The sequence below is a fragment of the Oncorhynchus kisutch genome, linkage group LG10, assembly GCF_002021735.2.
Source record: "Oncorhynchus kisutch isolate 150728-3 linkage group LG10, Okis_V2, whole genome shotgun sequence".
Taxonomy (NCBI): domain Eukaryota; kingdom Metazoa; phylum Chordata; class Actinopteri; order Salmoniformes; family Salmonidae; genus Oncorhynchus; species Oncorhynchus kisutch.
Window position 1 is genome coordinate 32661594 of NC_034183.2, and position 72089 is coordinate 32733682.

Consider the following 72089-nt stretch of genomic DNA (forward strand, 5'->3'; position numbering starts at 1 on the left):
GTTGTGCAGACCGCACCACCCTGTGGAGAGCCCTGCGGTTGTGAGCAGTGCAGTTGTCGTACCAGGCGGTGATACAGCCCGACAGGATGCTCTCAATTGTGCATCTGTAATAGTTTCTGAGTGTTTTAGGTGACAAGGAAAATTTCTTCAGCAATGTCCACCTTCTCCACTGCTGTCCTGTCGATGTGGATAGGGGAGTGCTCCCTCTGCTGTTTCCTGAAGACCACGATCATCTTTGTTTTGTTGACGTTGAGTGAAAGGTTATTTTCCTGACACCACACTCCGAGAGCCCTCACCTCCTCCCTGTAGGCTGTCTTGTCGTTGTTGGTAATCAAGCCTACTACTGTTGTGTCGTCTGCAAACTTGATGATTGAGTTGGAGGAGTGCATGGCCACGCTGTCATGGGTGAATAGGGAGAACATGAAGGGGCTGAGAGCACACACCCTTGTGGGGCCCCAGTGTTGAGGATCAGCAAAGTGGGGATGTTGTTTCCTACCTTCACCACCTGGGGGCGGCCCGTCAGGAAGTCCAGGACCCAATTGCACAGGGTAGGGTTGAGAAACAGGGCCTCCAGCTTAATGATGAGCTTGGAGTTACTATGGTGTTCTTACATAGGTATTCCTCTTGTCCAGAGGGGATAGAACAGTTTGATGGCAATTGCATCGTCTGTGGACCAATTGGGGTGGTAATAAAATTTAAGTGGGTCTAGTAAACAACAAAGTGTTAAACAAATCAAAATATATTTTATATTTGAGATTCTTCAAAGTAGATTCTTCTGATGCAGCACGCCATCAATATCCTTCTTCTTAAAATAGCCCTTACACAGCCTGGAGGTGTGTTGGGTCATTGTCCTGTTGAAAAACAAATGATTGTCCCACTAAGCCCAAACCAGATGGGATGGCGTATTGCTGCAGAATGCTGTGGTAGCCATGCTGGTTAAGTGTGCCTTGAATTCTAAATAAATCACAGACTGTGTCCCAGGCAAAGCACCCCCACACCATAACACCTCCTCCTCCATGCTTTAAGGGGGGAAATACACATGCAGAGATCATCCGTTCACTTACTCTGCGTCTCACAAAGAGACAGCGGTTGGAACCAAAAATCTAAAATTTGGACTCATCAGACCAAAGAACACATTTCCACCGGTCTAATGTCCATTGATTGTGTTTCTTGGCCCAAGCAAGTCTCTTCTTCTTATTGGTGTCCTTTAGTAGTGGTTTCTTTTCAGTAATTTGACCATGAAGGTCTGATTCGCGAAGTGTCCTCTGAACAGTTGATGTTGAGATGTGTTTGTTATTTGAAATCGGTGCAAAATTTATTTGGGTTGCAATTTCTGAGGCTGGAAACTATAATGAACGTATCCTCTGCAGCAGAGGTATCTCTGGGTCTTCCTTTCATGTAGTGGTCCTCATGAGAGCCAGTTTCATCATAGCGTTTGATGGTTTTTGCGACTGCACTTGAAGAAACTTTCAAAGTTCTTGAAATTGATTGACCTTCATATCTTAAAGCAATGATGGACTGTCATTTCTCTTTTCTTATTTGAGCTATTCTTGCCGTAATATGGACTTGGTCTTTTACCAAATAGGGCTATCGTCTGTATACCACCCTACCTTGTCACAACACAACTGATTGGCTCAAACTCATTAAGAAGGAAAGACATTCCACAAATGCACTTTTAACAAGGCACACCTGTTAATTGAAATGCATTGCAGGTGACTACCTTATGAAGCTGGTTGAGAGAATGGCAAGAGTGTCCAAAGATGTCGTCAAAGCAAAGGGTGGCTACTTTGAAGAATCTCAAATATAAGATATATTTTGATTTGTTTAACACTTTTTTTGGTTACTACATGCGTTATTTCATAGTTTTGATGTCTTCACTATTTTTCTAAAATGTAGAAAATAGTCCAAATAAAGAAAAACCCTTGAATGAGTAGGTGTTGACCAGTAGTGTATATATTATTATTATAATAATTATTAATAATTTCTTTAACCATCAAAAGGTTTGAGGCGCGACCAAAAACATCATGGGCTGAAGCTCTGGAAGCCCAGGCCTATAGATGCCACTGAGGACACCAGGGTCAATGGAGTTGATGAATTTCCTTCAGCCACAATCAGTGCACCTGGGTTTCCTTTCCTTTGGTGTATCCAGATGTAAATTATTAAAGGGAGGATAAAAGCGTGAGTGGTGTGGAAATGAGACAGTCAGACACAGACAAACAGACAGACGACAGCGGCTGAGGCAGACAGGCTGGGAATCCAACCCCTTCCACCCTCACTGCCCATCCTGTCCCTCCTCCCTCCCTGACTACCCCCCATCACCCCTCCATCCTCACTCACATCCCCCTTCACTGCCCCTCCCCCCATCAGCTTGTCCCCTTGCCCGTGTGGTGATCTCTCACTCCCGGCCTCCACAGACGACTGCTTGAAGTGCAAATCTGTGTTCCCAGAACTTCCAACTTATTCCTCTTGTCAGCGGAGCAGCAAATGGGAAGCATCCCAAATGGCATCCTATTCCCTATATAGTGCACTACTTTTGGACCATAGGAATTTGGAATAGGTTGCCATTTGGGACACAGACATGGAGTGGGGGCTCCTCGCCCAGCCGCCTCACCCCTGTACAGCCCCGGTAACGGGATCATTGACAGGCCAGTGACACTGCCCAAACAGATAATGGAAACCTATTGATTTTTCACTCCTTTTTTTGTACAGGAAGCGTCGGACAGCGTTCCCCGGGTTGGCACTTCAGAATAACCAGCCAGAACAGAAAGAAGGACGTGATCAATGGATTTGAACTCTGGATCTCCGCTGCTGCCACAGAGGATAAGGTGGGGGGAAAAGCCAGGCCGACAGATAAGTGCCATCAGTCAATCACCCAGTTTCTCATGGTGCAGTGATAGGTGCTTCTCAAATGACACCCTATTCCCTACACCCCTAGGGCTCCGGCTCTGGTCAGAGTTAGTGCACTTTATAGGTAATAGGGTCGCACTGGGCACACACTGGTTGAATCAACATTGTTTCCATGTAATTTAAATGAAATTACATTGAACCAACGTGGAATAGATGTTGAATTGACATCTGTGCTCAGTGGGGTGCCAGTTGCGACGTAGACGTAGTCTACTGGTCCACCTGAAACACCTTAACACACACAATTTTGGGATTTTTTATTTAACTAATAGGAACTAACCTTCTTAGAGTGGCAGGGAGCTTCCCTTTAGTCTCCCCTACTGTAGTATCACACAGTATCACAGACACTCCTAATGTGCCAGTTTTTTTTAAATTACCTCCTAAGGCTCTCCTATTTAAATGAAACAACTTGTCTCGTTGCTTATACTTTCTGGAGAGACTAAAATGAATGAACAAATAAAATACAGTGATGATTCAAGGCAAATACTGTTGCTATTCTCTCATTTTACCACACTAACTCATTACTATTCACTGGTTCTGGTTAAATGCAGCTAGCCCCTCTCTCTCTCTACTCCATGTGGTACAGGGGAATCAGGCGTTTATATACAGTTTTAATAGAGAAGTAATCTCCAGAGAGGGGTGTCTTTGATTCTCAGGCCCTAATAATAACCATGCTTTGGTCTACTACTAGCTACCACTGGACCACTACTGCAGATGGCCAGCGTGGCTTCTACCATGTAACACATTTCTTTATGTCTCTCTCTCGCTCTCTCTCCGGGCTGCCAGTGAAATAATAAAACCCCCACTCCTGGTCATGGCTGGCTCAATCTCATTATAATCTCTCTTTGGTTTTTATTCATGGTGCCCTTTGGGATGGTGTCTGCCCCATGACGTGGCTCCCAACCTCCGCAGAGAACATCTTTTTGAAACAGCCAGGAGACCTAATGAAGTCACAGAGTGGCACAATTATTTCCCTGAGAAGGAGCATTAATGTACTTGAGAATCCCCTCCGGAGGAACATGATGACAATTGGTTTGTACAGCTTTGATCATCCTGTTTTAAATACGGACCAGGATAAACTGCAGGGTCGGCCCCCTGTGCCATGGGTTGGGTTTCTAGCAGAAGTCGTGTGTGTGTCAAATGGCACCTTATTCCCTATATAGTGCACTACTTTTTCATTGGTGAAATTTAATAGGAACTCTATGGTCCCACCAACCAAACATACTTACAAATGCTAAAAACAAAAGGCGAGAATGGCGGGTTATATAAAATCAGTGTATATTTATTTTGTACAGCCACAATGTTATAGACCGAGTTACCAGGACTTGTAGGGGGTGAGAAACGAATAATTGTAAAAAATAAAATAAAAAAATAAAAAGGCCAATATAACTATTTCATTTCAGTATTTTATTTCAGAAAGTTCTTGATATATTTACCACAGAAAGCTGAATGAATACATGGTATATAGAGCCTGCTTTCTTTAATCATCCAAAATGAAGTATGATGTTAAACCAACCAGACATTATTACAGTACATTCACATCTCTCAGACATTCCCTAGTGTTGTCTAGATGAATAAAACATTAAACTTGTGTATTTTACTTATTTACTTAGCATAATACAATATCTAACTGGAAGTTTCAGCACCATGGAAATGTGATTTACGTTGTAACTTGACTTGGATTAAAAAGCTCCTAGTCTTTTTATTGGACTGTGAAATCCATTTCAGAAGGGATAGGTAAGTTATCCATAATTATATTAGAAATAGTGCTTGGTGGTGTTGAATCATCAAAGAACAGTACAGAACAATGTGCTTCATTAACTAGGACTAATAAACGCCTTAAACCAATAATTCACCACTATCTCAGCCTTTCTTCATTTTTTGTCTTACCTCTAAATGTTATTGAAAAAAAAACTAGCCTCAATCCACTGCTTCTGCATGTTTATTTGGCAAGGTTAGCAAATTGGCAAAGGTTGATAGTCAAACCAACTAACAAGCAGTGGATTGAAGCACCTCCTTCTCCATAAAACCACTTTTGAGGTAAATGTGTATATTGCATGATATTGATGAGCTACTCAGCTTACACTACAAGAATCCAGTGACACAAAGTTCAAACTTGTTGAATATTTCAGGAAATACACTATATTATTAGTCTTATAGATAAATCACAAGAAAACATATTTTATTTTCTTAATTAACATAAAATGAGAACATATCGCAATTCCAATTACATCAGAACAAGACAAATAGGAAATCATTAACATGACAGTTAGGGAGAAAGCATATATTGTGTCCATTCATACAGTATGGACAGTTCTAGCAATACATATCATTTTTTATATAAAGTACCAGTCAAAGGTTTGGACACATAAAACTCGTTCATTTTTCTTTATTTTCACTATTTTCTACATTGTAGAATAATACTGAAGACATCAAAATGATGGAATAGCACACATGGAATCATGTAATAACCAAAAAAGTGTTAAACAAATCCAAATATATTTTAGATTCTTCAAAGTCGCCACCCTTTACCTTGATGACAGCTTTGCACACACTTGGCATTATCTCAATCAGCTTCACCTGGAATGCTTTTCCAACAGTCTTGAAGGAGTTCCCACATAATATGCTGAGCACATGTTGGCTGCTTTTCCTTCACTCTGCGGTCCAACTCATCCCAAACCATCTCAATTAAGGGGAGGATAAGGTCTGATACAGCACTCCATCACTCTCCTTCTTGGTTAAATAGCCCTTACACAACCACGCGGAGATCATCAGTTCACCTACTCTGCGTCTCACAAAGACATGGCGGTTGGTACCAGAAATCTCAAATTTGGACTCATCAGACCAAAGGACAGATTTCCACCACTCTAATGTCCATTGCTCTTGTTTCTTGGCCCAAGAAAGTCTCTTCTTCTTATTGGTGTCCTTTAGTAGTGGTTTCTTTGCAGCAATTTGACCATGAAGGCCTGAGTCTCTGAACAGTTGATTTTGAGATGTGTCTGTTACTTGAACTCTGTGAAACATTTATTTGGGCTGCAATTTCTGAGGCTGGTAACTCTAATGAACGTATCCTCTACAGCAGAGGTAACTTTGGGTCTTCCTTTCCTGTGGCGGTCCTCATGAGAGACAGCTTCATCATAGCGCTTGATGGTTTTTGCGACTGCAGTTGAAGAAAAGTTGAAGTCAAAGTTCTTGACATTTTCCAAATTGACTGACCTTCATGTCTTAAAGTATTGACGGACTGTCGTTTCTCTTTACTTATTTGAGTTGTTCTTGCCATAATATGGACTTGGTCTTTTACCAAATAGGGATATCTTCTGTATACCCCCAGTTCCTTGTCACCACACAACTGATTGGCTCAAACGCATTAAGAAGGAAAGAAATTCCACAAATGAACTTTTAACAAGGCACACCTGTTAATTGAAATGCATTCCAGGTGACTACCTCATGAAGCTGGTTTAGAGAAGAATGTGCAAAGCTGTGATCAAGACAAAGGGTGGCTATTGTGTTATTTCATAGTTTTGATGTCTTTACTATTATTCTACATGTTGTTGAAAATAGTAAAAAGAAAAGAATAATGCTGGAATGAGTAGGTGTCTCCAAACTTTTGACTGGTACTGTTTATGACCCTGTATTCTGATTATGGCTTCTATAGGCCACAGTTAAAGGTAACGGACAAAGCATTTATCATTTACACAATGCTGAGGTGTCAGTTGTCTCATTTGGTAATGGGTTCAATGTTCTGACTGACTGATAAACAGTGCAAAGAAGGAAGCAAGAAGACACATTTAACATGTGTACCTGTTGCAAGATGGCAAGATTACCTGGAGGTAAAACTTCACCTAAACATAGTAGAGTAGAAGCGGTTACAGAGTGCAAACGTTCGTTAGAAAAGTTGAGATACAAGGTTCTGAACTGACTACTGTTCTAGCTTCAGCGATTGTTGGCATTTTTGCATCTCAAGCACAAGTCTTTGTTTCTGTACATATAAGTAACAAGATCCATCATATACAGTATAGAGACAGGTCTTATAAAATAGAGGGAAGGGCTGGTATTGTGCATATTAAGAAAAACATATAGCTTTAGAATTGTTCTATCTATCTATATTTCTATGTGTCTATCCATATTTACATGTAGAGGATAAAGATATAAAGTGAAAATGTGTAAACAACCCTCTAGTTCAGGACGCCACTGGAAGAAGCTCTGGAAAGGACGTGGCCGTGTGCTGCTCCAGGCTTGGGTGCTCATTGGACGAGGGGTGTGCATGGTGCAAGGGATGTTCACCATGGAGCTCAGGGTGCTCGTGGGTTTCGGGGTGCTTGTTGGGCAAGGTGGGCCCATGGGGCAAGGGGGGCTCCTGCTGGGGCAAGGGGTGATCATGTGGAGAGGGGTGTTCCAAGCAGGAGTGCTCATGGTGCGTCTGGGGCTCATGAGCCGTGGGGGGCTCATTGGATGTTGGGTGCTCCCGAGAGGGGTGCTCCTGGGGGGGCAAGGAGGGCGTCTCTTTGTGTAGTCGCAGGACCTCCACCATGCCAGCTCCTGTGCGAGGGACACTGGTGTGCATGAGGTGCCTCTGTAAATGCCTGAGCCAATCCTCCTGGATGGACAGAGGACCCTGGAAGACGAGGTCACAGAATCTGCATAGGAGAGAGAGAGAGTTAAGTTAGGCTAGGTTATGTTATGTTAGCATACATATGGATACTCTTAAGCATCTGAAGTGGCAATAAAAATTTCCTGTACAGGTGTACAATATATTTTAGAACCGAAGCATGACCATTTCGCAATATTAAAGGAGCAATCCGTAATGTCTTTGTGCCTTGTGGCCACAGGGTGTAATGCACAACAAATCAATACGCAAACAAAAACAGGGAGGGGACAGAGAAGCTTGTTGTGGTCCTACATACCTGCAGGTGAGTCTATACATCTCCTCAACAGCACATGGGAGAGCTGAGAACAGGGTGTTCTTTGGTCCAGCCCTCAACCTAGGCTTCTTCAGTATACAGGAATAGGCTGAAAGACACAAATCATCTCATTACAGGCAAAGTCAGTACAGACCAACTTACTATAAACAACTCTATGCAACTTAGCAGACTGACACCAGGACAGAGAGAATCACAGGCTGTGTCACAATGGGGGCCCTGGTCAAAAGTAGTGCACTATACAGTACTGTACATTCGGAAAGTATTCAGAACCCTTGGACTTTTTCGCATTTTGTTACGTTATAGCCTTATTAAAAAAAAAAGATCATCCTCATCAAATCTATACACAATACCCCATACATTTTTGCAAATGTATACAAAAATAAAAAACAGAAATACCTTATTTACATAAGTATTCAGACCCTTTGCTATGAGACTCGAAATTGAGCTCAGGTGCATCCTGTTTCCATTGATCATCCTTGAGATATTTCTACAAATTGATTGGAGTCCACTTGTGGTAAATTCAAATGATTGGAGATGATTTGGAAAGGCACACACCTGTCTATTTAAGGTCCCACTGTTGACAATGCATGTCAGAGCAAATCCAAGCCATGAGGTCGAAGGAATTGTTTGTATAGATCAGAGACACGATTATGTTGAGGCACAGATCTGGGGGAAGGGTACCAAAACATTTCTGAAGCATTGAAGGTTCCCAAGAACACAGTGGCCTCCATCATTATTCAATGGAAGAAGTTTAGAACCACCAAGCTTGCCGCCCGGCCAAACTAAGCAATCGGGGGAGAAGGGCCTTGGTCAGGGAGGTGACTGAGAACCCGATGGTCACTCTGATAGAGGTTCCTCTGTGGAGATGGGAGAACCTTCCGCAATGACAACCATCTCTGCAGCACTACACCAATCAGGCCTTTATGGTAGAGTGGTCAGATGGAAGCCACTCCTCAGTAAAAGCCACATGACAGCCCGCTTAGAGTTTGCCAAAAGGCACTTAAAGGGCTCTCAGACCATGAGAAACAAGATTCTCTGTTTTTCAGCTGCAGGGACTGGGAGAGTAATAAGGATCGAGGGAAAGATGAACGGAACAAAGTACAGAGAGATCCTTGATGAAAACCTGCTCCAGAGCACTCAGGACCTCAGACTGGGGCAAAGGTTCACCTTCCAACAGGAGAATGACCCTAAGCACACAGCCAAGACAACGCAGATCTGGCTTTCGGGACAAGTCTCTGAATGGCCTTGAGTGGCCTAGCCAGAGCCCGGACTTGAATCCGATCGAACATCTCTAGAGAGACCTGAAAATCTGACAGAGCTTGAGAGGATCTGCAGAGAAGAATGGGAGAAACTCCCCAAACACTAGTGTGCCAAGCTTGGAGCATCATACCCAAGAAGACTTGAGGCTGTAATCGCTGCAAAAGGTGCTTCAACAAAGTACTGAGTAAAGGGTCTTAATACTTATGTAAATGTGACATTTCTAAAAACCTGTTTTTGCTTTGTCATCATGGTGTATTGTGTGTAAATTGATGAGGGGAAAAAAATGTAATCCATTTTGGAATAAGGCAAAAATTTAGAAAAAGTAAAGGGATCTGAATATTTTCCGAATGAACTATATAGGGAATAGGGCACCATTTGGGATGCAATCTTCTGTACATGTTCAATAAGGTACACTGTTCAATAAGGTACACTGTCATTTCAGAAAGGTGCCTTTATGTTCTTGACTTTTGTGACCAGGCTTAGTGAACTTACTTGTTCCTTCTAACATGGCAACCCTCTTCCTGCGTGCGTAAGCGCGAAGATGATTGGACAGGCTAACAGCACTGGGAAATGTTGTGTTACAGTGAATACAAATCTTCTTATTAGATGCATTTCTCTCTGGAAAGTGAGAGAGACATTGAAAGAGAGAAAAATCTAAAGAAAGCAAAGCACACAGAAGTTGAGTTCAAAACGTTAAACATGTTCCAGAAGCTCATTGACAACACTTTTCTTGCAAGGAGAACATCTTTGAACAAGTGTCAAGAGTGTAGCATCGAATGAAAATGCCTCCGGATAACCATGCTCTGTTTGTTTTTAACTTCATTAACAGTTACCTTCCATTAGAGACACTTTGTTTGGATGCTGCCCACTTTCTAAAAGTTTCAGGGTTTCAGGGTCTTTGATAAGCGTCTTTGAGAAATGAAATCTGGAGGTGAGTTGAGGTGAGTTTAAGGGAAGAATCTGAAGAAATATAAGAAATATGACTACAGAGCACATAGTAAAACTGCTATTCCCTGAGTGCCATCACCTCTCCCTCCATCTGTTTTCATATTTTAAAGATCTGTTTTGCACTTAGCAGTTGGAGACGTGTTGTTGAGAGCAATGTTTATCACAATCTAAGGACTCCAGGGTGCCTATTTTCACCTGTAGCAGAAGATTCATGCAGGGTTTGGAACAATTTGGGGCTTTAAAATGTTATTTCGGCTATGACAAGAAATTCGTACTGTGCTGATTGTGTCAATATTGCACATTAATTACAATGGTTTGGCATGGCACTGCAGGCTACATCTAGAGCATGTTAAATCGTAAAAGCGTTAGATTATGAAAGGTCTCTTCGAACACCTGTTAAAACAGATTTGATTGGGTAACAAGCCCACACCGAGTTTCTATGCAGGCTGTCCTGAAGCTACTGGCAGTTGTGTGAAAACAATAGCAACAGCTTCCCATTCATTTCACACCTAATAGGTGAAAAAACATCTCCTACAGAGGTGTTTTTTAACCATGACAAGCTACTAAAGGTTATTTAAATTACCAGCAAATTGTTTGCAACGATTTGTTTGCAAAAATGTGTGTTAAATGTCCATTTAACATAACACTGATTACAGCGATATGGCGTAGAAGCCATTGTTAGATGGTTAAAACCAAATGCGTGACTCAGTCTATTCTACCTTCAAGGTTTCAGCTCTAATGTAAAAAGTAACTATGACATTCAACACTGTCAGTCACAAAACGGGCAATCACTAGAATTCTGACAGACCCCCCAAAAAATTGCTATCTGATTTAAAATCTTTATTAATCATTTTGCAAAAAGGACAGGAACTCTTATTTGGACAGACATTAAACAAAGTTGTGTAAACACAGCTGATGTGCTTCCAGAGCCACATCAAAAGAACGTGGCCCCTTTGGTGACATTCATTATTTTTGTGTGCGTTAAAATAATTAAATTGACTGTGAACTTTTCTTTTTTTCACGTTTTTCTTTTTTTTCCATTTAAAAAAAATCCAAGTCCATTTGATTGACATGTTGTGATTTAACATGGGCTCCTGTAAGTAATGAAAAGCTGTAGAGTTAGTAAAACATACAAAACAGCTGTGGAACAAGACAAGTTTGTGTTTCATTAAAGCAAGCTAACACTGTAATTGGTGTGCACAAGTCACATATTATCTTCATCTGTATCATCGCACTCTATAAAACTATTCCGAAGAACACCTAAAATAATCATAGTTATCTGCAAAGGACTAAACTGATCAATCTTATGAATGAAGAGTAGAACTCTGTGAAAAGAACAGACCGCCAACACAGTTTAGCTAATAAAGCTGTGTCTGTCACTTCTATCCGTCATCCATCTGCCTTACCTGGATTTCTTGTCTTATTTGATTCTAGTTGAAACAGACTGATCATATGTCATATATGTTTTGCCATCACAAAGGGGGGCCTTGTTGCACTACAATAATAATTACCATCAAATAAAATATGCTTGGCAGACAAAGTAACTGCAGTTTGTAGCTTTATAGTTTTTAATTCCGTTACTTGGCAGAAAACAGGGGGGGGGGGGACATGTAAAAATACCTTTTCAACTTTACCATGATGTCACCAATTTTGAAATTGTACAATCCCAATGTCTTTTTCAGTTCTGAAAGTGCTCTAAAATGCTGATATTCTGATGTGTATAGAAATTATTTGTGAGGCTTCTTACCATGGGCCCAGTGTGTTTCCAGGTTGATGGCCTGTTGGTTCTGTCTCCCCTCAAACCTCTCTTTGGTCACAGTAAAGTGGTTCTTATCCGCATCATCCTTGTCCAACTTCCTCTTCCTCAAAAGCTTGCCTAAAGTGCTCCGGGAAGGTTCAATGACACCTCCTATCTGTAATAATAATAATACATATTACATTTTACTTGCACCTTTCAAGATCCCCAAAGACACTTACAGAGTCAAATAAAATAAAGATTTTGAACATAAGCAAATCAAATCGTATTTGTCATATGCGCCGAATACAACTGGTGTACCGTGAAATGCTTGCTTATGAGCCCTTCCCAACGATAAAGAGTAATATATCTATATATATATATCTATATATATATATATATATATATATGTATATATTAGTTGAAGTCGGAAGTTTACATACACTTGTTTGGAGTCATTAAAACTTGTTTTTCAACCACTGATTATTAGAAAACCCTTTTGCAATTATGTTAGCACAGCTGAAAACTGAAAACTGAAAACTTTTTCAGCTGTGCTAACATAATTGCAAAATGGTTTTCTAATGATCAATTAGCCTTTTAAAATTATAAACTTGGATTAGCTAACACAATGTGGAACACAGGAGTGATGGTTGCTGATAATTGGCCTCTGTGCGCCTACGTAGATATTCCATAAAAAATCGGACATTTCCAGCTTCAATAATCATTTAGAACATTAACAATGTCGACACTGTATTTCTGATCAATTTTATGTTGTTTTAATGCACAAAAAATTAGCTTTTCTTTCAAAACAAGGATATTTCTAAGTGACTCCAAACTTTTGAATGGTAGCATATACAATTAACTTTTACTTTTTTATTTATATATATTTAAAAAGCATGGTACCAATACAGCACAACAACAGTACCTCTATACTCTTCCTCTTAGGAAAGAAATCCTCTCTCTCAACTCCCTCCTGCCTGGGTGTATTTGCACTGGGATCCCATGGAGTGGGAGTGCCATTCTGGCCCAGCTGGCAGCCATGTTGGATCTTCACTGGGATCCCCATCGGTGTTAGGAAGAGCCCGTCGCTGCCAATGAACTTCTGGGAGATGATTGGTCGAGAGATTAACTGCTTCCTGTTCAGGTTTCAAATAAAACACAACAATGATATAGCCAGAGAGATACATGAAAAAGTACAATAAAATAAAAATAGCCATAATGAAAAATAAATACAAATTAAGACAAATTTAAAAAAATAAATCCTATCTACAGTACCAGTCAAAGGTTTGGACACACCTACTCATTCAAGGGTTTTTCTTTATTGTTACAGTTTTCCACATTGTAGAATAATAGTGAAGACATCAAAACAATTAAATAACACATATGGAATCATGTAGTAACCAAAAAAGTGTTAAACAAAACAAAAGAGATTTTAGATTCTTCAAAGTCGCCATCCTTTGTCTTGACGACAGCTTTGCACACTCTTGGCATTCTCTCAACCAGCTTCACCTGGAATGCTTTTCCAACAATCTTGAAGGAGTTCCCGCATTTTCTGAGCACTTATTGACTGCTTTTCCTTCACTCTGCGGTCCAACTCAACCCAAACCATCTCAATTGGAATGAAATCGGGTGATTATCGAGGCCAGGTCATCTGATGCAGCACTCCATCACTCTCCTTCTTAGTCTAATAGCCCTTACAAAGCCTGGTGGTGTGTTGGGTCATTGTCTTGTTGAAAAACAAATGATAGTCCCACTAAGCGCAAACCAGCTGTGGTGGTCATGCTGGTTAAGTGTGCCTTGAATTCTAAATAAATCACAGTGTTACCAGCAAAGCACCCCCACACCACCTCCTCAATGCTTCGCGGTGGGAACCACACATGCAGAGATCATACGTTCACCTACTCTGCGTCTCAAAAAGACACAACAGTTGGAACCAAACATCTCAAATTTAGACTATCAGACCAAAAGACAGATATCCACCGGTCTAATGTCCATTGCTCGTGTTTCTTGGCCCAAGCAAGTTTCTTCTTCTTATTGGTGTCCTTTGGTAGCTGTTTCTTTGCAGCAATTTGACCATGAAGGCCTGATTCACGCAGTCTCCTCTGAACAGTTGATGTTGAGATGTGTCTGTTACTTGAACCCTGTGAAACATATACTTGGGCTGCAATTTCTGAGCCTGGTAACTCTAATGAACGTATCCTCTGCAACAGAGGTAAATCTGGGTCTTCTTTTACTGTGGCGGTCCTCATGAGAGCCTGTTTCATCATAGTGCTTGATGGTTTTTGCAACTGAACTTGAAGCAGCATTCAAAGATCTACAAATGTTCCGCATTGACCGACTTTCATGTCTTAAAGTAATGATGGACTGTTGTTTCTTTATTTGATCTGTTTCTGCCATCATATGGACTTGGTCTTTTACCAAATAGGGCTATCTTCTGTATACCAACTATACCTTGTCACAACACAACTGATTGGCTCAAATGAAATTAATTCCTCTAATTACATTTTCATTTCATGAGCTGGTTGAGAGAATGCCAAGAGTGTATAAAGCTGTCATCAAGGCAAAGGGTGGCTACTTTGAAGAATCTCAAATCTATTTTTTTATTTTACCTTTATTTAACTAGGCAAGTCAGTTAAGAACAAATTCTTATTTTCAATGACGGCCTATTCTTCTTTTGGCAAACTCCAAGCGGCCTGTCATGTGCCTTTTACTGAGGAGTGGCCACTCTATTTCCATTTGGCCACTTTACCATAAAGGCCTGATTGGTGGAGTGCTGCAGAGATGGTTGACCGTTTGGAAGGTTCTCCCATCTCCACAGAGGATCTCTGGAGCTCTGTCAGAGTGACCATCAGGTTCTTGGTCACCTTCCTGACCAAGGCCCTTCTCCCCCGATTGCTCAGTTTGGTTGGGCGGCGAGCTTGAGGAAGAGTCTTGGTGGTTCCAAACTTCTTCCATTTAAGAATGTTGGGGACCACTGTGTTCTTGGGAACCTTCAATGCTGCAGACATTGGTCCCCTTCCCCAAAACAGTGCCTAGACACAATCCTGTCTCGAAGCTCTACGGACAATTCCTTTGACCTCATGGCTTGGTTTTTGCTCTGACATGCACTGTCAACTGTGTGACCTTATATAGAAAGGTGTATGCCTTTCCAAATCATGTCCAATCAATTGAATTTACTACAGGTAGACTCCAATCAAGTTGTAGAAACATCTCAAGGATGACCAATGGAAACAGGATGCACCGGAGGTCAATATCGAGTCTCATAGCAAAGGGCCTGAATACTTAAGTAAATAAGGTATTTTGTTTTTTTGTTTTTAATACATTTGTAAAAAAGGTCTAAATACCTGTTTTCACTTCGTCATTATGGGGTACTGGGTGTAGATTGCTGAGGATTTTCTTTTTATTTAATACATTTTAGAATAAGGCTGTAACGTAACAAAATGTGGAAAAAGTCAAGGGGTCTGAATACTTTCCGAAGGTATATATATAATATACAAACTACATGACCAAAAGTATGCGGACACCCTACTCATCGAACATCTCATTCCAAAATCTTGGGCATTAATAAATGCGGAAGACACCCCTTTTGCTGCTACAATATCCTCCACTCTTCTGGGAAGGCTTTCCACTAGATGTTGGAACATTGCTGTGGGGACTTGCTTCCATTCAGCCACAAGAGTATTAGTGAGGTCCGGCTCTGATGATGCGTGTTTATGCCTGGCTCGCAGTCAACGTTCCAATTCATCCCAAAGGTGTTCAAAGGGGTTGAGGTCAGGAACCTGAGCAGACCAGTCAAGTTCTTACACACCGATCTCAACAAATCATTTCTGTGTGGACCTCATGTTGTGGACGGGGGGGGCACTGTTATGTTGAAACAGGAAAGGGCCTTCCCAAAATTATTGCCACAATGTTGGAAGCACAGAATTGTCTTGAATGTCATTGTATGCTGTAGCATTAAGATTTCCCTTTACTGGAACTAATGGGCCTAGGCCGAACCATGAAAAACAGCCCCAGAGCATTATTACTCCTCCACCAAACTTTACAGTTGGCACTATGCATTGGGGCAGGCACTATGATTGCATTCTGTGAGCTTGTGTTGCCTACCACTCTGCGGCTGAGTCGTTGTTGCTCCTAGATGTTTCCACCTCACAGTAACCACACTTACAGTTGGCCAGGGCAGCTCTAGCAGGGCAGAAATCTGACGAACTGACTTGTTGGAAAGGTGGCAACCTATGACAGTGCCACGTTGAAAGTCACTGAGCTCTTCAGTACTGGCAATTCTACTGCCAGTGTGTGTCTATGGAGATTGCATGGTTGTGTGCTTGGCCATGTAGTATATATACAAATTATACTAATTTTGTGTCACTGATTTACACACAATACCCCATAATGTCAATGTGGAATTTAGCTTGAAGAACATTTTAGAAATCCATCCCAAATTAAAAGCTGAAATGTCTTGAGTTAATAAGCATTAAAAAAACAGACATTGAATATCCCTTTGAGCATTGTGATGTTATTAATTACAATTTGGATGGTGTATCAATACACCCAGTCACTACAAAGATAAAGGCGTCCTTCCTAACTCAGTTGCCGGAGAGGAATGAAACCACTTAGGGATTTCACAATGAGGCTAATGGTGACTTTAAAACAGTTACAGAGTTTAATATCTGCGATAGGAGTAACGTGAGGATGGATCAACAACATTGTAATTACTCCACAATAATAACCTAATTCACAGAGTGAAAAGAAGTAAGCCTGTACAGACATCCCTGTTTGCCTTAAGGCACTAAAGAAACTACAATTCGGCAAAGAAATTAACTTTATGTCCTGAACACAAAGCGCTATGTTTGGGGCAAATCCAACACAAGACATCACACATCACATTTTTTTTCAAGCACAGTGGTGGCTGCATTATGTTATGGGTATGCTTGTAATCATTTAGGACTGGGGAGTTTTTCCAGGATAAAAAGTACCGGAATGGAACTAAGCACAGGCAAAACCGTAGAGGAAAACCTGGTTCAGTCTGCTTTCCACCAGACACTGGGAGATTAATGTACCTTTCAGGGCAAATCTACACTTGAGTTGCTTATCAAGAAGACAGTGAATGTTCCCGAGTGGCCGAGTTACAGTTTTGACTTAAATCTGCTTGAAAATCTATGGCTGTCTAGCAATGATCAACAACCAATTTGAGCTTGAAGAATTTTGAAAAGAATAATGCACAATCCAGGTGTGGAGACTTACCATAAAGACTCACAGCTGTAATCACTGCCAAAGATGATTCTACAAAGTACTGTCTCAGGGGTGTGAATACTTATGTAAATCAGATATGTCTGTAGTTCATTTTCAATAAATTAGGAAAAACATTTGAAAACATATTCACTTTGCCATTATGGGTTATTGTGTGTAGATGGTTAGAAAAAAATATATTCAACACATTTTGGATTCAGGCACAACAAAATGTGGAATAAGTCAAGGGGTATGAATACTTTCTGAAGGCACTGTATACATGATATAGGATAGAATATTGTATTACATCCCTTAAAGGTGTGGACAGTAACTTTTTTGAGGAAATGTTTACAGTACCTGTTGAGAATCTGGAGGATGTTCTGGTGTTCCTGCTCGTCCTTTAGCAGCTCATTGAGAATACACACTGGACTCTTACTGGTGCTGGTGCTGGTCTTCCCTATTCGCTTTAGGTGGCCCCTCACGTGGTTGGAGAGGCCTGTCTTGGTGTCGAACCAGCCCCAGCACAGGGGACAGGTGTGCTCCGCCTGAGACTCCGGCTTCTCAGCTGCAACATGGAGATCATAAAAAAGGTTACGTTTTAACTATCTACATTTACATGCATTGCTCTTATCCAGAGCAATCTAGGTAAATTACTAGCTAACTTTGGGGTAACTTTGACCACTATCTATAGAAAAATAACATGACACACTTGACTGGGAAAAAACTGTAATAAGTATAGTTACTGTGTAATTACAGATTACTTTAACCCTATTACAATGCAATAGTGCAGAAAACAATAAGTTATTGAATATAAATACGTTGCTCACCTTTTTTGATCCTCCGCACCACAGAGGGGACCTTCCTGCGTACGCGTGGCTGTCGGTCCTGTGAGGCTACCCGCTCAGGTGACACCACATGGCGAGCGTCATAACTCAGCCCCAACCTGTACAGGTGTCCTCGCACGTGATTGGATAAGCCCACCCCCGACTCAAACACAGCAGGACAGTAGGGGCAGGACTTCCTTTCTGTTCCAAAAGAAGGGGAGAAGTCATAGTCATAGGAGAGACTCTGGTTGTGTGTGCCGGTGGTGGTGGGTGACTCTGGAGAATCGTCACACACTGAGCTTTCTATACACTCTTCTTTGATGATAAGCTTCTGTATGTCATCGCTGTCATACTCCCCGTCCTTGTCTTCAGTCTTATTAAAATGGTGGTCAACCTGAACGGCGTTCTTTTCCAAACGGCCGATGTCAGCAGCAGGTGCAGGATTCTCTTTGATAGAAGAACCCCTCTGTCTGCGTATGAAGTAGCTACGGGCGTAGGGGTTCCTCTCGTTCTCACTACTATCCAGGAAGTTGGCTGTAGCCTCGCTGGTGTAAGCACTAAAGTCGTACGTGTCCTCATAATCATCGTCTCCCTCTGTGTCCTCAGGAGTGGTAGTCTCTTTTAATTTTGGGTTCAGTTTTGGCAAAACATTATCAACCACCTTGTCCACACTGTTGTGGAAGGGAGTGGACATTTTTCTTTTGGATGGGGTCTTTTGGGTAACAGCTTGTGCCTCTGACTTCCTGCCGGTCAAGTCGTTGCTACCTCCCTGACTCTTGTCAGAGTTGTAGCTATGATACAGCGTCTGGCCTGGTTTAATCATCTTGGATGTAAGCAACACATCAACATTTGAGGGATATTTTGTCCTTTCGGAGATTCCTGAAACCACATGGTCATATAGTTGATTGTCTTCCTCAACATAAGGGAGACCTGTTGTCACGTCTATTTTCTCTGTTGGTTTAGGAGATAATTTGCTTGGCTTGTCACTCCTCCACAGGGATGGTGACAGCTTGTTTGCTGAGCTGACAATGCTGCACTTGAATTGAGAGGAGGTAAGACCTTTGTAAGACTTCTGTGTGTCTGCTGTGTCTCTCATGTAAAAGTCAGCTACACTACCGGACCAAAAGCGAAAATCCGTTCTTTTCCAGAAAGCAGGCTTTTTAATACAGAACTTTGGCTTTAGCTGCAGTAGTTTTAAATCTGCTGCTTTTTTGGACGGGTCAGCTAGGCTATATTGATCTGTATGGTTAAGTGCTTTTTTAAATGGCGGATTTTCACATTCATCATCAGAATCAGACTGTTGGTGTATCAGCTCACCATGCCTTTTAAGGCAATCTTCATTCTGGGTGCTGAAAGGGCACACTTTACAGTGAAACAGAACATGACTGGATTCATCATTGTTATCTGTAAGAAACTCTGACTCCTCATCTTTGATCACGTTCTTGTACTTGGACTTCAGTGTGTCACAGTGCATCGCGTACAGGTGTGCTTCAAGCTCCCGTTCCGTCAATGCCACGTGGTTGCACTCCGCGCAGAAGTAATAATGTTTATCCTTGTTGTGTGTCTTGGCGTGCTGGACAAACATCTTGGGGCAGTTGGTCCCGAACACACACTGCGGGCACTGGAGCTTGGCGTTCCTGCCTTCGTCTCGGAGTTTGTTGAGTCCCTGTATCTCCTCCATGAGTTTCTCCCGTCTCGCCTGGTGGATAATCATGTGCTTGAGGAGGGAGCTGCGATCGCGGAACGAACGCCCACACTCCCTGCATATAAAAGGCCGGGGAACTTTCTCGTGGTGGCGTACCTGATGATTTTGCCCATCTAAATGATACATCACATGTCTATGCAAATGCCTTTTCTCCTTGAAATTAACATTGCACATTGTGCATGGGAAGAATGATGGTTCTTGTTCGGATTGCTCTGTCTTAAGCTGTTTGGGCTTTCTACTAAAGAGGGAGACAGAGTGATTGTCCTTCGTGCAATCTGCTCTTACAATCAGCTTCTTAATGATTACAGGGCTGTCACTGGGATGCTCTTGACATGAATTCACAATAGATTGTACATCAGCCTTTTTACAGGAGGAATCATCTTCATTTATGTTGGAGATGTCAAAATCCTCATCATCCTCCTCCTCTTCAATATGCCACTTTTTGTAGGTGTGATTTGTACTGCAGTTGTAAACTTTTTCAGGAGAGCCTGCCGTACCCACCAGGTGTATTTTACGCTTCCTCTGTCTTTGGTTGGTAACCTGAGACATCACTCCCACTCCTGCAGTGTTTGTCTCTAAGCTGCTGTCAACTGTGCGATTCTTCCACAACGCCCGTATGAGCTCTTTCTGTGAATCCCAGTGTAGTGCATCAGTCCCGTCAAAACCGTCCGACGAGCTCTCAGAGGACTCTGTGGTGTTTAAGTCCCATATAGATCTAGCTCTAGCCTCGACTCCCTCGGCCGTCCATATTTGGTTAATTGGCGTTTGGTGTGATTGTGGACTGTGGCCTGACAAGGTGGTGTCGAGGGCCTGGTAGGGCAGTTCAGCCTCACTAGCCTCAGAGTCTGATGGTGACGTGTTGTTGGCCCCTGGCTGCGTGGTGGCTAGTGTTTTCAGAACGAGCCCTGCTGGGTTCTTCAGGGCGTCTGATTGAAGCTCACTGGGTGGTGGTAACACCTGAGGGCTTGTGTCCCTCCCAGATTGTCGTAGTTGGGCGTCCTGGGCCTCCACCAGGACATTGTTGGACATTGTGCTGTTTTTGTTCAGGCCACAGCTCTCCTCTGAGGCAGGGTGTGAACCAGGTCCATTAACAAGTGCTCCTGAAGGCAGTGAATGGGCTGCTTGGGCTGTGTGGGGAACAGCAGGGACACTGCTGGGTACAAATGAACTGGGCTGTGCTCCATTTAAAGGGTTTGGGAGTCCGTCAGAAGACAGCTGCTCTGACAGACCTGCAGCATTGTTCTTCAGGGAAGACGTGTGACGCTGTAATGGCTCCTGAGTGGCACCGGAGCTGTCACACACTGGTTTCACCACATCTCCTTCTTTGTTCTCTTGTGCATTTGGCTTTATATCAGCCATCTCACCAGTATGTTCTGAGAAGAGGGAAACAGAGAGAAATAACCAAATCAGCTTAAAACATGCTCAATAATTTATGTCATGTTTTGAGAGCTAAAGGCGGTGAAAAATGCATTATTAAAATGTGTCAAATTGAAATATGTACAGCCCAACCCACCACAATTATCATATCACTACATTGTATATCGTTTCAAAATCAAATGTACTATGTTGAATAACAAATCCAAACAATTACTATTTTATTCACAGTGTTAAGTTTCAGCTCTGCCTACTTTCTCCCCAACTGTTCCACACAATGAGAGTTTTATCCGCATTACTTCAGCGCTCCTCTCTGGTGCTGCATTATGATTTTCCTCACACCCTCGTCCGCCACTTCTCTTCACAACAAACCCTGCTGTTAGCCCCAGATACCCCGGTGAGGGCTCTTAATTACCAGAGCACACCTCTGGGATACAACCTTCCTGTTCCTCCCCCGAAAGCTCCCAGACGCCTGCTAAAATTGACCAATTTCCATGGGAACAAAGTAGACTTCCAATGAGATCATACTCAGTCTTAGCACTCTGTGATGGTGCCAACACGGGTCCCAGCACGACGCTGTTGTTGCTCCAATCCTGACAAATTGGCATGCGTCGGGCTACACAATCAGTCCGTCTCACACAAACACACGCATGAACACACACACACACAAACACGTGCACACATGCATGCATGCGCGCACACACACACACACACACAGATATAAAACACACACACAGCTATTAAAAAACACAAATATATAAACAGAAATCAATAGTCGTCAGGACAGATTGCTGAATGTAATAGAGACTCAACTGTTTAAACAAGCCACTTAAAAGAGTGAAAATACATGAATAAAATCTTCTAACATTTAACACTCTTCCTAGCCTTGTAATAGTCAAGCTGTGAGACTAAGAGACGAGGTGATGTATTTTACAGCTTGGTAGAATGTGAAGTGTCCAGGCAGGGTTGTTGTAGCCCTAGCTGATAGACATAGGATGCATCCCAAATGGCACCCTATTCCCCATTTAGTGCACTACTTTTGACCAGGACCCATAGGGGCTCTGGTCAAAAGTAGTGCACTATAAGGAATAGGGTGCCATTTGGAATAAACCGTAGTGTAGTCCACAATGTATGCTCAGTGGATTTGACATGATCCAGTGTTGGCTGCTCTCTACAGGAAGCTACGTCGCTAACGAAGTGGTAAATTCAGTGTTAATGAGTGGCTTCACTGTTACCACCTCTGAGGTAAAACCTTCCGAGCACCATATTCCCTCCATCTGCTGTAGTGTTACTGTAGGGGCTTGGGTTAGCAGGGAGGGAGAGGCAGAAAAGACGCTCTGCATTTAAAGCTAACGTCACTGCTACCCCCCTTGAACAGCAGGGTGGCAAATCCATCAGAATATGATTACAGCTTTACATTTAGAGGCTCATTAGCAGCAGAACCAGCCAGGGGTGAAAGTAAGGTGGTACGGTCCGGTAAATTGTGGGGGTATGCCGTACCGGTAAATCATGAGCCTATCACAATAATGCAAACAAAATATCAAGAAAACTGTTGGCTATTACACCAATATTTATCAGTAGGCTATCACATGTCAGAGGCATGAAAAATTAGCAAATGGACTTGAAAACGGGTGGTATAGCCTGCACTCCAAAATGCGATGTGGTTCAACGAGAACACCGACATTTTGCCAAGGTACAGATGAATGGCCGACACTGAGCTGTGCATGGACAGCAGTGGAAACATACATTCTGGACTAATGACTATCGCCTAAATGTCATTAGACTTTGTGGTGTTTTGTGTAACGGAGGCCTCTTTTCATTCGTCACTGCAGGTTGCGAGTGGATGACGTGCGCGGGTAGCCTAGTAAAGGAGCCCTTTGAATTGACTGGTTGTGTTTATGCCACAATCAATCACATTTATAATATAAAGCCCTTCTTACATCAACTGATGTTACAAAATGCTGTACAGAAACACAGCCTAAAACCCCAAACAGTAAGCAATGCAGGTGTAGAAGCACGGTGGCTAGGATAAAGCACCCTAGAAATGCCAGAACCTAGTAAGAAACCTCGAGAGGATAAAATAAGTCATACATTTTAAAAGTTAAATGACACATCTTTACAACTAGGCCCACAGAGATCCTATTGAATTATTATGGATTCTATATGTAATTCTTGGATTACGCGCGTGCATACATAAGAGGTCACCTACCGGGAAAGAAATTAAATCTACTTTCACCCCTGGTACTAGCGTACAATATGACTCTCTCTCTTTCTGTTCCAAATATAACAACCACAAGCAAGCAGCTAGGGTTCAACAGCAATGCCATTTTAAAACATGTATTTGCTTTCATTTACTTCATTTAGTTCATGTGAAAAAGGTGGACTTTGCATTGCCAGAAGCTATTTACAATGATTATAGGCTTAAGTACATTTAAGTCGTCTGCGTAGATCGATCGCTATCTTTTCTATGAGATGTATTACTATTAATCCAGCTCTACATCTTTCCCCAAGACTGGGGAAACTGTATACTGTATATGCGAGAATGTTCAGTAATCATTATGTTCTAGAACATTCTTAAATAAAAGCTTTGTGTTCAGCCAAATTCTACTGAATGCATTAAAAATAAAAAAACTTGATGAAAGACCTCCCAGATATGTATAATGTCACTGGGATTTTTCTTTCTTTGAATCCTTTTGGTTCTGGGTGTATCAGCACTTGCAGTAACACTCGTATAGCACCTCATCTTGAGGTTACTGCAGGAAAAACAGTGAGGCGATAATTGCATATTATCATAATTTTTCTGTATTCCCTGAAGATACATAAACCTTTCTGAGATATTTTATAATCAGCTTGTCTCAGCGACCCAATGTCTTTAAAAGCATTGTAGAAAAGCATTTCAAACTTTAGAACATCTTACACCAAAACCTGTCGACAAAATACACTACACTGAGGGTACAAAACATTAAGAACACCTTCCTAATATTGAGTTGCCCCCGTCGGGGCATGTACTTTGCATGGTGTCAAAAGCGTTCCACAGGGATGCTGGCCCATGTTGACTCCAATGCCTCCCATAGACTGGATGTCCTTTGGGTGGTGGACCATTCTTGATACACACAGGGAACTCTTGAAATTGTTGAGAGTGAAAAACCCACCAGCGTTTCAGTTCTTGACACAAACCGGTGCACCTGGCACCTACTACCATACCCCGTTCAAAGGAACTTCAAAATGTTGTCTTGCCCATTCCCCCTCTGAGTGGCGCACACACAATACATGTCTCAATCCTCTCAAGGCTTAAAAATTCTTCTTTAACCAGTCTCCTCCCCTTCATCGACACTGATTGAAGTGGAGTGGCATTAATAAGGGATCATAGCTTTCACCTGGTCAGTCTATGTCATGGAAAGAGCAGGTGTTCTTAATGTTTTGTATATTCCGTGTATATCACATTTATTACAGTGATGAAACATTTTTATTTCAATTTTGTGTCAAAACGAAAAAAAAACATTTCTGTCGCTCCATTCAGACACATCAATCATAATGTGTCCCTGAAATGGCTCAAATCTTACGTGAACAGCCTGAAACATCATTAAACAAAGAAAGAGCCAGGCTTAACATCAGCAGAGAATCAGTGTTAAAGGCTTTGAGTTTGGGGTGTCTAAGGGAATTCCCTCTCCCCAACTGGGACCAGTCAACCAGACCAGTTCAACCGCTGGAGCTGTCTGGATGGATCAACAGACAGCCACCCATCCCCATGCAGTATATCTATGCCTCCACCTTCACCGGGAGAGAAAACACACAACTGAACCAGGCGGAGCCGCGGCCCCGCAAGTGCTGCAGCAGCTCCACAACTTCCTCAGCTAATGGGAACTATTGATTTACTTGACACAATGGGAATTTATGAAGCCGCCTCTCAAGTGTGAGAAGAGTATCAAAGCCCACGGCTCAAAACAAACAGGCAGAGATTCAGCCTGACACAGTCCCAAGGAGAGGAGAGCATAGTGTTGTTCAGCCACAATTCCACAGCTAGGAGGAAAGGCTTGGTTCAGTTCACATTCTGGAGAGCAGTCTAAAGTCTACTGTACCACATAGACCAAGATACACCTTATATTTTGGCAAAGGATGGGTTAAGCTTTTGAGGCATTTAGAAGTTATATACTTCAAAAAATCAATAGTTAATACCACAGATTGCACCTTTACCCACACAAACCCATACAGAGACAGCAAAGAAAAGGCCCAAAACGTTTAGTGTAGCCTACAACCTTCCTAATAGTCTATGGAAATAATTCACTAGTTTCAAGTTTTATTACTCCTATGTACAGGATACACATGGTATACATTACACAGTCCAGAGAAATGCTTACTTGCAGGTTCCTTCTCATCAATGCAACAACAATAGTAAATAATAAAAGATAAGAATACAAACAAAGTAAATGGCTCGGTAAAACAGAATAAACTTTTAGCACAAGTATAATACAGGAAGGCACAATTTATAATCCAGTATTTACACGTATTTTGGGGAAGTGGGGATTAGGGGGCAGTGTTTCGCAGTAATAATAATAGTCTGTTGTAGTCAGGTTCAGACAACTACAGCTATTCAGTAACTATTGTAAATTTAGAGCTCACAATATTAGTTGACAATACATTCAATGGTGCTTGCATTCACAAAGAGAATAAAGTGGACAGTTTCATCCATGACATTTGGCTTGATTAAGTGAATATTTATTATCCAGATAGTTTGTCACCAAAAGGGTAATTACCATCATAATGGCATCCACTCTCTCTTTTGGGGTGTGACTGTGTACGCCTGTATCCTGATTCGGTGTGTGATTATGTATGCCTGTATCCTAAACAGACACACTCAGTCCTGTCAGCCTGAATCGTGATAATGTGTTTACAGAAAGCCTTTGATAACCAAACAATGTCATCCGCTGCTAGAGTAACAAGACATATATATGTATTTGACTCAAATGGTTCTAATTAGAAGATATGCATGAGTCACTGGTTACATCCCAAATGGCACCCTATTTCCTATATAGTGCACTAGTTTTAATCAGAGCCCTATACTATTTAGGAAATAGCAAGTCATTTGGGACTCAACCACCGTTATGGATAAAAAATGATCTATTAATAACTGAAAGGCCTATGATCTAAAATGGGTTCTGGTGTTTATTATTTGGACGCAGTAATCAAAGGCTCAGAAGAATGTATGAATTAAGTGATACTGCACTTTAAGCCGGTGTTTTGAGGATATATTGTCACAGGTGTTGTTAGGTCCGAGACGAAGTCCATTCGGGAAGTATTCAGACCCCTTGACTTTTCCCACATTTTTTACATTACAGCCTTATTCTAAAATGGATTAAAATAAATAAATAAAATCCCTCATCAACCTACACACAATACACAATAATGAAAAGCAAAAACAGGTTTAAATAAATCTTTGCAAAAGTATGAAAAATAAAAAAGTATTAAGACCCTTTACTCAGTACTTTGTTGAAGCACCTTTGGCAGCGATTACAACCTTGAGTCTTGGGTATGACGTTACAAGCTTGGCACACCTGTATTTGGGGAGTTTCTCCCATTCTTCTCTACAGATCCTCTCAAGCTCTGTCAGGTTGGATGGGGAGCGTCGCAGCACAGCTATTTTCAGGTCTTTCCAGAGATGTTCGATTGGGTTCAAGTCCGGGCTCTGGCTGGGTTACTCAAGGATATTAAGAGACTTGTCCCAAAGCCACTCCTGCATTGTCTTGGCTGTGTGCTTAGGATCGTTGTCCTGTTGGAAAGTCCTGAGCGCTCTGGACCAGGTTTTCATCAAGGATCTCTCTGTACTTTGTTCCGTTCCTTTTTCCATCAATCCTACAGCTGAAAAACATCCCCACAGCTTTATACTGCCACCACCATGCTTCACCGTAAGGATGGTGCCAAGTTTCTTTCAGACACCCCAGCAGTCTTGCAATCTAAGCTAGATGCCCTCAATCTCACACAAATCATCAAGGAACTCACCAGGTACAACCCTAAATCCGTAAACATGGGCACCCTAACAGACATCATCCTGACCAACTTGCCCTCCAAATACACCGCTCAGCGATCACTGCCTCATTGCCTGTATCCGCCACGGGCCCACGGTTAAACGACCACCCCTCATCACTGTCAAACGCTCCCTAAACCACTTCTGCGAGCAGGCCTTTCTAATCGACCTGGCCAGGGTATCCTGGATGGATATTGACCTCATCCCGTCAGTTGAGGATGCCTGGTCATTCTTTAAAAGTAACTTCCTCACCATCTTAGATAAGCATGCTCCGTTCAAAAAATGCAGAACTAAGAACAGATATAGCCCTTGGTTCACTCCAGACCTGACTGCCCTCGACCAGCATAAATACATCCTGTGGCGGACTGCAATAGCATTGAATAGCCCCCGCGATATGCAACTGTTCAGGGAAGTCAGGAACCAATACACGCAGTCAGTCAAGCAAAGGCTAGCTTTTTCAAGCAGAAATTTGCATCCTGAAGCTCTAATTACAAAAAGGTTCTGGGACACTGTAAAGTCCATGGAGAACAAGAGCACCTCCTCCGCCCACTGCACTGAGGCTAGGTAACACGGTCACCACAGATAAATCCATGATAATCGAAAACTTCAAAAAGCATTTCTCAACGGCTGGCCATGCCTTCGTCCTGGCTACTCCAACCTCGGCCAATAGCTCCCCCCCCCCCCCCCTGAAAGAGCTGCAAAACCTGGACCCATACAAATCAGCTGGGCTTGACAATCTGGACCCTCTATTTCTGAAACTATCCGCCGCCATTGTCGCAACCCCTATTACCAGCCTGTTCAACCTCTCTTTCATATCGTCTGATATCCCCAAGGATTGGAAAGCTGCCGCGGTCATCCCCCTCTTCAAAGGGGGAGACACCCTGGACCCTAACTGTTACAGACCTATAAAGCCAAGTTAACAAACAGATCACCGACCATCTCGAATCCCACCGTACCTTCTCCGCTGTGCAATCCGGTTTCCGAGCCGGTCACGGGTGCACCTCAGCCTCGCTCAAGGTACTAAGCGATATCATAACCGCCATCGATAAAAGACAGTACTGTGCAGCCGTCTTCATCGACCTGGCCAAGGCTTTCGACTCTGTCAATCACCATATTCTTATCGGCAGACTCAGTAACCTCGGTTTTTCTAATGACTGCCTTACCTGGTTCACCAACTACCTTGCAGACAGAATTCAGTGTGTCAAATCAGAGGGCATGTTGTCCGGTCCTCTGGCAGTCTCTATGGGGGTGCCATAGGGTTCAATTCTCGGGCCGACTCTTTTCTCTGTATATATCAATGATGTTGCTCTTGCTGCGGGCGATTCCCTGATCCACCTGATCCACCTCTACGCAGACACCATTCTGTATACTGCTGGCCCTTCCTTGGACACTGTGCTATCTAACCTCCAAACGAGCTTCAATGCCATACAACACTCCTTCTGTGGCCTCCAACTGCTCTTAAAACACTAGTAAAACCAAATGCATGCTTTTCAACCGTTCGCTGCCTGCACCTGCACGCCCGACTAGCATCACCACCCTGGATGGTTCCGACCTAGAATATGTGGACATCTATAAGTACCTAGGTGTCTGGCTAGACTGTAAACTCTCCTTCCAGACTCATATCAAACATCTCCAATCTAAAATCGAATCTAGAGTCGGCTTTCTATTTCGCAACAAACCTCATTTGGCCGCCTTTCCTTCCAGTTCTCTGCTGCCTGTGACTGGAATGAATTGCAAAAATCGCTGAAGTTTATCTGAGACTTATCTCCCTCACCAACTTTAAACATCTGCTATCTGAGCAGCTAACCGATCGCTGCAGCTGTACATAGTCCATCGGTAAATAGCCCACCCAATTTACCTACCTCATCCCCATACTGTTTTTATTTATTTACTTTTCTGCTCTTTTGCACACCAGTATCTCTACCTGCACATGACCATCTGATCATTTATCACTCCAGTGTTAATCTGCAAAATTGTAATTATTCGCCTACCTCCTCATGCCTTTTGCACACAATGTATATAGACTTTTTTTTCCTATAGTGTTATTGACTTGTTTATTGTTTACTCCATGTGTAACTCTGTGTTGTTGTCTGTTCACACTGCTATGCTTTATCTTGGCCAGGTCGCAGTTGTAAATGAGAACTCGTTCTCAACTAGCCTACCTGGTTAAATAAAGGTGAAAAAAAAGAAGAAAAAAAACTTGACGCTTGGCATTCAGGCCAAAGGGTTCAATCTTGTTTTTCATCAGACCAAAGAATCTTGTTTCTCATGGTCTGAGAGTGCTTTAGGTACCTTTTGGCAAACTCCAAGTGGGTTGTCATGTGCTATTTACTGAGGAGTGGCTTCCGTCTGGCCACTCTCCCATAAAGGCCTAATTGGTGGAGTGCTGCAGAGATGGTTGTCCTTCTGGAAGGTTCTCCCATCTCCACAGAGGAGCTCTGGAGCTCTGTCAGAGTCACCATCAGGTTTTTGGTCACCTCCCTGACCAAGGCCCCTCTCCCCCGATTGCTCAGTTTGGTTGGGCGGTCAGCTGCAGTAAGTCTTGGTGGTTCCAAACTTCTTCCATTTAAAAATGATGGAGGCCACTGTGTTCTTGGGGACCTTTAATGCTGCAGAAATGTTTTGGTCCCCGTCCCCAGATCTGTGCCTTGACACAATCCTGCCTCGGAGCTCTAAGGACAATTCCTTCGACCTCATGGCTTGGTTTTTGCTCTGACATGCACTGGGGCGGCAGGGTAGCCTAGTGGTTAGAGTGTTGGACTAGTAACCGGAAGGTTGCAAGTTCAAACCCCCGAGCTGAAATGGTACAAATCTGTCGTTCTGCCCCTGAACAGGCAGTTAACCCACTGTTCCTAGGTCGTCATTGAAAATAAGAATGTGTTCTTAACTGACTTGCCTGGTTAAATAAAGGTAAAATAAATAAAAGACTGTGGGACCATATATATTGACAGGTGTGCAGTTTCCAAATCATGTCCAATCAATTGAACTGACCACAAGTGGACTCCAATCAAGATGAAACATCTCAAGGATGATCAATGGAAACAGGATGCACCCGAGCTGAATTTCAAGTCTCATAGAAAAGGGTCTGAAAATGTATGTACATTTCTTTGTCATTATGGGATATTGTGTATAGACTGAATAGGGGGGATTTTTTAAATTCAGTTTAGAAAAAGGCTGTAACGTAACAAAATGTGGAAAAAGTCAACGGGTCTGAATACTTTCTGAAAGCACTGTATGTCCTACAAACACCAGCTTCGAGGGCATTATCACTTTTATACAAAGGGTTACCAACATATTCAAATACCAATTGACCCATTTTCATTACAAAGGTTATTTTGATGAAATTATTCATACTATTTCATTCTTCCACAAGATATAGTCCCGACACAAATCTAGGGTTGCTACCAAGCCAGCTGGTTGTTTGTTCTATCGGTTTGGTTGCTTGGGAAGCGACTGTTCCATTGCCATACTGGCTGGCAACGTTCTTATCCTTTGCTTGCAAGCGATGTACTGGGATGTACACTACAGCCCAGTACATCACTGGGGCCAAGCTTCCTGCAATCCAGGACCTACAATACCAGTCAAAAGAAACGACAGACCATCATTACTTTAAGACATGAAGGTCTGTCAATCCGGAAAATGTCAAGAACTTTGAATGTTTCTTCAAGTGCAGTCGCAAAAACCATCAAGCGCTATGATGAAACTGAGGATCGCCACAGAAAAGGAAGACCCAGAGTCCTCTTATCCTCTGCTTTAGAGGATAAGTTCATTAGAGTTACTAGCCTCAGAAATTAAAGCCCAAATAAATGCTTCACAGAGTTCAAGTAACAGACACTTCAACATCAACTGTTCAGAGGAGACTGAGTGAATCAAGCCTTCATGATTGAAATTGCTGCAAAGAAACCACCAATAATAAGAAGAGACTTGCTTGGGCCAAGAAACACGATGGACATTAGACAGGTGGAAATCAGTCCTTTGGTCTGATTAGTCCAAATTTGAGATTTTTGGTTCCAACTGCCATGTCCTTGTGAGACCCAGAGTAAGTGAACGGATGAGTGGTTCCCACTAAGAAGCATGGATTAGGAGTAGTGATTAGGAGTGGTTCCCACTGTGAATTATGGAGGAGGAGGAGGTGTGATGGTGCTTTGCTGGTGACACTGTCTGTGATTTATTTAGAATTCAAGGCACACTTAACCAGCATGGCTACCACAGCATTCTGCAGCAATACGCCATCCTTTTTTTACAAAGAAGGAGATTGATGAAGTGCTGCATCAGATGACCTGGCTTCCACAATCACCCGACCTCAACCCAATTGAGATGGTTTGGGATGAGTGAGACTGCAGAGTGAAGGAAAAGCAATTAACAAGTGCTCAGCATATGTGGGAACTCCTTCAAGACTGTTGGAAAAGCATTCCAGGTGAAGCTGGTTGAGAGAATGCCAAGGGTGTGCAAAGTTGTCATCAAGGCAAAGGGTGGCATCTTTGAAGAATCCCAGAATGTATTTAATACTGTTTTGGTTACTACATGATTCCATGTATTATTTCATAGTTTAGATGTCTTCACTATTATTCTACTATGTAGAAATGCACAATAAAGAAAAACCTTTGAATGAGTAGGTGTGTCCAAACTTTTGACTGGTACTGTATATACCAGGCGGTGTCAGAGAAAGGCCCCAAAAAATTATCAAAGACTCGAGTCAACCAAGTCATAGACTGTTCTCTCTGCTACCGCACGGCAAGCGGTACAGGAGCACTAAGTCCAGGTCCAAAAGGCTCCTTAACAGCTTCTACCCTTATGCCATAAGACTGCCGAACAATTAATCAAATGGCAACCTGGACTATATACTTTGTGTTACTTTTTATTTTATTTTTTACTTTAGTTTATTTAGTAAATATTTGCTTAACTCTATTTTCTTAAAAGTGCATTGTTGGTTAAGGGCTTGTAAGTAACCTGCTGTGACTAACCTTACAATATGCGCCGACCCTGCTGTGTTCGGGGGATATGACAAATCAAATTTGATTTGAACTATGGACAGAATAAAGTAGCAGCATTTGCATTTATTTTAGCTGTTTTCTAGTGACATTTATTTGGATACATCCATAACAATGAGCTAATGAGGCGCGATTTCGCCTGCATAGGACACTGTTGTTCAGAGAGGAGCTAGCCAAAAACACAGCTAACACAATCACTTCAAACTGAAGCTGGAAAGACCGCAAACTTGCTACACTTAATTTAGTTTGACCTTTTTTCAATTGACCTTTTTTTGTATATATGATACCAAAATGATACCAGCTGATTCATGATTTTGACTGGCTGAGAAACGCTGCCTGCCTATCTGTCTCGTCCCGACTCCCAACACATTCATTACTATGGGACAGCTGAAGATTGAATTTGAATATTGAAACAATTTTGCAAATATCGGAGACAGACAGCAAGGTTTATACAAATCTCCGCTGTTGAAAATGAAATGTTAATCTAAAAGAAATGTGAGATAATGTCTAGATACTTTAAATAGTAGAGATCACTTTTATAAAGTGCCTGGCTGGGCTGATGAGACAGTAGATTGCGCAGTCAAATGGAACAGAGTAAATAGATATTTTAACATCATAGATTTAGCCGGTGGTACCTTGTGGAATAGACACCGGCTGGAATGCGGTTTTAACCAATCAGAATTCAGGATTAGACCCACCCGTTGTATAACAGAATAATAGAACATGCCTCGAGCTTTCTTTCTCTTCTATGGAAAAATAACAAAAACAGCTAGAAAGAAACCCTGATTACACACACAACGATGGCAATAGTGACGTAAAGTTGTAGCAATGTTCTCAAATTTGACTAGCCAGATACATGCTCTGAGAGCAAGCCCCGAGTTTCACTTACCAAAATAATAAAAGTCCGGTCAGTCCAAACCGAGTGGACACGTATTCTCTCAACGAGTTAACACTAAGAAGCATGACTAAAAAAAACACACAACCCTCTCACCCCTCACCCCAAACCTTCCCATGCCCACTATCCAAAAAACAGACGAGAATAAATGAAACGGCTGTGATGGGTAGATTTACTGATAAGAAAAAGGTGTAGAGAGAACATTGGGAGTGATAAAAGAGGAGAGGGAGCGAGTGACAGTTGGGTTAAGACAGAAGTCATGTTCAATAGCAGGTAGCAACATCAAACGCTTGAGTTCACAGGGAACCTATGCAACCTTGTCTAGCAGGAGGATTTTCTGTTGTGTGGAGGAGATTATATCTGTTCAAACCGCTGACACGGCCTCATTTGCTGCCCGTAGTGTTAGAGGGGGGATTAAACGATATAAACTTTGAAGCTTTAAACAATACCTTTCAAAATTAAATGGATTAAGGGAGGGATGTCTGATGGGGATTTCCCTGGGCTTTGTTAGTTTTAAACTTCTCTCCTTTTTAAGGAGAAAGGAGGAGAAGGGGAAAAAAAGAGGTATGAGGTTTCTCAGGCATTCATGTGACGGTTTTAATGAGTTCTCTCTCTCACGTTGAGGAGGAGGCCAGGGCCAGTGGCCACAGAGGAGCTGTTTCTGCGTATGTCCCAAATGGCACCCTATTCCCTACATAGGGCACTACTTTTGACCAGAGCCCCTATGGGTCCTGGTCAAAAGTAGTGCGCTATATAGGGAATAGGGTGCCATTCGGGACGCACACAGTGAACACTACAGCGAACACTACAGCAGACAGATGGCCTCATAAACATCATATCTGCTCTGTTTAGATACACGCACACCAATCCACCCAATACTGAGAGGAAAGGACTCACTAACCAAAGCATTGCCACCAGACTCATCTACTTGGATGGTTCTGGCAAGCTGTGCAGTGCTGTTCATGCCTGTTGAAAGTGGCATATTTCCATTTACTACTGTGTTTGTTGCCCCCTTCATGACAATATGCATGAGCTGTTCATTCACCTGTTTTGAATATGTGATGTACACCTAGATGTAGAGATTGCATTGGTAGCTATGCTATTTTTGTAAAAAAAAAAAATAGTATGGATGTTGGCTTTTATTAAATGTGATGATTACCATATACTCTAGAGCTTACTATATATAAATAGTTTGGGGGTATATGCATGATACAAGCAGTTGCTATGATTATGATTGGGCATGCTCAGATTGCACCCTGTCATTTTTGGTTGAGATGGAATCCCCCAAAAATATAGGCCAATCAAACTTTGTCGCTACCGCTTTGCTTTAGTCAGACACGTGACCAATCACATGAAAGAAAAGTCAGTGTCAAACTTCTCTCCAAACGGAGGACAGGCTCCTCTCTCTCTGCCGAGTGAGCAGACATCAGTACGCTTAAATCTGGAGAAATGTCAAGCGTCGCACACATCAGGATGAAACACCTCTCATTACCTTTCTTTAAAAACATAATATGAATATCTGGCTCCGTAAGTCGTACAGAGTACATGGCAAGCATGGATCAGGCAGAACAGGTATACCAAGGACCTCTCACTAGCTAGCTATAGTACAAAGCAACCCAAACTCAATTGATTTATCATTATCAATTAAACAGAACATTGTCCTGATTTAAAGTACTTTTGACTTTTAAATATGTGCGTTGTCCAATATATATTCTGCCGTTTTAAAATTCTTCCAGCAATGTGTGTGTTCTCCAGCTAAATAATGTGTAATCTATCAGGGCGTTAGAGTGTTGCTACATTGCTACTGTGTTGCAGCTGAGCTAAACTATATGGCTGACCAGAAGTGGGGATGTGGTTCTTAGTCCTAGCTAGGCCCATAACCAATAAGCAAATTCTCTGCGACGTCTAACAACATTAATAACAACTGGGCCTGAACTGTTCCACTGGCTAGAAGGAAGGGACATGGCTTTCCCATTCCAAAGAAAGCAATAACATAATAAAATACACCTAGATATAGCCAGGGATACATAGTAAGCAAACAGAAACCTCTCTAATCAAACCAAATGGGTGGTCAGAGACACTGAGCAACTTGAACGCACTGACCCTGACATCACTGGGATTCCCTCTTGTCATTTCTCAAGGTCCACCTATCTAAGCTGTGCATACACACATACTGAAACACACAGACACACACCTACACGTCCCCCTCACACTCACACACCACCCCCCCACCTCCCACACACACACACACCGAGAGACAAACACACAAACGTAACATGAATATTCAGTCATGGTTGTCAATTGCACCTTTCTTGCGTGGATCAAGGAGTGGCCTTGCACCAGGGGTCCTACACCAGGACCAGTCATTAACATGGGACTGCCACTCCATCAGCCCAGCCTCCAAATAAATCAAAGGGTCGGCCGGGGAAGAAAAGAGGCTAATATTTCCTCAATAACCCCAGAGAGGCTCCATGGAGAGATGCAAATTGCCTCCCAGGAGACCCAAGGGGGATGTGGAGGAGAAGGGAAGCTGGCTGGGAGGCACCGCACTGGGGAAGCTAATGAGTATAATGGTAAATGTATACAAGGAGAGGTGGAGGAGAGTAGAAGAAAGCCCTCTCTATTCATACCAATTAATATCATCTTATCAATGGAGGTACACCGTGGAGAGGTGGGGTGGGCTGGCATATATGGTCTAACCCTTAGCCACTGATCACAGGCGAGGGTTCGACACAGACACACTCCCCACATCCACCTCCTGAGCATGTGTATTATTCAACACAGCCTGTCAGGCCTGGGGGGGGGGGGGTGTTAAGGAGATTTCTCTTTTTAACTCCCCTCTCCTCTCCAGATCAAAACAAATCAGATCAAATCAAAGAGTTTCACAAATGTTCCTTTTTTTTTTAGGAGTGAATGATCCCCCATTGTTCTGATATCTTATCTTTAATAGTACGGGATGTGGCAACGTTACAACTGTACTAAATACCACTGTAAGTGGTCTTCTTACACCTGTAATCTGTGCTTTTGAATGTAGATGAATGAATTATATACAGGGGTTTATGGCATCTATTGCTAATACGTGGTATGACGATATAACTTCATGTATTATTATGCTGCTTTAAGAGTGATTGCATCAGTGTGTACACATGCAGAAAAAAAAACATCCACAGAATAAGGATTTTGTGAAAAATGATTTGATCTTCCATTCCTTTTATTTATTTATTTATTTCATTCGTCTGTTTGTTATTTTCTTCTCACTAACTTTCTCTTTTATTAACCGAAGCCGCGGGATTCATTTCAAGTTGACTTTTCAAAGACTCCCACTCTGCTGTTCCCCAGGCAGTGTTTTCATCAACAGCATTAGGTTTACACACAATGCACACCTGATCTTGAAGCCCTCAACACATTTTCAACTCTGACGACTCAGCTTATTAGTTTATTACCGTTAAATCACTATCAAAGTCAAACATGAGTGAGTCTTTCGAAACTGTAACAGAGCTTGTTCAAAATATTTCCCTCTCTCAAACAATTCAGTTTATTACTATCAATCATTAACGTCAACCCAGTTGAACATGCGTATCTGTAAGACACACACCCTTCATCAGTTTCTGTTTACATACTACATGTATTTTCATATCTCTGCATCTTTACTTCAATAGAGCAGGCTATAAGCAATAAAGCAGAGATTTACCAAACTGTCAATTACCTCAAGTCATCAGATAACTGAGTACTGGTATTAACTAACATTAATCAATGACTGTTGTACTCACATGGGCGCACTAGACAGATTTGTATCGTGAGAGGTATATCACTGTAACCTGATCACATGTATGTGGACCTCTTCCAATACCAACCGAGACCAACAGATGGCCCTGCTGCAGCCTTCCTGTCCAGTACAACACCGGTGGGCTGGACACAGCACTTCACCCGGTAGAGACTCCACACACTATGAAACACTAGAAGACTGAACTGTGAGTCAGCAAGGTACTGTGTACTTCATTCTATATAAGCGGTAAAGAATAACTGTACCAATGGAGGAAAACAACATCTATTTTCACTCCTATCTTCATACTATCACATATTAAGTCCAAAGATCTGAGTAGGACGCTGTCATTTACCAGAAAACAGTCCTTCAATGCAATTTTATTAGAATGTATAATAGAACCTACCTGCATTCAGAATAATGAGGTTGCCAGCAGTTTAGTACAGCAGCATTAGTATGGACAGCTGACTGTGTGGACGTCTTACCCCTCTTAAGAAGTGAATACTAAAATCAGAACAGGACTTAGTTTAAGGGAGCATTTGCACTGCCCTAAAAAGGGCAAAAAAATCTTTCAAAAACATAAAATGAAATAAAGTCCCTGATCTATCCTTCTGAAGGTCATTTATAAATATAGATGAACAGAACGTGTCCAGAAGGAGCTGATTGGACGAGGATTTGTCTCCCTGAGATGGTTGAGAGGAGAGAAAGGAAGGTTAATCACGATGAAACTACCCATAGGTATAACGGTAGGCTTAGAATGCCATACTTCATTCAGTGTACCCATATAAACCTTACCATCAGCATAATTGTAGCTAACCTGTGTACCCCTACACTCAAATCCCTAAAATATCACATCAAACTAAAGAATAAATGGTCAAATTAATGAGGAGGACCACAACCTTGATAGATATCACAGAACGGTCCAGCTGCCTTGTTACTAATGTAGTGGCAAACTTCTGCCTTCATCCTTTCAATCAATACAGACAGAGGATTTACATTTTTGGTTAATTGGCGCTCAATGAGTGAATAGCTTCTACATCAATAGAATATTCTTGCGGCCTTGGTCGGATCGATCCTGGAATCTGCTCAAGCATTTACAAACATGTATTTTCCAACTTGGCCTTCTTGTCTGTGGTCTAGCATGTGGTTACGTTTGGATTACATTTTGTGGTCACATCATTTTGTGGATTATATTATTGCTACAGAATGGAAATACGAATGATTGAAAAATCACTAAATGTACCTGTAAATATTATGTGCATTCAACATACTGAAGATGTGTCTATTTCAGTCATAAGTAAAACATTGTATACAGTTAACATCTTAGAAAGAGTTTAATTTAGTAATTAAAACAAGGAAGTGTCCATCAGTTTTCTCAGAAATATTGAGAAGGAACTAAATGGATCGTCTTGTAAGGACTGCCTTCACTGTTGTCAGACAAATACCTGTCTTAAAATGATAGACTGCAATGACAAATCAAAAATAGTAATGAATCACTTATTATTAGGTGCTTTCTATAATGCTTGCTTATGCTATGGGCCATTGTTCATCTAGGCTTGTGATTCAACTCCTCTGAATAAGGGGTTCAAGCATTAGTGATCATAGTGTGCCCCTTAGTGGTGGGAACGCTCTGTAACCTGACAGAGCTGTTGGAGGACAACAGCCCGAGAGGCTGGATTTGTAGAAACACTTCAACAGGCCTGTGTTACTGGAGTGGCCAGTGAGGTTAGGGGTCAAAACCCCAGCAGACCTTCTAGGGGCCAGGGCCCTCTCTCTACACATGATACACTATATAGTCCCGGTGGGGGACCAACAGGGAACATTGTGAATGTTATGAGGACATCACGTTACCTGGGATATAAATCAAGCATACCATAAAATAAAATATAATATTCATTTCAATATTACTTCAATATTACTAGATCACACACAGAGCCTTCAGAAAGTATGCATACCCCTTGACCTATTCCACATTGTGTTGCGATACAGCCTGAATTTTAAATGGATGAACCTTTTACTGCAGCGTGCTAAATCAGAGTATTTCTTGTTAGTCTTTAACAAATCTATTTTGAAACAAAAGTATACACCTCACATATGGGCTTAAAAAAAGAAGACACCTGTACCATGTCAGATATAGAGATTAAATGTATTCAATTTTGAGTTTGCATCCCAATATTACACTTTATATACATTACAGAAGACTGAAATGTAACAAGGAGGATTTAGTTAAATAATGATTACTAATTTGGAAATTCTGAAAAATATTTTGAACATTCCACCACTAGAGGGCGATTTGGTCATTTGACTCCAGGAAATGGATATATAGAGATTTTTTTTCTCTCACCCATTTATAAACAATACCATAATGACAAAGTGAGAAAACATGTTTTTAGAAATCTTTACAAATTGATTGAAACTGAAATACCTCATTTACATAAGTATTCACACCCTGAGTCAATACATGTTAGAATCACTTTTGGCAGTGATCAAAGCTGTGAGTCTTTATGGATAAGTCTCTAAGAGCTTTGCACACCTGGATTGTACAATATTTGCCCATTACTGTTTTCAAAATTCTGAAGTTCTGTCAAATTGGCTGTTAATCATTGCTAGACAACCATTTTCAGGTTTTGCCATAGATTTTCAAGCCGATTTTAGTCAAAACTGTAACTAGGCCACTCGGGAACATTCAATGTCATCTTGGTAAGCAACTCCAGTGTATATTTGGCCTTGTGTTCTCGGTTATTGTCCTGCTGAAAGGTGAATTTGTCTCCCAGTGTCTGTTGGAAAGCAGACTGAACCAGGTTTTCCTTCAGGATTTTGCCTGTGCTTAGCTCTATTCCATTTATTTTTATCCTAAAAAAACTCCCTGCTCCATGCCAATGACAAGCATACCCATAACATGATGCAGGCACCACCATACTTGATGTGTTGTGTTGGATTTGCCACAAACATAACACTTTGTATTCAGGAAATAAAGTTAATTTCTTTGCCAAATGTTTTGCAGTTTTACTTAGGTGCCTTATTGCAGACATGACACATGTTTTGGAATATTTGTTATTCTGTACACGCTTCCTTCTTTTCACTCTCTCATTTAGGTTAGTATTGTGGAGTAACTACAATGTTGTTGATCCATCCTCAGTTTACTCCTATCACAGCCGTTAAACTTTGTAACGGTTTTAAATCCCTGAGTGGTTCCCTTCCTCTTTGGCAACTGAGTTAGGAAGGACACCTGTATCTTTGTAGTGACTGGGTGTATTGGTACACCATCCAAAGTGTAATTAATAACAGCACCATGCTCAAAGGGATATTCAATGTCTGTTTTTTGTTTTTTTGCCATTGGAAAACCTCCCTGGTCTTTGTGGTTGAATCTGTGTTTGATATTCACTGCCCGACTGAGGGACCTTACAGATAATTGTATTTGTGTGTTACAGAGATGAGGTAGTCATTCAACAATCATGTTAAACACTATTATTGTACACAGTAAGTCCACGCAACTTATTGTGTGACTTTTTCAGCACATTTTTACTCCTGAATTTATTATGGCTTGCAATAGACTCGAGACATTGGGACATTTCATTTTTCATCTTGAATTAGTTTGTAAATATTTCTGAAAACATAATTCCACTTTGACATTATGGGGTATTATTTTGTGTTGGCCAGTTTTTCTTCAATTTAATAAATGTTAAATTCAGGCTGTAATAAATCTAACCCAGCTATATTATAAAGAACTGTTCATACATCTGAGCTACAGCTTCAGGTATTATGGCAGTATGTTTGGAGAGAGAGAACTGTGCCTCATAATTATCACATCTCGACAAAACGCATTCACATTATTGTGTGTTCAAATCCCTTTCCTTCATATAAATATTACCTGAAAATATTATCAATCATGCATAACTTGTTCAATTTTAAATTGAATCTACATTTATACAGGTATGCAAAGTTATGGTTAATACTTAGTTCAGCACAAAATACAATCATATACAGTACCAGTCAAAAGTCTGACCACAACAACTCATTCAAGGGTTTTTCTTTATTTGTACTATTTTCTACATTGTAGAATAATAGTGAAGACATCAAAACAATGAAATAACACATATGGAATCATGTAGTAACCAAAAAAGTGTTAAACAAATACAAATATTTGAGATTCTTCAAAGTAGCCACCCTTTGCCTTGATGACAGATTTGCACACTTGGCATCAACCAGCTTCACCTGGAATACTTTTCCAACAGTCTTGAAGGAGTTCCCACATATGCTGAGCACATGTTGGCTGCTTTTCTCCAACTCATACCAACCCATCTCAATTGGGTTGAGATCGGGTGATTGTGGAGGCCAGGTCATCTGATGTAGCACTCCATCACTTACACAGCCTGGGGGTGTGTTGGCTCATTGTCCTGTTGAAAAACAAATGATAGTCCCACTATGCGTAAACCAGATAGGATGGCGTATTGCTGCAGAATGCTTGGGTAGCCATGCTGGTTAAGTGTGCCTTGAATTCTAAATAAATCACAGACAGTGTCACCAGCAAAGTACCCCCACACAATCACACCTCCTCCTCCATGCTTCACGGTGGGAACCACACATGCGTCATCCGTTCACCTACTCTGCGTCTCGCAAAGACACGGCGGTTGGAACCAAACATCTCCAATTTGGAGACCAAAGGATAGATTTCCACCAGTCTAATGTCTATTGCTCGTGTTTCTTGGACCAAGCAAATCTCTTCTTATTGGTGTCCTTTAGTAATGGTTTCTTTGCAGCAATTCGACCATGAAAGAAAGCCTCATTTATGCAATCCCCTCTGAACAGTTGATTTTGAGATGTGTCTGTTACTTGAACTCCGTGAAGCATTTATTGGGGCTGCCATTTTTGAGGCTGGTAACTCTAATGAATGTATCCTCTGCAACAGGCAGTCCTCATGAGAGCCAGTTTCATCACAGCACTTGATGGTTTTTGAGACTGCACTTGAAGAAACTTTCACAGTTTTTGACATTTTCCCAGATTGACTGACCATGTCTTAAAGTTATGATGGACTGTCATTTCTCTTCGCTTATTTGAGCTGTTCATGCCATAATATGGACTTGGTCTTTTACCAAAACGGCTATCTTCTGTATACCAACCCTACCTTGTCACATCACAACTGACTGGCTGAAATGCATTAAGAAGGAAATAAATTCCACAATTAACTTTTACCAAAGACCAATGTTAATTGAAATGCATTCCAGGTGACTACCTCATGAAGCTGGTTGAGAGAATGCCAAGAGTGTGCAAAGCTGTCATCAAGGCAAAGGGTAGTAATTGAAGAATCTCAAATATAAAATATATTTTCATTTGTTTAACACTATTTTGATTACTACATGATTCTATATTTGTTATTTCATAGTTTTGATGTCTTCATCATTTAAAATGTAGAAAAGAGTAAAAATAAAGAAAAACCCCTGGAATAGGTAGGTGTGTCCAAACTTTTGACTGGTACTGTAAATTTTACTAATGGGCAATTCCATGCCAGCAGGAGCGGAAAATATTTATGATATCTCAGATTGTTCAGGCAATTCTCACATTGAAACTTCATTGGGAGGAAGTATGATTGACATGCTATTTACATTAGTATCACAATCCATTTTATAGAAAATTATGATGACAATCATGGACGGTAGATAGCCTAGCGGTTAAAGAGGCCAGCCAGAAATCGGAGGGTTGCAAGTGAGTTGGCAAACAAAGGGTTGCTAATATCAAATACTAGATGCCAGTGCCTGACGTTGTGCCCTTGATTAAGGACCTTAACCCCCCCACAACAACAACTCCCCGGGCACCCAGTGTGCCAGCACCACTCCAAAAACCTGTATATGTATGTGTCATTCAGAGAGGTTGAGTTAAGAGCGGAAGTCAAATTGTGATTGGACCTTGTGTGCAATTGATTAACAAAAGTTTGTTTGATGTTCATCATGATGAAAGTGGTCATTTTAGGCCCTTTTTAGACCTATACATGCCTCCTGTGGTACCTTATGATCCGTTGATGATACAAACAACATCGTGTTGTCGTTATAGTCATTTTAGTGTGCTCTCAGTGGTGTCATGCACCCATTAATTTAGAAGTGGTATGAAGTACTTTAGGATGGAAGGGGGTGGTGTGCCCCCTTCTGGAAGTTGGAGAATTTTGCATTGTTCAAACACCTGAAACAGCTTTTTCCTGAAATATAAACCCATAATCATTATCCCTAATTCTATTTACAAAAATTTGTATATTTTTCTGCATAGGTAATCTTAGTTAAGATAGTTAAACAAGCTACTCTAACTTGATTGATAGTCTGAAATGGCTTGGTAGCTAGTGATGAGGTTGGAAGATAGGTTCCCTATCTAGCTGGCTAGCTAAAGTCAACTTCATAAAAATTGATTGGTGGCTAGTATTACAGAGAAACAATCCACACATGTTTTAATTATTCATCAAGAAGGAATCAATAGGCTACACAGCTTGATCAAATTAATTTACGAACTTACCTCCGGCAGCTAAAATACATTGACAGCTCAAATCAAATGCTGTGTAAGTCACTATACGCTGTGTGTGTTCTCTTTCGCCACCGACAATAATGCACACACTAGAGTAGCCTTGTCCAGTCAGTGTTCCAGGGGGCATGTGCCTGTGTGCCCAATGTGGGCATGACGCTACTGTCTGCTCTAACATGTGGAGTATGTCTAGATTCTGAAATACACATTTTCACATGAATTTATTCAACATAAAAAATATTAACATGAATATCTCAAACCAGCCCTTTTAGATTGTGTTCATTTTAAGACATATTGCTTGGAACAATAAAAAAAAGGAAAATAAAATAGTAAATAAAATAAAATAGTAAAAATAAATGTAAAAAAATTCTGGGACATTGTAAAGTCCATGGAGAATAAGAGCACCTCCTCCCAGCTGCCCACTGCACTGAGGCTGGGAAACACTGTCACCCCCCAACCCCAATTACAAGCCTGTTCAACCGCTCTTTCGTATCATCTGAGATTCCCATAGATTGGAAAGCAGCCGCGGTCATCCCCCTCTTCAAAGGGGGAGACACTCTAGACGCAAACTGCTACAAACCTATCTATCCTACCCTGACTTTCTAAGGTCTTCGAAAAGCCAACCGATTACCGACCATTTCGAATCCCATTGTACCTTCTCCACTATGCAATCTGGTTTCAGAGCTGGTCATGGGTGCACCTCAGCCACGCCCAAGGTCCTAAACGATATCATAACCGCAATCGATAAGAGACATTACTGTGCAGCCGTATTCATCGACCTGGCTAAGGCTTTCGACTCTGTCAATCACAACATTCTTATTGGCAGACTCAACAGCCTTGGTTTCTCAAATGATTGCCTCGCCTGGTTTACCAACTACTTCTCTGATAGAGTTCAGTATGTCAAATCGGAGGGCCTATTGTCCGGACCTCTGGTAGTCTCTATGGGGGTGCCACAGGGTTCAATTCTCGGGCTGACTCTCTTCTCTGTATAAATCAATGATGTCGCTCTTGCTGCTGGTGATTCTTTGATCCACCTCTACGCAGACGACACCATTCTGTATACCTCTGGCCCTTCTTTGGACACTGTGTTAACTAACCTCCAGACGAGCTTCAATGCCATACAACTTTCCTTCCGTGGCCTCCAACTGCTCTTAAATGCAAGTAAAACTAAATGCAGGCTCTTCAACCGATTGCTGCCCGCACCTGCCCGGCCGTCCAGCATCACTACTCTGGACGGTTCTGACAACTACAAATACCTAGGTGTCTGGTTAGACTGTAAACCCTCCTTCCAGACTCACATTAAGCATCTCCAATCCAAAATTAAATCTAGAATCGGCTTCCTATTTCGCAACAAAGCATCCTTCACTCATGCTGCCAAACATAGTCTCGTAAAACTGACCATCCTACCGATCCTCGACTTCGGTGATGTCATTTACAAAATAGCCTCCAACACTCTACTCAACAAATTGGATGCAGTCTATCACAGTGCCATCCGTTTTGCCACCAAAACCCCATATACTACCCACCACTGCGACCTGTATGCTTTTCTTGGCTGGCCCTCGCTTCATACTCGTCGCCGAACCCACTGGCTCCAGGTCATCTACAAGTCTCTGTTAGGTAAAGCCAATTCTTCCTTTGGCCGCCTCTCCTTCCAGTTCTCTGCTGCCAATGACTGGAACGAACTGCAAAAATCACTAAAGCTGGAGACTCTTATCTCCCTCACAAGCTTTAAGCACCAGCTGTCAGAGTAGCTCACAGATCACTGCACCTGTACATAGCCCATCTGTAAATAGCCCATCCAACTACCTCATCCCCATACTGTATTTATTTATTTATCTTGCTCCTTTGCACCCCAGTATCTCTACTTGCACATTCATCTTCTGCACATTCTACCATTCCAGTGTTTAATTGCTATATTGTAATTACTTCTTCACTATTGCCTTACCTCCCTTATCCTACCTCATTTACACATGCTGTATATAGACTTTCTCTACTGTATTATTGATTGTATGTTTGTTTATTCCATGTATAACTCTGTGTTGTTGTATGTGGCGAACGGCTTTGCATTTTCTTGACCAGGTCGCAGTTGCAAATGAGAACTTGTTCTCAACTAGCCTACCTGGTTAAATAAAGGTGAAATATATATATATTTTTTTAAATAGTCTACAAGTACATACAATTTCCAGAGTGGGCTCTCTTCTAATTCTGAAGTTCTGACGATACATTTTATGAGCACCAAGAACACAGTGAATGGTAAATGGATTCAAAGGGAACTCGCTCTACTGGTGATTTTCTGAAAGTGCAATCCTAAAGGACGGCTGTGATTGGTTAAATGACCTATAATGTACATTTCTATGTATAAAATGGGTCATTTAGTTATAAGTACCAGTGAGCCCACTCTAGAAATGTTATGTATTTAAATAGTATATTGTTCCAAACAATGTGTAAAAATAAGCTAAATCAAAAAAAGGTTGTCCTGATCTATTCATATTAATATTTGTAATGTTTAATAAATTAATGCAAAAATGTGTATTTCAGAATCCATGTGTTATAGCACACTATAAGGAGTATATTGACTGTCACACCTGTCCTTGTCGACCCCCCAAGTGTCGCTTATTTTCCCTGGTGTATTTATCCCTGTGTTTCCTGTCTCTCTGTGCCAGTTCGTCTTGTATGTCTTTGCCCTTACCTGTTTTCTGGACTCCGTACCCGCCTGCCTGACCGTTCTGCCTGCCCTGACCCCGAGCCTGCCTGTCCCTCTGTACCTCCTGGACTCTGAACTGGTTTTTAGCTTTTGCCTGTCCATGACCATTCCCTTGCCTACCCCTTTTGGAGTGATTAATAAATATCAAAGACTCAAACCGTCTGCATCTGGGTCTCGTCTTGTGTCCTTATAATTGATACCAAGACGTTGCCTGTATCATGTACGGTTCACGGATCATAAGATTGCAGGAGGCATGTATAGGTCTAAAACAGCCCCTTTCATCAAGACTTTCTCAAAAATGGTTTGTGATACAAATGTAAAAAGCATTGTGGAATACCCTAATGCTTATGGTTTACTAATAGATGATTCCAAAGCAGTCATTACTTACCAGTCTATTACAAACCATTGGTTCCACCCTACGGTCTTCTGAAAACCCACCTGTAATAAAGAAATAAACATTTTGATATATTCATACACTAATATAACAAAGTAGCATAACTTGCATGATAAAAGTGATACAGAAATGTTCCCTCAATGGCAATGGTCAATGGCAGTGTTGGCTACTTAAGTAGCTTCAATAGGACATTTCCAAGATTCAATGGTTTGTACTAAGAAAATATTGTCAATGTGTGCCACATCATTCAATCCTTCTGCCCTTATTTCCTTTTGCCACTAATAGTTTTTTTCTATATGTAATGTTCTTAGTACTATATCCTTCCTAAAGAGTACTCAAATCTTATCTCTCTGCAGCTACTAAATTAGGGCAGTGTATTCCCATTAAAGTAGTCCCTGGCCTCTTCATTTATAGCAGTATGAGTGCCTACAGACTCAGAATGTGTTCCAAATGGCACCCTATTCCCTATATAGTGCACTACTTTTGACCATAACCCTATGGGCCCTGGCTAAGAGTAGTGCACTATATAGGGAATAGCATGCCATTTGTGATGCTGCCTCTGTAAACATGACTGTTTTGCTATGCCGTGCATTCTGGGAATTCTGGCGGCTTGGTTAAAATATTTGACCTTGTTAAGTAACATATAATCAATTTGCGGTTAACTTGCCTAGTCTATCTGATTTATTGAGTCAAACTGTGAAATCAGTTTACAAGGAATTTGCTGTGTGTGTTTTAAGCCAGAATGTAGATCAAGTTTCATATAAAGTAAATATAATTTGATTTATGTCATAATCATAGCTTATTCTAATATATTATAAATGCTTTGGCATGTCATGTATTTCAGGTATAGTGTAATTGGGGTAAGTTACTCCCATACCTACCAACTGAAAGGTGTTCTTAATGTGGGCCTAATTCATTATATCCTAGCAGTTGCTGTGGCAGATGCCCTTCAAAGTGCAAAGCTGTCAGTGTCCTTAAAGTAGGCAACTGCAGGAATCTGTTTCTAGAAAATCTGTGTCAATAAACAATGGTTTAGAAAACAGCAGGGCATTCAGAGACATGCTCCTCATATAACGCATATCAGATATTGGAATGTAATGGACACAGTGGAGCAAAGTGACATGTATAGGACTACATGCAAATAGGACTTGATTTCTATGATATTCTATCATTAGTATTCAATGAGTGTAGGCTATTACATGACAGCAGAACAAAATAATGTTTTAGAATTGAACAGAACTTTGAGGTGGAACTGACAGCGTTTTCACTACTCTGCAGGTATGAAACAAACAGACAGTCATAATATTAGTCCAAGATATCAAATCCCCTGTTTATGCTACAAAATCAACTTCATAAGAGGTTTTAAAAATAGGTTATATTTGACAAAAAAAATCCATGATGTACAGTAAGACATTGTTGGTTGAATAAATGCAGATGCAGTTCAATGCATGATTAATATAAGTAGTCCAACAAATATTGCTATCAGGTTGTAAATCACAGTTGGCCTGGTACTTTGTTTGCTGCCTCCACCCATTCTGGACACAATGTAACTAAGGCTGGGAATGTCAATTACAATCAAACTAGTAAGGGCAATGATCACAAAAGTCAGTCATAATGTGGCTAATAGCCTACTGTATCTGTTTATTTAACAAGTTAAAAACACGGAGCCTAACGTTAGGCCAGAGCGCAGAATAACTGCTGAATTTATTTATGAACGCTCAACACCCGCTGAATATGACCTGTAAACGTCGGCAAAAAAAGTTATTACATTCTTCCGTGCAGCAGTTAGTCACTAACGCTCTAGATAACATGTAAACGGTCTAACCAGCTCTGCTAGGGCGAGTAAAATGGTCAATAGTGAGGTGTTCTCTCATTTGTGTCTGGAAGTCGTAAGCAAGCTAACCACCTTTAGCCAGTTAGCTTGGGTGATTGACTGCCGTTGTGAGGAACACTCCGATCAACCCTACACCTCCGGCCTGAGCATCCAGTGTCAATAGTGCAGTGTGCGCTCGGAAAGCGAAACGCTCTCAATTTACCAGCAGACAATCTGACAATGCTCTGAATTTACGAACACAGAGCCCACTCTAACACACTGGAGGCAATTTACGAGCACACCCTTAGTTGTCAATCAAATGTATTTGGTATCGATCAAATGGGCATGCAGGCAAATTCCCATTCAGTTGTCAAAACGTGCGTTGGGATAAGCATGCATTGGCAGGCAAGCTACAGAAAAACACTATTCCCGATTGTTTATAAGTGCAATTTTGACGGCCAACTAACTGAAAAGGTTTCAGAGGGTTCATCCAATGTTCCCTCGTTTGAGTTTAGCTCATCTCACTGTTGTTAGTATTAGTTGTTGATCTTGTTGTTATTGATGAGCATAACTGAGGGAAAGCGAGCCTACCTTTTCATGGTTGTTTGATCAATACGTTTCCAAATATGAGAAGACGCCAGTGCTACATATTTGCAGAAATCCATTCTGGTTCATGTTGTGGCTTTTGGCGAATGCATTCTAATGATCTAAAGTTATGCTGTTGCAACTGTCTGTAAACAAACACATAGTCCAGTTCAAAGTGAATTATGGCAGGCCAGTATGGCAAATGGCTTATTTGCATAAAGGCCTACTGTAGCTCTGATTGGCTATGGCTCACTGGTCTGGGAAGACTCTGGTACTGGACAAGACAGGTGTTTTTATTAGGTTTTATTTACTGCAGTGTCTATTAATTGTCCAAATGCACGGCCGCTTTCCCACTCTATATTGCTATAGAATTTTCACAAATGCCTTTACTTCATTCCCAAACATTTTATGAATTTATGGAAATGTGAAAATGGCTACATTCCTACAGAATAGGCTACAGAAACAATAAATAATATATTTAGTAAAAGAAACTAAACACTTTTGGAATGGTGCTCAACTACTGTAGCGGGCGGCAGGTAGCCTAGTGGTTAGAGCGTTGGGTCAGTAACCGAAGAATTGATGGATTAAATCCCCGAGTTGACTAGGTAAAAATCTGTCGTTCTGCCCCTGAACAAGGCAGTTAACCCACTGTTCCCCGGTATGCCGTCACTGTAAATAATAATTTGTTGTTAATAAAGGTTAAATTTAAAAAACTTTTGAAAAACAAACAATACGGTCAGGACTTAAACAATGGAGTGCATACATTTGTGAATGGCAGTCAAATCCATCAGATACGGTCGATTATGAATGTCGAGCCCAGTGTCTTGCGTTAAATCATCTCTATGCCAGTATGGTGCCAGTGTGTCCCCGCTATGTTCCCTGCCCAATAAAACCAAGAGCTACCACGAACCTATCAACATGACAACACCCGATACGTCAATATACTAATCAATTGCCTATAGACGTGTGTATAGAAGCATGAAACCTACCTTCCCAATGCAGAAAACAATAATATTTGGAACGTTTGTCATTACACTTGACATTACGTTTTTCGTCCTCCATCCACTACACTGTCGCCATTTTGCTTAAAATTCTGCAGGTTAAACTATAATCTGAGAGGTATTTTCGCAGCGGATATTTTTTTTAAATGTCAGTTGAATAGCACAGCGCATGGGACTTCTCTCTCGTTGATTCTGCAAAATGCCATGAACATAATGTCATAGAATCTGTATTTTATTCCACTCCTGCTCAATTTAATTGTGGCAATGATCTCAACAAAACGAACCTTCCCCTATTCAAAATATGGATCATCCCAGAAGCAGATCACTGTAGAAAAATCGTTGGGTTAAATTGAGCTTGGAAGATGGTCAAACTGTGGGGTGTAGTAGAGTGATACAAATATTATCATAACACAGTAGAACATTACATTGTAGCCTGACACCATCAAATGTTACATATTACTGTACATAGATTTCACTCAACATTGTATTGGACAGGTAGCCTCTTACAAATCCTCCTGATCTCGCGAGTTTACATTCTATTTGGAAAGAATGTAAGCTTACGTTCTTTTGTGGGCACGAACTATCTTGATCTCGCGATGGTTCGTACGAGGCTTTTGGACAGGTGGGAGTGGGGGGAAAGGACATAATAGCGAAGGTACATTAAGACATTACGTAATCGTTTGAGCACTATCCACAAGAGGTTTCTTTCTTTTTTTTATTGCAGCTGTCTTGTGGCTAGAATTGGGATCATGCACACTGATGGAGATTTCCAGTCTTTTCGGTGAACGACATCATTTGGCTCCGTTCACGTAAAAGAACCGCATCATTTGCAGCAGTGTAAAGTACTGTAATCACTTTACAGTAATACTTAAGTATTTTGGGGGGATATACAGTGCCTTGCGAAAGTATTTGGCCCCCTTGAACTTTGCGACCTTTTGCCACATTTCAGGCTTCAAACATAAAGATATAAAACTGTATTTTTTTGTGAAGAATCAACAACAAGTGGGACACAATCATGAAGTGGAACGACATTTATTGGATATTTCAAACTTTTTTAACAAATCAAAAACTGAAAAATTGGGCGTGCAAAATTATTCAGCCCCCTTAAGTTAATACTTTGTAGAACCAGCATTTGCTGCGATTACAGCTGTAAGTCGCTTGATGTATGTCTCTATCAGTTTTGCACATCGAGAAACTGACATTTTTTCCCATTCCTCCTTGCAAAACAGCTCGAGCTCAGTGAGGTTGGATGGAGAGCATTTGTGAACAGCAGTTTTCAGTTCTTTCCACAGATTCTCGATTGGATTCAGGTCTGGACTTTGACTTGGCCATTCTAACACCTGGATATGTTTATTTTTGAACCATTTCATTGTAGATTTTGCTTTATGTTTTGGATCATTGTCTTGTTGGAAGACAAATCTCCGTCCCAGTCTCAGGTCTTTTGCAGACTCCATCAGGTTTTCTTCCAGAATGGTCCTGTATTTGGCTCCATCCATGGCTTTCCCATCAATTTTAACCATCTTCCCTGTCCCTGCTGAAGAAAAGCAGGCCCAAACCATGATGCTGCCACCACCATGTTTGACAGTGGGGATGGTGTGTTCAGGGTGATGAGCTGTGTTGCTTTTACGCCAAACATAACGTTTTGCATTGTTGCCAAAAAGTTCCATTTTGGTTTCATCTGACCAGAGCACCTTCTTCCACATGTTTGGTGTGTCTCCCAGGTGGCTTGTGGCAAACTTTAAACAACACTTTTTATGGATATCTTTAAGAAATGGCTTTCTTCTTGCCACTCTTCCATAAAGGCCAGATTTGTGCAATATACGACTGATTGTTGTCCTATGGACAGAGTCTCCCACCTCAGCTGTAGATCTCTGCAGTTCATCCAGAGTGATCATGGGCCTCTTGGCTGCATCTCTGATCAGTCTTCTCCTTGTATGAGCTGAAAGTTTAGAGGGACGACCAGGTCTTGGTAGATTTGCAGTGGTCTGATACTCCTTCCATTTCAATATTATCGCTTGCACAGTGCTCCTTGGGATGTTTAAAGCTTGGGAAATCTTTTTGTATCCAAATCCGGCTTTAAACTTCTTCACAACAGTATCTCGGACCCTTGTTCTTCATGATGCTCTCTGTGCTTTTAACGGACCTCTGAGACTATCACAGTGCAGGTGCATTCATACGGAGACTTGATTACACACAGGTGGATTGTATTTATCATCATTAGTCATTTAGGTCAACATTGGATCATTCAGAGATCCTCACTGAACTTCTGGAGAGAGTTTGCTGCACTGAAAGTAAAGGGGCTGAATAATTTTGCACGCCCAATTTTTCAGTTTTTGATTTGTTAAAACAGTTTGAAATATCCAATAAATGTCGTTCCACTTCATGATTGTGTCCCACTTGTTGTTGATTCTTCACAAAAAAAATACAGTTTTATATCTTTATGTTTGAAGCCTGAAATGTGGCAAAAGGTCGCAAAGTTCAAGGGGGCCGAATACTTTCGCAAGGCACTGTATGTACTTTACTTTACTATTTATATTTTTTGACAACTGTTACTTTTACTTCACTACATTCCTAAATAAAATAATATACTTTTTACTCAAGACATTTTCCCTGACACCCGAAAGTATTTGTTACATTTCGAATTGCTTAGCAGGACAGGAAATTTGTCAAATTCGCACACTTATCAAATCAAATCAAATCAAATTTATTTATATAGCCCTTCGTACATCAGCTGACATCTCAAAGTGCTGTACAGAAACCCAGCCTAAAACCCCAAACAGCAAGCAATGCAGGTGTAGAAGCACGGTGGCTAGGAAAAACTCCCTAGAAAGGCCAAAACCTAGGAAGAAACCTAGAGAGGAACCAGGCTATGTGGGGTGGCCAGTCCTCTTCTGGCTGTGCCGGGTGGAGATTATAACAGAACATGGCCAAGATGTTCAAATGTTCATAAATGACCAGCATGGTCGTATAATAATAAGGCAGAACAGTTGAAACTGGAGCAGCAGCACAGTCAGATGGACTGGGGACAGCAAGGAGTCATCATGTCAGGTAATCCTGGGGCATGGTCCTAGGGCTCAGGTCCTCCGAGAGAGAGAAGGAGAGAATTAGAGAACGCACACTTAGATTCACATAGGACACCGAATAGGACAGGAGAAGTACTCCAGATATAACACACTGACCCTAGCCCCCCGACACATAAACTACTGCAGCATAAATACTGGAGGCTGAGACAGGAGGGGTCAGGAGACACTGTGGACCCATCCGAGGACACCCCCGGACAGGGCCAAACAGGAAGGATATAACCCCACCCACTTTGCCAAAGCACAGCCCCCACACCACTAGAGGGATATCTTCAACCACCAACTTACCATCCTGAGACAGGGCCGAGAACATCACAGGTCATCCCTATTGCCTCTGATCAGGCGGACTCACTAAACACACATGCTTCGTTTGTAAATTATGTCTAGTGTTGAAGTGTGCCCCTTGCTATTAGTACATAAATAAAACAAGAAAATGGTGCCTTCTGGTTTGCTTAATATACTTAAGTATATTTTAGCAATTATATTTACTTTTGATACTTGAGTATATTTAAAACCAAATACTTTTAGACTTTTACTCAAGTAGTATTTTATGGGGTGGCTTTCACTTTTACTTGAGTGATTTTCTATTAAGGTATCTTTACTTTTACTCAAGTACATGTATGACAATTGGGTACTTTTCCCGCCATTGATCATTTGGCCCCAAATCGACCTGCAATTGCAAATGTCCAATGTAAAGCCCAAAAAGTAAGCTACCATTATGTCAGAATGTGATATGCATGTTCAAATAAACGTTTACTTGGCCAAATTATTAGATCGCACTGCTAAAATGAGCGTGGACCAGAATGACATGCTCTCCATACTATTATTTTTTTCTGCAGTGAGGATTCACCATCTTCAGATAATGATTTTGTAACTTATTTATTTAAAAAAAAGCAGCAGTAGCAGTATGCATATCCGGGAGCCAAATGAACGGCTCTTTCATCGATGCAATTTGGTTCCCAACATTCACCAAAAACGACCCATCACTAATCATGTACAGTATAATGAGATAATGCTAATACAAAAAAAGGTAGTACCCCTTCTCCTTAACCACTAATTGAAATATTTTTTCTTTGTAGTGTATTTTTTACCTTATACCCTACAGTTTCTTTGTGCATTACTTTACATGTGGCTGAACTGTGCTGTAATCAATTACATTATATTACTGTATGTCAGGAATGGATACCTGTACAAGTCTATTCCATCCTTATTCTAAGACAAACTTGATAAATAACTGGTCTCTCACTCACTTTATCACTTTTGAACTCATCACTCCTAAGAACTGATAACCCTGTGGGGGGTTGCTGTTAGAACTTCACAAATGTCTGATAATACCACTCACATATCATGTATCACATGTCCAGACTCTGTGTGTGACTAAATAAATCAGGAAAACACATAGTAACATGTACTTTCTACAGTCATTGATAACAAGGCTACTGTACATTTTCAAAGCAGTATATTTGTGAGTTGCCACAACTTCATTACAGTTGCATAAAATATTCAGCAGGGTCTGCAATTTTCTCGACAAAGCACAGGTAGGCCTACTGTAGTCTATCTTGACCAATCTAATCAAGTTCAAGAGGAAAGGCGAAAAGGCGAAAAGACAGGAAGGATAGCTGCCAGCCAGCAAAGCATTATAGTGTATAACATCCTCTTCTACGGGTCTAAGGTAGATGATACGTAGCCAACAGTACAGTATATCGTTATATCCCCTGATTGTGACTATGCTGTCACGGTCGGCTGTTGGACAGAATAGGGATTACAGTAAATTTGCCTAATGAGCCGGTCCTTCTAGAAACTAAGTGAATTCTAAAATGTTCGCTGTTAAATATTTTACTGATGAAAATGTGCTACTATTGTATTTTTAATGCCTCGCTGCTCTCACACAAGTAAACCAGTCAGCTTTAACCCTCATTTTAATTTAATAATGATGATAACACACGGATTATACATTATTGATGTGATTACATTATTTGCCCAAACAGATGGCCCCAACCATCCATCACGTTCTCTTTGCAGTTGCTATGTTTAAGTAAACAGCATATTGAATGTTTCTACAGTTACGTTTTTAAATATTTTCCAAACCTCTTGTGTCTGAAAGGGAGTGTGTTGTCAACAGGCTACTTACTCTGAACTAATGATGCACATTCTTTAACAGCAATGTTATAAGAGTTGATCATTATTACCTGCAACATTATAGTGTACCCGCACAAATGATATTGGGGGCAGAGTTGCAGAGTGGATGTGTAGACTGCCACTGTTCTATTGTTCAAGTTAAGTGTGTCAAGCTACAAATGAGAGTCATAATATACTGTTTTACTACATAATGTAAAGCATGTACTCTAAAAATGTATGGGTTGAAAACAACCCAATTTGGGTTTTTCGGTAATCCAGTGCTGGGTAAATATTGAACAGAAAACACGCTGGTGTAGGTTGACCCAGCCCGTTGGGTTGCGTGAATAACCCAACATGTTGGGTTGTTTGGATCAATTTATGAGTTAATTTAACCATCAGTTGGGTTTGCATGTAGGTTATATACAGTGGGTGTTGCCTATGAGGTGCATGGCTTTGAGTGAATCATTTGCACGCTACATATTTTGATGTTTGGTAGTTACATATCCCAACATTAGGGTTTGGTATAGGCTCTATCAAAATTGTAATAATACAACCCAACTGATGAACCAGAATGACATTTACTCTCACAGGTAGCTAAAAAAGAACTATCTGAAAGCCACGCTGCTAAGCCACGCCTCTAGTCTTCTGAGCTGACCTGCTGGGTCATATCTCAATAACCCAGGATCAATAAACCAGCAACCAGCATCAATAACCAAGCAGTTTTTAAAGAGAACAACCCAACTAAGTGACCCAAGGCCTGCAAAACAGCAGTTGGATCAACCAAACAACACAGACATTTTTATAATGTGTATAACACAACTTCCAATTGGCACCTGTATCCATATGGTTCATCCATCCATATGGTTCATCCATCCATATGGTTCATCCATCCATATGGATTGCTACTATTTTTACTCAAATGTTTCTATTTCTTATCATGTAATCTGGATCATTTTCATTTCCTGTTAAATTGTGTATCTTTAGTGTCTTGTTTACTCCATCATGAGACCTCATTTATATTTCATCAGAAGATAAATCCCAATATCAGGGACAAGCTGGCGATAAATGGTTTCATTTTAAAGACCTTGGTTGAATTTCTTCCAAATTATATTGCTGACAGAGCCTCAATTACATTTAAACTAAACCTTCTGGATAATAGCCTCAGCCATGATCAATTATAGCAGTAATACCTAGGAAATTGCTTGTTTTATCCCCTTCTCCTCCTCCTTCTCTCAGGTCAGACTTGATTTAGCCAATCCCTGTTCTTCGTTCTAATCTAATCTAATCTGATAATACTAGTAATTTAAATGTATATCAAGGATTGGCTAACAGTGCCTTGGCAACAATACTTTGAGGCGACGAATCAGGGATTTGTTCTTCAGTAGTAATTATGTTTTTATCCCTAAAAGTTTGATGGCTGTCCTGTCTCACTACCAATGTGAATCTAACACTGGATCTTTACATGTCCCATTTAAAACTCATTTAACTAACATATGATGAAAGCAAGGTCATTCTAAGATCACACTACTGTATACCTTGTGACTATAAGGTGACCTTTTACACAAAAAAATAAATTAAAAAAATATATACACTGGGGCAAAAAAGGATTTAGTCAGCCACCAATTGTGCAAGTTCACCCACTTAAAAAGATGAGAGAGGCCTGTAATTTTCATCATAGGTACACTTCAACTATGACAGACAAAATGAGAAAAGAAATCCAGGCCCGTCACTGTATGTCATTGTCATCTATCATGTTGTCTGCCTTGATAGACAATACCTTGATTTAAAATAAGTTATGCCAAAATGTATCTCATAATATATCTTATCTAAGCTGTTCATAACTTAATATTGTGAAACATATGGAAACATATGCAGCCTCTTACACTGTGTACAGAATACATTTAGGTGGGTATAGCAAGTTCTCCTAATCTCTCGCATTTGTTACATTATGAAATATTAATTAAATGAAGCAAATGTTTAGAGCAAAGTCTTTGTACTGTATGCACAGTATGGAGATAACGATATTGGGAGCAACAGCCATTATCTACAAGAAACAGTGTGTGGACAGATTCTGAAACGTCTGAAGTATTTGGCCTATTGAATATTAATAGGAATTCAATTATTAAATGTGTGGATCATTAATCATTAATGTGGAAAATGTGGAATATTTGCAATGCAATACCAATTATTTATTTTTTTAGGCACAGTTCTTTATTTAACGGTGGTGGAGTTCAGAGATTCATTATATGTCATTTAAAGAAAAATACACATAAGATGAGAAGTTATTTAGTACTTAGTCTTTCTTTTCCCTACATATACAGTATTATTGTATGTACTCCGATGGAAGAGAGAGAGCACAATGTAGTTAGTAAGCACTCCCAAAGAGTGTGCTGTCTCTTTGTGTGAGGTATCAGAATTGACACCAAGCCTCTGTTTTCAGAGCACTAAATCATTATTTTAATGGTCTGCCAAGTGTACGCACATTCCTAAAGTGTGATTTTGGTCTGCAAAACGAGGAGCTCAAAACCTCGGTCAATATATTATGCTGTTTGTGGCTGGCGCTACTAGTTATCATCTGCAATTTATTCCCTACCTTGGGGTACTTTGTGCCATTTTTTCTCCATCATTCAGTGGCTCACTTCTTTCTGTGATCCTGTGTGCTGCAGACTAAACTCCTGCCTCCAGCCATGGTGTCAGAACATCACAGAAAACTACATCATTATACTGAAATCACTTAACAAAGAGAGAGGCAGAGATTCGGTCTAAATCATGAGGCACAAGAAAGAATACATACGATTACAGAGTTCAAGGGGGAGGGAGGGAGGTTTGCTTGCAACATGGAACAGATAGAGAAGAGAGGACAGACAAGACTCCGGCCTTTTGTTTCATCCCTTGTACTGAAGGGTTGCCTCTAAATGTCACAGGTAGTATTGTTGCCATGGCACTGTTAGCCATTCGTTGATATACATTTAAATCACTAGTATTATCAGATTACATTACAACGAAAATGTTGAATCTATTTGACAAATCCCACCAGTCTCACCGTGTTTTCATGTGTTTTTGTCCGTGTTTTATTCAGAAAGGCTGGCTACACTCTAGCAGCTTCAGTCGAGATGGGGTACTCTAACCATTGTAGCATGTTCATTGGGCAGTGACTTTTGGTGTGTTAGCCTGAATACCTCTGGCCTAAAGAGATCATCTTTACTGTCCCCTTTCAACATGTAATGTGTCTATACTTCCCTCTGACACTGCCAAAGGGAGACACACGCATCAGACTTTTCTTGTTGATGAATGAGGAGAGTTCATCCTCAAATCAGCTGGGCTGACCCACCGTTGTTCATCACATACTTGAATATCTATCTTGATTCTCTCCTTCTGTCCTTAAGTCATATCGTCAATTGTTTGTATCATGAGGGCATCACGTGTGAAATTACAATACATAAAATAGTCAGAGAAATTATATTTCTACACATATTTTATGGGATTTTTTCTTCTCTATGCAGTGGGGGCATATAGCCACAAGGTGGCAGATAATCTTGTTCTGTAGCCCTTTGAGGTGTGCTATTTCAAATTAGACCTATAAACCAATATTACATCAGCAATCTGAAAATCATATTGGATATGTAAAATGATTTTTAAAATGCATATTATATGCTGTTTTAATTCTTAATATCAGTAAATATGGCATATTAGAGTCTTTAATACTCTTCAGAGGTTAACCACCAGCCACTCGTTGCCTGTGTGCTTATGCAGGGATTCAGCTTTATCAAATATTAATTCTTCTTAACTTTCTCTTTTAAGAAGATTTCTTTGAAGTTGCTGTAATTTCTAACAGCCTAAGCAAAACTCTGCGGCTAGTGCTGATGCTGGTGCTGGTATCTGTTGGAAAGCAGTCCAAGGGGCATGTTTCATTGATGAGTGGCGTAGATCCATAGACTCCCATCCGTTTTTTTATCCTATAAAACTGTCATCAACACTACTCAGTTTTAGTCAGGAAATCAGAAAACAGCTTGTTATTTACTTACTATCTCTGCTCCTCTTTCTTCCTGTGAGGATGTCTATGGTCATTCCAGGGACAACTGTCTTCACAACAGGAGTGTAAACGTTTGTGTGTAGATAAACTACTACAACATATATGTTAAATCACAACTGTTGTGCCAAATGTGTTGTATATCAGTTGTACAACCTGAATGTGTACTAGGCCATTGTTGAGGTGAGCACAAACTGAGCAGTACTGAAGGTTGATATACAGGCATTTGGCAAGTCATCCTCACATATAATGGCAACCAATAACAGACAGGCTACAGTAGCCTACCACTGCATAATGTAGATCAACATTTAGTTTCACTGTGAAACGGTCATATCTGTGATTTCTCTCGTTTTATAGTTTTTCTCAATTGGTAAAGCAATTCGCAGGAGGGCAGTTGTATTTTTTCGTCTCTATGGTATGTGTCTTGTATTCAACAGTACATTTGTAATTTAGAAAGTTCTGCAAACATTGAGAGACATAGAATTGGCAAATAACTCTACTTTGACAATGCTTCTACTTTTGGCCAAGCCCAAGCAAAAGCACACAGATTCAGTGTTGATCTTCCCTGCATTGTTTGAGGAGACATATTAGAGAGGCAGGTATGGCAAAACAGAAAGTTTAAGGTTATCGCACCAATTAAATTATTCATCACAAACAAGATAGCGATGTTGGCCCATGGAGTTTGGGAATTGATCTTTCTGTTAAAGCAAGCAGGATTTAAGTAAATTGAAAAAAAGACGCGGCACTCTTTAAAGCTGATGTGCTCGTTCCCTTTCATGTTGCCTGGCGGGAGGGATGAACAATGTTAATCACATTGGGAAGACCTTGGGTGAGTAACGCAGGCAGCCTGTTTCGCTCACTTGAGACTAGGGCCGTTTTGGAAGTCTGCAATAATATTTGTTTTCTTCTTGGCTGGATATCTGAAGAAAATAATTAAACAGAATACTTTATATATCACCAATGTGTTTGTTCTCTTCCAAACAGAGAAACATCTTGTGATTCTGTTTTGTGGTGTTTTTTTAGAGTGGGTGTCAGAGCTTGGATGCACGTTCTAATTATTTCAAAAATACTATTTGTGCCTCTCAGTCTCGTGCATTGCTCTCTACAAAGAGAATTGTGGATGACACACCATATTCTCCAGTTAATTCATCATTACAAAATAATACTAGACAGCTGTGGATAGATAGGACTGAGGCTAGGGTGGGACGATGGAAACAGGGAGCGCACAGTCCCCAGTCAGTCTGAATTGCTAACAAGACTATTGCCCCAATGCCTGATGGAATTGCATGGTTACATCCAAAGAAATGGAGTCCTCTGGTAGATGGTGGAGTTAAGGGGGTTGAAGTAATTATATTGTTTATATTTTATAGTTTATATTATATTTTTATTATGTTTTTGGGTCATCTTGAAAAAAATGTACTATAAGAAGGATTGATTGATAATCATAGCACAGGTTCAGTCGGCTTTAGTGCAGTCGGATTGTACTATTTTGCCTGATGAAAGCGTTTGTTTGAATTGAAAAGCATCGGGGAATAAGTACCACCATTGGGGGAACCAACCATGTGCCTGTTCTAATGACTCCCCAGTCATAAGACGTTAGACTACTGTTTCCTCAACAACACTACTGATATGACCTCAATTAAATAACAAAATACACAAAGTGAACAGTCAATGTCATGTGTTTGGTTGTTAGGTGTAGTTTTCTCAGCTTAAAAGTCACAAGGTCATGTGCAGGCCTATGGTCTGCCATAATGGACGCCTCTATATTGACATAATTCAGGGAACTGGCCACAACAGTGTTGGTAATTGTCATACCTTATTTGGAAAATCAATCTATACTGTTGTCAACCCAGTCATTTACTAATGTTTGGTCTATTCTCTACTTAATAACAACAAACACCTCTTGAGAAGTCTGCATAGTATGGCATAAATGTCTCTTGCAGAAGCATTTCATAGGAGTGTGTCAGCATACTCCCCCTGGCTCTGAGGAGAGGCCCCCAGTCACATCCACCAATCTGGTTGAGTCCCAAATAGCAACATATTCCCTACATAGTGCACTACTTTTGACCGGAGCCATATGGACCCTGGTGAAAAGTAGTGCACTATGTAGAGAATAGGGTGTCATTTTGGAAGTAGACTCTGGCATGGTCCACACAGACAGTGAGCCAAGCAACTTCCTGAACAACCAGCTGCAGGAGTAACTGTGCTGTCCTACTCAGGACTGTAGTATGCTGCTATGCTTTGCTGGAATGCTGACTTTTGGCCCGTGGATGCAGTCTGCAGTCGTCTGGACTCCCCAACATGCATGCCCCTCACTCAACTGTTGTGTAGTCTGCGTCAATGAGGTTCAATTCTGTTCAAATGGCTCATATGGTTTTGTGTGTCATTTATTTGCAATGTGAGAGGAGACCGGGAGGACGGACAAATGTGTGTCAGAAAAGGCACCCTCTTCCTATATAGTGCACTACTTTTGACTAAGGTACATTTGGGATGCATAAATCCTGTAGCATTTAATGGACTGTAACCTCTAGGAAACAAATTGACCTGGGTAGTAATTTGCTCCAAAGTACATGTCTGCGTGTGGGCCACTTCATTAAAAACTGTTCTTTAGTCGTAGTGTTCTTAGTTTAAATGTGCTGTTCCTGTCCATTAGGGTTCTGTATTATGTCATGTTCTATGCTTTGTGTGGACCCCAGGAAGAATAGCTGCAGCTTCTTCAACAGCTAATGTGATTTACAGCGCCTTTACTTTTTTTTATTCACACCCCTTGGACTTTTTTCAAATTTTTGTGTGTTACAGCCTGATTTTAAAATGGATACAATTGAAATGTTGTGTCACTAGCCTTAACACAACACCTCATAATGTCAAAGTGGAATAAAAAAAAATGAAATTTGTACAACTTAATAAAAAATGAAAAGAGGAAATGTTTTGAATCAATAAGTATTCAACCCCTTTGTTATGGCAAGCCTAAATAAGTCAAGCCCATGGACTCGCTCTGTGTGCAATAACAGTGTATAACATGATTGTTGAATTACTACCTCATCTCTGTAACACACAAATACAATTCTCTTTAAGGTCCCTCAGTCGGGCAGTGAATCTTCAACTCAGATTCAACCACAAAGGCCAGGGAGGTTTTCTAATGCCTCACAAATAAGGGAACCTATTGGTAAATCAGACATTGAATATCCCTTTGAGCATGGTGAAGTTATTAATTACACTTTGGATGGTGTATTAATACACCCAGTCACTACAAAGATACCTCCATTCTAACTCAGTTGCCGGAGAGGAGGGGAACCACTCAGGGATTTCACCATGAGGTCAATGGTGACTTTAAAACTGTTACAGATTATAATGGCTGTGTTAGGAGAAAACTGAGGATGGAAAAACAACATTGTAGTTACTCCACAATACTAACCTAAATGACAGAAAAAAAGAAGGAAGCCTGTACAGAATAAAAAATATTCCAAAACATGCATCTTGTTTGCAGTAAAGCACTAAAGTAAAACAGCAAAAAATGTGTCCAAGAAATGTATTTTATATCCTGACTAAAAAAGCGTTGTGTTTGGGGCAAATCCAACACAACACATCACTGAGTACCGCTCTTCATATTTTCAAGCATGGTGGCGGCTGCATCATGTTATGGATATGCATGTCATTGGCAAGGACTACGAAGTGTTTTAGGATAAATAGAAACAGAATAGAGATAAGCACAGGCAAAATCCTAGAGGAAAACCTTGGTTCAGTCTGCTTTCCAACAGACAATGGGAGACAAATTCACCTTTCAACAGGACAATATATACACTGGAGTTGCTTACCAAAACGACATTGAATGTTTCTGAGTGGCCTAGTTACAGTTTTGACTTAAATCGACTTGGAAATCTATGGCAAGACTTGAAAATGGTTGTCTAGCAATGATCAACAACCAACTTGACAGAGCTTGAAGAATTTTGAAAGTAATATTGTGCAATCCAGGTGTGCAAAGCTCTTAGAGTTACTCAGAGAGACTCACAGCTGTAATCGCTGCCAAAGTTGATTCTAACATGTATTGACTCAGGGGTTGGACTACTTATGTAAATGAGATATATTTAATTTTCAATACATTTGCTAAAAGTTGTATAAACGTTTTCACTTTGTCAATATGGGGTATAGCGTGTAGATCGGTGAGAGAAAAACAACTATTTAATCCATTTTGAATTCAGGCTGTAACACAACAAAATGTGGAATAAGTCAAGGGGTATGAATCCTTTCTGAAGGCAGAGTATAATGCAGTTTTACCTGCTGTTGTCACCTAATCTATCAATGTTGTAAGGTGAGAGATAGAAGCAGAGAGAAAGGGGGGTGAAGAGAGGTATCGAGAGGGGAAAGAAGAAAAGAAAGTGGGAGAGCGAGAGGAAGAGAATGAGAGAGAGAGAGGATAGAGATGGGATAGAGTAAACTTGGTGCCTCTGGGCAGACTAAACACAGCAAGGTTCTGCATCATGCTGATCACGGAATTCTGAAGGATAACAGAAAACATATTCATTCCATATGATGCAGCATGGGAGGTCATTCATCTATGGCAGGAGAGAATTGGAGAATTCACATTGAAAAAGTGTAGCCAATACCTTTTTATGTTATACTATCTAGCACCTGATGACAGAACGATAATGAATCTTAGACACTTCCTTATTTCCTTTCTTACTTACTTGTAGTGAAGTGTACATAAAGTTAAAGTTCCAATCATATATTTTAGTGTAATAGGGGCGTTTTATCACCTATATCAACACTAGAGGGCGCTGTAGATGGACAAATCTTTCAGAATGGATTTTCTCTGTCCAGTGATTCCTAACGTAGTGCTGTTTTTTGGGGGGGAAGTCTCAAGTGATTTTTATAACAAAAATAAGTTACCAAAATATTTCCTGTGTGTGTGTGTGTATCTGTTGTATGTGTACATTTTTGGGTGAACAGTCTGTGCTAATTTGATCGTGATCAGTCTCAACACCTCAACCAGAGGCTGTGTTTATTATCGTAGCAACGGGTCCTGACAGGGCTGAAAATGAGCTCTGGGCCTTAACACACACAAACAGACTCTCTCTCTCTCTCTCTCTCTCTCTCTCTCTCTCTCTCTCTCTCTCTCTCTCTCTCTCTCTCCATGCTTGCCATGTCAGCTGTGTGTTGGAGTAAACAGGAATCAGACAAAACTCTGAAAAAGAGGAATCAGACAATAATAAACCATCCATTATGCACATTACTTGCACTGCCATTTAGTTAGAGCATTCCCTGGAGGAGAGAATAACAAAGTTGGACAAACAAGTCCTTGTAAAAGAAGACCTGGTTAGCTGGGCAGTTGAAGAAGTCTCAGAAGTCTATGTTTGCATCCCAAATGGCACCCTATTCCCTATGTAGTGCACTACTTTTCAACAGAGCCGAAAGGGCTTTGGTCAAAAGTATTGCAATAGATAGGGAATAGCGTGCCCTTTGGGATGCAAATGATCTGGTAAAAAGTAGTTGAGGATTTAGACAAGTCTTCCCCGAGACCTCTCTTTCCTTCTGGACTGTCTTCTTCTTAGACTAAGCCTACATAGACACACACACACACACACCCGCGCGCATGCACACGCACACACAAACACACACACACATGAACACGCACACACAGGCACACACACACCCGCACGCATGCACACACAAACACACACACAGGCACACACACACCCGCGCGCATGCACACACAAACACACACACACATGAACACGCACACACAGGCACACACACACCTGGGCACATGCACACAAAAACACACACACACATGAACATGCACACACATGCACACACTAACCCCAGACGCGTACACACACACCTCCGATATTAAACACAGGGGTGAGCTCAGATAGAGGATTGCGCAACCCTGAGTTGGCACAGGCCCATGACAAACCTTTCCCTTCACAGAGTTTGACAGTGGCCCTGCACCGTGCCAATCAACACATCTCAGGCTGGGGGCAGTGGAGAGACCGTACAGGACAGTGCTGTACATTTTTTTTGCGAAACAAGGTCTGACATGAAGCTGTGCCTCCCTCAGTTCACTGATCTCTGTTACAGCAAAGGGGATGGGATGGAATCCCTACATGTGTTGTACTTGCAGGGAAGACGATTGGTCCATCCAAATATTTTTATGTTGTCAATTTTAAGTTGAACAGATTGGAATCGTGTCCTATTTGAGGAAGATTTGATTATCCACATCAGATATCAGTCCTGTAAGACTGAAATATAAAATACTGCACATCACTAAAAACATATGTGTACAGTACATACCAGTGGAGGCTGCTGAGGGGAGGGCGGCTCAAAATAATAGCTTGAACGGAGAAAATGGAAGGCATCAAACACATGGAAACCATGTGTTTGTTGTATTTGATACCATTCCATTGATTCTGCTCCAGCCACTACCAAGCTCTTCCTCCCAATTAAGGTGCCACCAACCTCCTGTGGTACATACAGTGCATGTTGAAAGTATTCAGACCCCTTGACATTTTCCACATTTTGTTACGTTACAGCCTTATTCTAAAATGTATTAGATAAATAGAACATTTGATTCCAAAAATGGAAATATCACATTTACATGTATTCAGACCCTTTACTCAGTACTTTGAAGCACCTTATGCACCAATTTCAGCCGTGAGCCTTCTTGGGTATGACGCTACAAGCTTGGCGCACCTGTATTTGAGGAGTTTCTCCCATTCTCCCAGATTGTCTCAAGCTCAGTCAGCTTGGATGAGGAGCGTCGCTGCACAGCCATTTTCAGGTCTTTCCAGAGATGTTCGAAAGGGTTCGGGCTCTGGCTGGGCCATTCAAAGACTTTCAAAGACTTCTCCCGAATTCACTCCTGCGTTGTCCTGTTTTCGCTTTGTCATTATGGGGTATTGTGTGTAGATTGATTCAAAAAATAATATTCAATCAATTTTAGAACAAGGTTGTTGTAACGTAACAAAATGTGGAAAAAGTTTTTTCAGAATGCACTGCAGCTTTACATACCTACCTCAATAACTCCAGTACCCCCTGCACATTGTAATCATGGTACTGGCACTGACTTGTATATATAGTTTTTTCTTAGCTTGTATTTTTTAAATGTTCTTATTTATATATATACTTTCGTTACTGTATTGTTGGGAAAGAGCTTGCAAGTACGCATTTCTCTGTACTGTTTTTCACCTGCTGTATCCTGTGCACGTGACGAATAAACAATGAAACTTGAAACTATACGGTTTGTTGGTCAGAGACGGTGACCTCAGCTGACTGTCCAGTGTGTCTCTTCTAAGACCATGCCTCTACTACAGAGATGTACCTTCACATAGCCCAGACAGACAGCTGGTCTTAACCCAGGCTGTTAAACGCTCGTCCATGAAGACCCTGCGGGCCAGACCTCTATCTGAAGCCCAGACGTGACACAGGAGAAGCAGGACAACCCTACAGTGTCAACACAAACACACACACACACACGCTCACGCTCGTGTCCACGTGAGGATGAGTTATACCCCTCCGTCCTAAGGAGACACAGCTGAGGTGTGTGTGTGTCAGCACCCTGCCAGGAGTTTCCCCCTGGGAGCCTCTTCCTCTCCTCTCTCTATGCACGGAACGTTCCGTCATGTCCTCTGCAGAGCGAGCCAAACGTCTGGAGAGATTCAATTGACATTCATAGACATGTCTGTCTATTTTCCAATTGAATCTCCCTTGCATTACTTCTCTGTACAGCATCTCTGTGTCTCTCCCCCTCCCTCCTTTCCTCAAACTCCCTCTCCTTCCATCGCTCTCCCTCTTTCGCTCTCTCTCTTTCGCTCTCTCTCTGTTTCACTCTCGCTCTCTCTCTCTCACTCGCTCACTCGCTCACTCACTCACTCACTCACTTACTCACTCTTTCTCTCTCTCTCTCCTTCTTTCTCTGTTTATAACTACTCTCTGGTCCTGAGCCAGGCAGCCAGGCAGTCATCCCTCTCCTCTCAAGGCCACAGCTGTTTTTGCTGCTCCATCCAGAGCAACAGGTGGCCGCAATACAGCAGCAGGTACATCGGAGCTCTGTCTCCCACCAGACAGACTAGGAGGAGAAGGGCGCCACATACTCAAGGTGAGCCAGGCCACGTCTCAAAATTGAAACAGGTTAGAGAGACTGTAGAATGAAGATCAACAGCATCTAACACCTGCACGCTATGTAACGGTTTAAACAGCTAAGTAAATCAAGGCCTGGAAATTCAGTTTCCACAGTTTGAAATAAGAAGTTACAATTTCAAAAGGAAGTGGCATCTCTCAGTTTGTCTGTGTTTACAAAGTACATTTGTGAAGTTGATTTGTGACACTAGTAAGCTATTTCCTGTTTAGAGGAGTTGATGCTGGGATACAGCATGTGAGTTAAAGACATGCTCCGGTACCTTGGCGACTAAGTAAGTATTTTTTAAACCTCACGCTTTTGGCTGGATGTGTCAATGTGTAGTTCATACATGCATAATCTATGAGCAGAATTACTGTCACCTCAATTAGCCACGAAATCCCTAGTTTGAAAGTGACTGTTTTCTGGAAGCTGTGAGCTCCATTTTGAGAACTGCAAGCTTGCACCATGTGGGCCACCTAAATGTCGAATTCCAGCCAATGAGGTTCAGCCCCTTGCCATTTGAATGACAGCTAGCAAGCTGCCCCTGTCACACCCTGATCTGTTTCACCTGTCTTTGTCTCCACCCCCCTCCAGATGTCACCCATCTTCCCCATTATCCCCAGTGTATTTATACCCGTGTTCTCTGTTTGTCTGTTGTCAGTTCGTCTTGTCTCATCAAGCCTTCCAGTTGTTTTCTCATACTCCTGCCCCCCCCCCCCACCCCCCTCTAGTCCCTGTTTTCCCGGTTTTGACCATTCTGCCTATCCTGACCCTGAGACTAGCTGCCATTCTGTACCTTGTGACACCGCACTGGATTACTGACCTCTGCCTGCCCTGACCCTGAGTCTGCCTGCCGTTCTGTACCTTGTTACACTGCTCTGGATTACTGACCTCTGCCTTACTGACCTCTGCCTGTCATTTGCCTGCCCCCTGTTTTTGTAATAAACTTTTGTTGCTTCGAACTGTCTGCATCTGGGTCTTCTCCTGAGCCGTGATAGCCCAATGAGATTGCAGGGTGGGCCCAACATCTCATTAGATACAGCATAGAGAGAGAGCAATGATATGGTGCTTATATCTGCACATCTGTGGCAATCGGATTAATTTAAGATGAGCATGTCCTTACTTCTATTACAGCATATTGGATGACTGTCATTCATATTCCATTCTCCCAGCTCAATGTAACATTGATAGGTTTAGGCTACTACATGATACTCAAAATGTCCTTATACCGTCTTGAGGTTGCTACAACCTAACCTATGCATGAAAGTTTACAACGTAGGTGCACAGTTTTGAAAGGAATTTGGGTAATCAAGGTGATAGACATTGATACATTCAGTACTGTCTTGCACACTTTTGCCTGCATCTAGCTGATCCAGGGTGTAATCATTAGTCCAACAGTTGCAAACAAGAGTGTCTATTAGACAAATTCAGGTATGTTCATCCCTGTTTCGTTCCGTTTGCTTCCATTTAAGAAACATTTTTCAACAGATAGCAGCCACATACAAACAGCATGATCCCTTTGATTGTTGTATTCCTTCTTGCATCTGCACACTCTCCTCCTCTGACCTTTTCCCTTCGCTTGTGGACTTCAGTGCACAACACATCAGCTGTCTGTGACCAGGAGAAAAAACCTTTCCAAGCCAAACCTTCATATCATTACCGCTAACCGCTACACACAGCGGTTAGTTGTCACCATATTAACGTCATAGTTAACATAGCTACTAGAACTAACGCGTTAGTAGACCCACTACAATCATGCAGTACAGTGTACAGTCAGCAGCAAGCAGCTTAGCAGTTATACCGGCAGGGCCCAGTGGCAATAAAATAATACATCCAAAAGCTTACCTTGTTGGATATCCATAGCCAATAGCCAATGCAATAGGTGGCCACCCAATCCTGTTTTTAGCTTGGTGTTGAGTAGGCTAACCTAGCTAGCTGCATTCGCTAGCTAAGTAAGTTAAAGTGAAAAAAATACAACAAAATATATTTCTCTGTCTCTGTCTCTCTCTCTCTCTTGCTTCTCCTTAATTTTTGGATACATGTATTTATTCAAAACCGTTCAACTATTGTCTTTCTCCCTCTTTGAGTCAACTACTCACCACATTTTATGCACTGCAGTGCTAGCTGGCTGTAGCTTATGATTTCAGTAATAGATTCCTTCTCTGATCCTTTGATTGGGTGGACAACATGTCAGTTCATGCTGCAAGAGCTCTGATAGGTTGGAGTACGCCCTCCGAAAGTTGTCATAATTACTGTGTAAGTCTATTGAAAGGGGTGAGAACCACGAGCCTCCTAGGTTTTGTATTGAGTCAATGTACCCAGAGGAGGACGGAAACTAGCTGTTGAGGCTACTGTAGACCTTCATTGCAAAACAATGTGTTTTAATCAATTATTTGATGCTATGTGAATATATTTAGTCGTTTTATCTAAAAAGGAAAACTTGTTTCATGTTTAATTATTTTTGATGAAAAAATTGTCCTCCACTTTCTCTTCTGAGCAGCCTCCACTGCTGCACATACTCTATGCGACGTGGTATGCAATTTTCAGCGACCACTTTTGGCTCGTGAGTGCTACTTTCAGAACTACTGGCTAAAGGGTATACAAAAGTACCAGAGAATATCGTTAATCCATTAACTACGTATCATTGCAATGCAGACAGATGTGCTTATTGCCTTCATTACTGTAAATAAACCTAGATTCACTGCTGCTCAAAATGCTGCACAAATGTCCTGACTTCCTGTTTTCCTGATATTACAGCAGATTATTTTCTGTACGGTATATGTATATTTTGTATTTGCTTGAACATTCACTCAAAACAAAGTGAAAGGCTAACATGTTGACTAATGGATCATACTATAATTTGCTGTGACTGAGCTGTCAGCATTCAAATCCTGTTAAAAATGCAAAACATTTTGAGAGAAAAAACTCTCTCTCTCTCTCTCTCTCTGGGAACCAAGAGTATTTGGCCTTTAAAGTGCCATTTTGTGGCTACTTTAAAGGCCACAATATACTTTATAAGACGGAGAGGGAGCTTTGTGTGACATGCCCACACACACTCGCACGCACACACACACACACACACACACACACACACACACACACACACACACACACACACACACACACACACACACACACACACACACACACACACACACACACACACACACACACACACACACACACACACACACACACACACACACACACACACACACACACACACACACACACACACACAGCTCCAGTCTTATTGGTTGACTCTGATTACATCAGCCCTTAATATTGGGAATTTGGTGAGGCAGCCACAGCTGTCATACTGCTAGCCATACTGGTATCATGAACCATGCGGTTTACAGCCAAACTGTAGAGCTTCCTCTAGGGTTAGTGTAAGTCCCACATGGCCAGGGAGATCTCTCTAGTTTTAACTCAAAGTTAGACATTCATCAAGGTCCCAAGAACATTTAGAATTGCCTTCAAATCCGGGCCAGTAGGGGCAACGGTGAGTGCTATTTCCTCAGGTAAATGGTGCCCTATTCAGAATATAGCGCACTACTGTTGAGCAGGGCCCATATGGCTCTGGTCAAAAATAATGCACTATATGGAGAATAGGGTGCCATTTTAATCTGAGCTTGCCATAAGGATGCAGTTTGTGTTCTTACACAACAAGCTAGCTACATTTCTCTGGTAGTGTGGTGCATCACACAGGCTAATGAGCAATGTCAGACCAGAAGCCAGTCTGATATGTCATAATACCAGGGTTTCTTTCCAATTTTTCTCAACGAGTCAAAGGCATTCAGAATGGCTGTTTTATAAATTCCGTCTACATGGTCCAGTTCACGGCCGGTTCTGATTGAAAGTTGAAAATGTGTATTTTTCGGATGTTGAAAAGGTGTATTTCAGACGTCGAAATCAGGTTAAATTTAGGTTCTGAAGGAAAGTTGAAATCCTTTATAGACATCTATGTTTGGGCCAAATAAAGGCTGGTCCAGACCGGACCAAAAACCAATGTCCGTAGATGTGGAAATCAAGGCCGGTCTGGACTGCACCAAAAAAAGACAACCAGTCCTGACAGGACCAAAAAAAGATGGCAAAAGGGCGTCGGCAATGGTCCATGCTGACTGGGGTACAGCGTACATTGTCAGCGAGCAATGGAATTTTATGAATGCCCATCCATGAGTTAGACTCACCATTTGTATAACAGGCCAATGCATTGGCTTTATTAGTCCTGATTCCTGTGACTTACCAATTTGGCTATTTAAGCTCTGAATATCAGCTACCCAACTTTATCAGGGGTTATCCTTAGCCTATTTGCAACGTGTTCACACAGAGGGAAATGCAGAAGTATTTTATTTTTTGCTATGATCAGCTCGTCAAAAATGAACGGATACAAACCTGAAACTACTGATCATGACAATTTAGCCCACGGGGTGAAACTCCTGGACTGCAATTGTAAGTAGCCTGATTATCCATTCCATGTCCATTCAACTTTAACCTGTCCTGTTTTTAGGATAAGTTGTTAGTTAACCTCTCATAACATTGTCATACATTTGATCTCCAGCCTGTAGGCTACAGAAAAGCCCACAAACTCTTCCTACCATATACTATATCTGCTACATGATTGATGCAGTGGTGGAGAAAGTATTCAATTGTCATACTTGAGTCAAAAGTAAACATACTTTAATAGAAAATAACTCAAGTAAAAGTGAGTCGCCCAGTAAAATACTACTTGAGTAAAAGTCTAAAAGTATTTGTTTTAAAATATACATAAGTATCAAAAGTAAAAGTATAAATGATTTCTTATTCCTTATATTAAGTCAACCAGATGGCACCATTTTCTTGATTTTATTTATTTATGGATAGCCAGGGGCACACTCCAGCCCTCAGACATAATTTACAAATAAAGCAATGGTGTTTAGTGAGTCCACCAGATAGGAGGCAGTGTAGATGATCAGGGATGTTCTCTTGATAAGTGCATGAATTGGACCATTTTCCTGGGCACTTTTGAGGGTCAGGGAAAATGTATGGAGTAAAAAGTACATTATTTTCTTTAGGAATACAGTGAAGTAAAGTTTAAAAAAAATATTAATGGTAAGGTAAAGTACAACTTAAGTAGTACTTTAAAGTATTTTTACTGAAGTACTTTACACCACTTTTTGACGGAGCGTTGGTGGA

General features: G+C 41.2%; 1 protein-coding gene across 2 annotated transcripts; it reads right to left on the bottom strand.

Annotated features, from left to right (window-relative positions):
- Positions 1-4290: 4290 nt before the first annotated feature.
- LOC109898057 (zinc finger protein 644) lies at positions 4291-49761 on the bottom strand. Of its 2 annotated transcripts, none has more exons than XM_020492822.2 (9): positions 49559-49761; positions 46166-46215; positions 17823-20897; positions 17353-17560; positions 12695-12905; positions 11782-11947; positions 9579-9704; positions 7809-7914; positions 4291-7541 (listed from the first exon to the last, which is right to left on the bottom strand). In XM_020492822.2, exons 3-9 carry the CDS (start codon positions 20881-20883, stop codon positions 7085-7087), a joined length of 4335 nt encoding a protein of 1444 aa, XP_020348411.1. In that variant the 5' UTR covers positions 20884-20897; positions 46166-46215; positions 49559-49761; the 3' UTR covers positions 4291-7084. The 2 variants fall into 2 exon arrangements, with proteins under 2 accessions (XP_020348411.1, XP_031689415.1); XM_031833555.1 differs by lacking the exon at positions 49559-49761 and adding an exon at positions 48576-48704 and having other exon boundaries at positions 6429-7541.
- Between the last annotated feature and the right edge of the window lie 22328 nt (positions 49762-72089).

What these genes read in the sequence shown, in the direction of transcription:
- LOC109898057 (XM_020492822.2), bottom strand. Translation starts at nt 20,883, where the DNA reads ATGGCTGATATAAAGCCAAATGCACAAGAGAACAAAGAAGGAGATGTG. An exon ending in ATCCTCCAGATTCTCAACAG is followed by an intron (nt 12,906 to 17,352) that starts GTACTGTAAACA and finishes AAACCTGAACAG; the next exon opens with GAAGCAGTTAATCTCTCGAC. An exon ending in ATGTATAGACTCACCTGCAG is followed by an intron (nt 7,542 to 7,808) that starts GTATGTAGGACC and finishes TCTCCTATGCAG; the next exon opens with ATTCTGTGACCTCGTCTTCC.